General features: G+C 33.7%; 4 protein-coding genes and 1 long non-coding RNA gene across 5 annotated transcripts; 3 read left to right on the forward strand and 2 right to left on the reverse strand.

The window, feature by feature from the left end:
• Positions 1 to 15,212: 15,212 nt before the first annotated feature.
• LOC133036344 (uncharacterized) lies at positions 15,213 to 17,717 on the reverse strand. The gene is made up of 4 exons (XR_009687002.1): positions 17,672 to 17,717; positions 17,301 to 17,588; positions 16,509 to 16,876; positions 15,213 to 16,277 (listed from the first exon to the last, which is right to left on the reverse strand). It is a non-coding gene; the product is annotated as an uncharacterized LOC133036344 (long non-coding RNA).
• A 1,433-nt stretch (positions 17,718 to 19,150) lies between these two features.
• On the forward strand, positions 19,151 to 20,844 carry LOC115709359 (aquaporin TIP1-1). The gene is made up of 2 exons (XM_030637444.2): positions 19,151 to 20,111; positions 20,237 to 20,844. The coding sequence occupies exons 1-2, from the start codon at positions 19,728 to 19,730 to the stop codon at positions 20,609 to 20,611; spliced, it is 759 nt and encodes a 252-aa protein (XP_030493304.1). The 5' UTR covers positions 19,151 to 19,727; the 3' UTR covers positions 20,612 to 20,844.
• A 6,315-nt stretch (positions 20,845 to 27,159) lies between these two features.
• LOC133035948 (uncharacterized) lies at positions 27,160 to 28,742 on the reverse strand. The gene is made up of 4 exons (XM_061112398.1): positions 28,494 to 28,742; positions 28,057 to 28,358; positions 27,531 to 27,981; positions 27,160 to 27,450 (listed from the first exon to the last, which is right to left on the reverse strand). Exons 1-4 carry the CDS (start codon positions 28,740 to 28,742, stop codon positions 27,160 to 27,162), a joined length of 1,293 nt encoding a protein of 430 aa, XP_060968381.1.
• Positions 28,743 to 34,859: 6,117 nt separating this feature from the next.
• On the forward strand, positions 34,860 to 37,622 carry LOC133035949 (protein FAR1-RELATED SEQUENCE 5-like). Its single transcript, XM_061112399.1, has 4 exons — positions 34,860 to 37,058; positions 37,159 to 37,290; positions 37,397 to 37,474; positions 37,572 to 37,622. The coding sequence occupies exons 1-4, from the start codon at positions 34,860 to 34,862 to the stop codon at positions 37,620 to 37,622; spliced, it is 2,460 nt and encodes an 819-aa protein (XP_060968382.1).
• Positions 37,623 to 57,123: 19,501 nt separating this feature from the next.
• On the forward strand, positions 57,124 to 57,612 carry LOC133035950 (protein FAR-RED IMPAIRED RESPONSE 1-like). The gene has a single exon (XM_061112400.1). It carries the CDS (start codon positions 57,124 to 57,126, stop codon positions 57,610 to 57,612), a length of 489 nt encoding a protein of 162 aa, XP_060968383.1.
• Positions 57,613 to 72,089: the final 14,477 nt, after the last annotated feature.

Genomic DNA, 72,089 nt, shown 5'->3' on the forward strand with positions numbered 1-72,089 from the left:
ATATTTGTAGTGCCAAAATGAACAACCCACACCCCGATCCACTCCTAGTCAATGCCTTTGCAAATGAACTCTATAGTGTAAAAATGCACCCTGGTAGTTGCATTAACTCGCACCTATTGATGATGAATCTGAAGTTCTAAAAAGCAAATCTACTTTGGATTGAATTATCAGAGGAACAATGGGTTCAATTCATACTTAATAGTCTTCCTCGAGAGTATAATGGATTTGTTGTATCTTATATGATCAACAATTTTAACTCTTCCGACATGGATAAGCTAGAAGCAGAATTGCGAGCTCATGAACGGAATTTGATTGCAATGCCACCTCCCAGTTTTGCAAACTTTAATAAGAGGAAAAGGATTAAGCATGAAGCTTCTAACAATGCTGCTTCTTCAAGTACAATTGATAGTCATATTCTTCTATGTTCAAATTGTAATGAGAAGGGACATCAAGAAGAACGATGTCCTAGACTTCTAAACAATTCGAACGAAGGCAATGCTTTTGTCTTTGAATCATGTGTTTTAAAGAATGACAAATCCTTATGGATTGTTGATTCTGGGTCTACTAACCATGTTTGTTCTTCATTGCAGCTGCTTGAAAACTTGGGATTATCTTCACACAAATTAGTTAAAGCTTAAAGTTGGAAATGGCAAGTTAGTATCGGTCTAAGCCAAAGGAAAAGCTGTTGAAAATATTTTACCAGGATCTAGATTTACTACCATGTATGTTTTATTAACAACCTAATATGAATTCTAAAACAATGAAATAAACACATATAAAGTTTAGGAAACCTTACATTGGGTACAGCGGAATATAATGACTCATTCCATTTAGATCTCTAGCCCTTGATTCTTTTCTGTAGCAGAGCATAATCAAGATTTGAATCTGGATCTCTTTCTCTCCTTCCTTTGATGTTGATTCTCTTTCTTGTTGTTTGGATTCTTCACAGTCTTACACACTATGATTGAGATACCACTTGATGTGTGTGGGCACTACTCTATCACTCGAGGCTATTTCGAAATTGAAGAGAGGAAAAGAGAGAGAGAGAGAGGGGCGACTATGGCTTTCTCTAAAAGAAACAATGTGCAAGTCATAGTTTCCTGAAGCCAACACTTTCTATTTATAGAATGCCATCTAGGTGTATGTTAGAATTGTATGGCATTAAAATAATGGAAAAATAAATGGTAAATCCTTTGCATAGTGGCTGGCCATATAAGGGAAATGGGCCTCACTTTGTAACTTTCCCATTTTGTCATTTTTCAATCCCATTTTCTCAAAAATACCAATTTTCCAATATAACCATTTAAATGCCAATTCTAATTATTTAATAACTAAAAATTAATTATTAAATAATATTCTCATTTAATATATTTATTAATTTAGACATATAAAGTCTCTTAATTAATAAATAAACCTAGAATCTCTTTTCTTTACAATTTTGCCCTTGCTTAGTGAAACTTAATAAAGTAGATATAGTCTAACTTTAGAATTATAATTGATTAATTAAAATCAATTAACTGAGTCTTACAAGCAGTATGGTCTCAACTAGGATGGGGACCATGGGCCTATATTAACCGAGCTTCCAACAAGTTGAACTGAATTTATCAAGTAAATTCCCTAACTTATTAATTCCTTATTGAATCCACACTTAAAACTTGGAATGCACTCTCAGTCATATAGAACGCTCTATATGTTCCACGATATAGATACGCTATTAGTTATCCATTGTTATAATCCTAATTTGATCAATGACCCTCTAATAGATGATCTACATTCAATAGGCACTAAATTACCGTTACACATTCAATGTATTTTATCCTTAAAACACTTAGCTCCGTATAAATGATATTTTAGCGAAATGAAATGAGATCTCCACCATTTATCTCTATTTAGCCAAGCTCGAAGGATATCGCCGTTTAACTTCTAAATTCCTATAGAAATTATAGACTCCATATTTATGTTAGTGCCCCCACTCAATTATACTATCATGTTCCCAAAATATACGTATCACCCTGACCCAAAAGTAGGCTTAACTAACAAATCAAAGACCATGTATAATACTCTTGAGATCGAACCTAACCATATCAGGATTAGGATCATTTGATCTAGGATCAACATGTGATATTGAATTGAATAGATATTACGGTAAATTTTAATATATCTAATTAAAGTTCAATATCGGTCCCTTCCGATGTATACTCCATACATCCGATACCGGTAAACTTTGCCAATGTCCTGGAAAGGACATAACACTTATCCAAGGTGTAAGAATACCTATCGCTGATTATCATGTCAGTCTAAATCCAGTGAACTGACAAATCAGGGAATAAACTTTCGAACATATAATTAAGATTATATTCCACTGTGCTGACAACACTATAATCATTAACAAATACATATGTTCTGGACTTAAATAGAATTCATACATTATATATATAATCATGAAATAAATCATGTGAACCATGCAACATAAAATATTATTTCTGATCTTTATTAATAAGTAAATATGATTATATTAAAATGGGTTTTATTTAGGGCACAAAACCCAACAAAAGCCTGCCTCAAGTTTCAAAAAAAAAAAAAATAGTTTTAGAAAATATTTTATTTATTCCAAACTTTAGTAGAAACTTGATTAGTGTTTCATGTTTACAAACACAATTTTATAAATTGATTTTTTTGAGTACTGTTTGCATAATTTCTCGTAATAGATTTCAATTATGTCTTGCTCACATGGAACAAGGGCTTTATGTTTTGAGACCGGATATACAAATTGCACTAAACAATGAACTTTTCAATGTTGCTAGACCTAGAAACCTTAAAATAAAAGAGATTGTTAATGATGACCAAACTTATCTATGGCATTTACGTTTAGGTCACATAGGCTACGATAGACTCAATAGGTTAACCAAAGAAGGTCCATTGAAAAATGTTGTCTTAGGTGAATTACCTGTATGTGAGTCTTGCCTAGAAGAAAAGATGATCGAACGTTCTTTCTCTACAAAGGGAGAGCGTGCCAAACAACCCCTAGAGTTAGTACATTCAGATGTCTGTGGACCTTTGAATGTCAAAGCTCGAGGTGGTTATGAGTATTTTGTCACTTTCATTGATGATTTCTCTAGATATAGTTTCATTTACCTAATGTAAAAGAAATCTGAAACGTTTGAAAAGTTTCAGGAGTTTCATGCTTTTGCTCAAAACTAATTAGGTAAAACATTAAAGATCTTGCGAACTGATAGGGGTGGAGAGTATATGGATATTCAGTTCAAAGATCATTTAATTAAACTTGGAATTGAATCCCAATATACTGCCCCTAGCACTCCACATCAAAATGGAGTAGCAGAAAGAAGAAATCACACTCTTTTAGAAATGGTTAGGTCTATGCTGAGTTATTCGACTCTGTCTACGTCCTTCTGGGGATATGCTATACAGATGGCAAACGAAATTCTAAATGTTATCCCATCTAAAGCAGTTCCTAAGACACCCGTCGAACTATGGAATGGTCGTACACCTAGTTTACGCCATTATAGGATTTTGGGGTGCCCTGCTCATGTCTTAAGAAAGAAAGAAGACAAACTGGAATCGCGAACTGAAGTTTGCATGTTTGTCGGAAATTCTAAAGAGACTAGGGGTGGACTATTTTATAGTCACAAGGATAACAAAGTGTTTGTTTCTACAAATGCTACTTTCCTTGAAGATGACTATATTAAAGACTTCAAACTGAAAAGTAAAGTTGTGTTAAAGGAAACGCTTTCAGCTATAACAACTTCTGATGTTCCATCCTCTTCTACTCAAGTAGAGGATAATCCCACTCCCTCAGTTGAAACAACTGAGAGAACTACCACTAAAGTTCCTGTTCAGAAGATCATCGCACCTCGTCGTAGTGGGAGGGTTTCTACTAAACCATCTTGTTATGGCTTGGAAGGTGAAATCAATATGGTTGTTGGTGACGGTATTGATAATGACCCATTAACCTATAAACAGGCAATGGCAAGTCTAGAATAGAAAAATGGTCAGCCGACATGGATTCAGAAATGGATTCCATGAAAAAGAACAAAGTCTGGGAATATGTAGACGCACCCGATGACTATCGTCCAATCGGATGTAAGTGGGTCTACAAGAAGAAAACAAGCGCTGGAGGCGAAGTCAAAACTTTTAAAGCTAGAATGGTCTCCAAGGATTACACCCAAAGAGAAGGCGGGGACTATGAGGAAACTTTTAGTCCGATCGCCATGCTCAAATCCATCCGAATTCTTCTCTCCATAGTTGTTGCTTTCGATTATGAAATCTGGCAAATGGATGTCAATACATCTTTCCTTAACGGAATTCATGAAGAAACCATCTATATGGAGCAACTAGAAGGCTATGTTCTTCCAGGACAGGAAAAGAAAGTTTGCAAACTTAATAGGTCCATTTATGGACTTAAGCAAGCATCTCGCTCCTGGAACAAAAGGTTTGATGAAATCATCAAGACCTATGGCTTTCTTCAGAATGAAGATGAACCTTGTGTTTACCAACTCAAGGAAAACCAAGTGGTAGTATTCCTGGTCCTTTATGTTGATGACATTTTGATTATTGGCAACAATATCAAGAAAATGACTGACATCAAGGAATGGCTAGACACTCAATTCGAAATGAAAGATTTGGGTGAAGCTGCCTATGTTCTCGGTATTCAGATTATCAGAAATCGGAAGAATAGATCCCTTGCTTTCTCTCAAACAACTTACATAGATAAGGTTTCAGAGAGAGTTCTCAATGACCAACACCAAAGGGGCAACCATGCCTTCTAGATTTGGTATCCGTCTATCCAAGGAACAGTGTCCCACTGCATGATCCTTAAGAGATAGAGAACATGAGAAGAGTTCCTTATGCTTCTGCAGTTGGGAGTCTAATGTATGCTATGTTATGCACTAGACCTGACATCTGTTATGCAGTAGGAATCGTGAGCAGGTATCAGACAAATCCAGGACAGGAACATTGGAATGCTGTTAAGCATATCTTGAAGTACTTGAAGAGTACAAGGCAATTTGTATTAGTCTACAAGGGTAATGCTTTGAATCCCGTAGGCTATACCGATTCAGATTTCCAGGCATGTCTTGATGACAGGAAATCTACATCTGGGATGGTGTTTACTCTTGGGGGTGGAGCAGTGGTTTGGAGAAGTGCTAAACAAACTGCAATTTCAAACTCTACCATGGAGGTAGAATACATAGCTGCTGCAGAGGCTGCAAAAGAGCTTGTCTGGCTTAGAAAGCTCTGCACTGGACTCGGTGTCGTTCCTGGAATGGAAAAACCAGTGGTTTTGCTTTGTGATAACACTGGAGCCATAGCCAACAGTAAAGAGCCTCGAAGCCACAAGAGAAGCAAGCATATAGAAAGGAAATATCACATCATCAAGAGTATGTGGCAAGAGGGGATGTACTTGTGGAAAAAGTGGACACATAGGACAACCTAGCTGATCCATTCACCAAAGTCTTGGCAGGAACAACATTTGAAAAGCACCGTCAGAATTTAGGATTAATTGAAATGTACTGATTGTTTTATATTAGTGCAAGTGGGAGTTTGTTGGGTTTTATGCCCTAAATAGAACTCCATTTCAATGTGATCTCTATTATTTAAATATCAATAAAGAAACAGAAGTATTTTCATCACTTATTGTATCATTTGGTTCATGTTATCATTTATTTGTTTATTTAATTTATAAATTCATCCAAATCCTTATCACATTTATATTCTTGATTATTGTGTTGTCAGCACAGTGGAAAGTAATCAAGATTATGTGATTAAATATACATTCCTAGATTTATCAGTACATAGGGTTTAATTGATATGATAATCTACAATATAGTTTACTTGCACCTTGGATAAGTGTTATGTCCTTTCCAGGGCATTGGTTAAAGTAAAGCTTGGGTTGGATGCATGGAGTATACATCGGAAGGGACCGATATTGAACCTTGAATCAGATATGATAATTTTATCGTAATATCTATTCAATTCAATATCACCTAGTTGATCCTAGATCAAATGATCTTAATCCTGACATGGTTAGGTTCGATCTGAAGAGTATTATACATGTTCTTTGATTTGTTAGTTAAGCCTACTTTTTGGTCAGGGTGATACGTACATTTTGGGAACATGGTAGTGCAATTGAGTGGGAGCGCTAAACATAGATATGGAATCTATAGCTTCTATCTAGCACATAGAAGTAAAATGATGATTTCTTTCGAGCTTGGCTAAACAGAGATAAATGGTTGAGTACTCAATTCAGTGATTATGTTTAGTTCACTGAAATATCATTTATAGGTGGCTAAGTGTTTTAAGGATAAAATGCATTGAAGGGTGTAACGGTAATTTAATACAATGTAAATCATCTATAGAGGATCATTGATTATTGGGATTATAACAATGGATAACTAATAGCGTATCTATATCGTGGAACATATAGAGCGTTCTATATAACTGAGAGTGCAATTCCAAGTTCTATGGTGGATGCAACAAGGAATTAATAAGTCAGTGAATTTACTTGGTAAATTCTGGGTCTGCTTATTGGAAGCTCAGATATATAGGCCCATGGTCCCCATACTAGTTGAGACAATACTACTTGTAAGACTCAGTCAATTGAATTTGATTAATTAATTATAATTCTAAAATTAGACTATGTCTAGTTTATGAATTTTCACTAAGCAAGGGCTTAATTGTGAAGAAAGAGTTTCTAGGATTTATTTGTTAATTAAGAGACTTTGATTAGTCTAATTAAGAAATATATTAAATGAAAATATTATTTAATAATTAATTTTTAGTTATTAAATAATTAGAATTGACATTTAAGTGGTTAAATTGAAAAACTGGCGTTTTTGAGAAAATGAGATGGAGAAATGACAAAATGGCAAAATTGCAAAGTGAGGCTCATTATCCATATCATGGCCGGCCACTTATGTAGCAATTTATCATTTATTTTTTCATTATTTTAATGCCAAATAAATCTAACCTAATCCTAGGTGGTTTCCTATAAATAGGTAGTGATGGCTTTAGGAAAAGATGATGCATCTTATTCCTTCAGATAAAATTTGAGCCTCCACTCCTATACCCTAGCCGAGACCTCTCTTCCTCTCTTCTAAACCGAGCTTATAGTGAATGAGTGAGTGCCCACACACATCAAGTAGTACTCAATCATAGTGTGTAAGGCTGTGAAGAATCCAGATTCAAGAGAAGGAGATTCGAACTCAGATCTTGGTGATACTCTGCTACAGAAAGGATACAAGGGTTGGAGATCTGAGTGGAAGGAGACATTATATTTCGCTGCAACTACTGTAAGGTTTCTTATACTTTATATGTGTTTATTTCATATCGTTTTAGAAGTTCATATTTAGGATGTTAAATAACATACTTGTTAGTAAATCTAAGATCCTGGTAAAATTTTGTTGGGTTTTATGCCCTAAATAAAACCCATTTCAATATAATCAGATTTACTTATTAATAAAGATCAGAAATAACATTTTATGTTGCATGGTTCACATGATTTATTTCATGATTATATATAATGTATGAATTCAATTTAAGTCCAGAACATATGAATTTGTTAATGATTATAGTGTTGTCAGCACAGTGGAATATAATCTTAATTATATGTTCGAAAGTTTATTCCCTGATTTGTCAGAACACTGGATTTAGACTGGCATGGTATAATCAGCGATAGGTATTCTTACACCTTGGATAAGTGTTATGTCCTTTCCAGAGCATTGGTAAAGTTTACCAATATCGGATGTATGGAGTATACATCGGAAGGGACCGATATTGAACTTTGATTAGATATATTAAAATTTACCGTAATATCTATTCAATTCAATATCACCCGTTGATCCTAGATCAAATAATCTTAATCCTGATATGGTTAGGTTCGATCTCAAGAGTATTATACAAGTTCTTTGATTTGTTAGTTAAGCCTACTTTTGGGTCAGAGTGATACGTACATTTTAGGAACATGATAGTATAATTGAGTGGGAGCGCTAATATAAATATGGAGTCTATAACTTTTATAGGAATTTAGAAGTGAAACGATGATATCCTTCGAGCTTGGCTACATAGAGATAAGTGGTGGAGATCTCATTTCACTTCGCTGAAATATCATTTATACGGAGCTAAGTCTTTTAAGGATAAAATACATTGAAGGTGTAACGGTAACTTAGTGCCTATTCAATGTAGATCATCTATTAGATGGTCATTGATCAAATTAGGATTATAACAATGGATAACTAATGACGTTTCTATATCGTGGAACTGTTGGGTTTTATGCCCTAAATAAAACCCATTACATTCTGATTAGTTATCAATTTAGAATTTTGAAGTGAATTGCTATTACATGTATGTTACATGTTTATGGTTTAATATATATACTTGATATATGCACAAAATCAGTTAAATCCAGAACATATAGTTATTCACAATTACAATATTGTCAATATAGTGGAATGTGATTGTGATTATATGATTCAAAAGATTTGGTCCCTGTTCATCAGTGTTTTGGATTTACACTGATGTGATAATCAACGATGAAGTATACTTACACTTGGAGTAAGTGTTATGTTCTTCCCAGAACATTGGCAAAGTATACTGGTTTCGAATGTATGGAGTATGCATTGGACTGGACCGATATTGAACTTGGTCAAAGATATTGTAAACTTACCGTTGTATCTTTCCAAGTCAATGTCAGAAGTTGATCTTAGATTAAGAGAATCTAAATCCTGATATGCTTAGGCTCAATCTCAGGAGTGCTATTCTTGTTCTTTGATTTATTAGTTAAGCCTACCTTTGGGTCAGGATAATACATATATTTTGGGAACATGATAACATAACTGAGTGGGAGTGCTGAACATAAATATGGAAATCTATAGCTTCTACTGGTGTATAGAAGTAAAGTGATGATTCCTTTTGAGCTTAGTTAAATAGAAGTAAATGGATGAGCTCTTGTTTCAGTGACTGTATGTCAGATCACTAAAACATCATTTACAGGTAACTAAGTGTTCAAAGGAGCAAAATACATTGAGGGGTGTAAACGGTAAATTGGTCCCATCTCGATGTAAATCATCTATATAGAGGATCTCTAAATCATATTAAGATTATAACAATGGTTAAATGAGATAGCGTATTGATATCGTGAAACATATGATATGCTCTATATAAGTCTGAGAGTGCAATTCCAAGTTCTAAGAGTGGATTCAACGAGGAATTAATAAGTTAGGGATTTACTTGGTAAATCGGTTCAACTTATTGGAAGCTCAGCATATAGATCCATGGTCCCCATTCTAGTTGAGACTATACTGTTTGTAAGACTCTGTAATTGATTTATGATTAATCAATTATAATTCTAAAAGTTAGACTATGTCTAATTTGTGAATTCTCACGGTTTAAGGATGAAATTGTAAATAGGAGGGTTTCTAGGTTTAATTATTAATTAAGAGACTTTGCATGTCTAATTAATAATTATTTTAAATGGCAATATTATTTAATAATCTATTTTAGTTATTAAATAATTAGTTTTGGCATTTAAAAGATTAGAATTGGAAAAATGGTATTTTTGGAGAAATAGAAATAAAATTGAGGAAATTGCAAAATTCCAGTGAGGCCCATACACACCATGGCCGGCCACCCTTTGCATGTTTCCCAATTATTATTTTCAATTTAAATTGCCATATAATTGCTAATCAAAGCCTAGTCTAAATAGGAAAGTGATGGATCACACTAAATAAGGCAGTTATTCAATTACACAGTAAAAGAGGAAACTGTTTATTTGGAAAGTTGTGCTCTTCCCTTTTCCTATTTATAGCCGCCCCCTCTCTCTACTCTTGGTATGCTTTGACAAGCTTTTGCTTTGCATTGTGTCACACGAAATCAAGAGAGAAAAATAAGAGAGAATTTCGAAATTCCTAGTGAGAGAGAAGTGCCCACACACATCACTCAGTACCTCATCATAGTTTGGAAGACTGTGAAGGATCACATCCAACTGAAGGACTTTCGGGCTCAGATCTTGATTATACTCTGCTACAGACAGGAATCAAGGGTTAGAGATCTGAGTGGAAGGAGACATTTAATTCCGCTGCCATCACTGTAAGTTATTCTTAACTTTGATGTGTTTAGTTCATCGTTTTAGAAGTTCAATATTAGGTTGTTAAATCAACATACTTGTGAGTAGATCTAAGATCCTGGATAAATATAATTCCAACAGGAACATATAGAGCGTTCTATATGACTGAGAGTGCAATTCCAAGTTCTAAGTGTGGATTCAATAAGGAATTAATAAGTTAGGTAATTTACTTGGTAAAATCGATTCGACTTATTGGAAGCTCGGAAATATAGGCCCATGGTCCCCATACTAGTTGAGACCATACTGCTTGTAAGACTCAGTTAATTGATTTTAATTAATCAATTATAGTTCTAAAGTTAGACTATGTCTACTTTATGAATTTTCACTAAGCAAGGGCGGAATTGTAAAGAAAAGAGATTCTAGGTTTATTTATTAATTAAGAGACTTTATATGTATAATTAATAAATATATTAAATGACAATATTATTTAATAATTAATTTTTAGTTATTAAATAATTAGAATTGGCATTTAAATGGTTGAATTTGAAAATTAGCGTTTTTGAGAAAATGAGATGCAGAAATGATAAAACAGCAAAATTGCATAAGTGAGGCCCATTATCCAAAGCCCATGACCGGCCACTCTTATAGGCTTTTATCATTTATTTTTTTATTATTTTAATGCCAAATAATTCTAACTTAAACTTAGGTGGTTACCTATAAATAGATAGTGATGACTCCCATTCACACTTAACTTTTGTTAACTTTGTCAGATGAAATTTGAGCCTCCTATTCTTTCTCTATAGCCGCCACTTCCCTCTTCTTTTCTTCTTCAATTTCGAAATCCTTGAGTGATAGAGTAGTGCCCACACACATCAAGTGGTATCTCAATCATAGTGTGTAAGACTGTAGAAGATTCCAAACAACAAGAAGGAGAATCAACATCAAAAGAAGGAGAGAAAGAGATCCAGGTTCAGATCTTGGTGATGCTTTGCTACAGAAAGGAATCAAGGGCTAGAGATCTGAACGGAAGGAATCATTATATTCCGCTGCACCCAATGTAAGGTTTACTAAACTTTATATGTGTTTATTTTTATTGTTTTAGAATTCATATTAGGATGTTAATGAAACATACATGGTAGTAAATCTAGATCCTGGTAAAATATATTCAACAATAATTCTAACAACAAATGTTGTACACCCCGCTGTATACCAGTCTGCAACCCATCATGGATAGCCAAAAACTATTATTCATTGTGTGGTTATTTGACATTTTAGTAAAAAAAAATCACATGGTTTAGACTATGGGTGAACATCATAAATATTATTTGTAGTGAATGCTTGAATTTTAATATTAATTAAACAAATACATAAAAACTAAAGGGAAATTTGATTTTTTATGCTTACATGTGGTTAAAATTTTTTTTCTAAACAAATAATAACTAATATTTGTAAAATATGACAATTTTTATGATATCCCTAAAATACCCCTATTTACATCACCCCATTTACACCATTGGACCACCCATCGGGCTATCCATCGGACCATCCATCGGGCCACCCCATCGGGCCACCATCGGACTACCCATCGGACCCATCGGACCACCCATCGGACCAAATCTGCTACCAATTTTTTTTTTTTTTATGTTTTTGTACATACAAAAGTAGCATCAGGTGACCATCGGACCACCATCGGACTACCATCGGACCCCATCGGACTACCAATTTTTTTTTTTTTTTAATGTTTTTGCACTAAAAAAAAGTATGGAAAATTTGGAGGGGTATTTTTGGGTTTTAGATAAAGTGGTCATATATTTTCGGGAATTTTTTATAAATATGGAATTTCTTAAAACCATTTTGAAAAATATGGACATTTATAAAAAAAACTTAAAATCTGGAAAAAAAAATAAAAAACTTAAAAAATGGAAAAAATAGAATACCTATAAAAGGATATTTCCATTTATAAAATTCCCACCCTAAATATCCAAATTCACCAATTCTTGTAACTCTGAAATTCTGTTACGATTCATTTTGCACTCTGTTACGATTTCTTCCCTTCTCCTGCGATTTCTCTCTGAAATTCTTGGTGCTTTTGTCTCTGTGCAACTCATATGGTTGATCTTAGGTTTCTTAATATATGAAGGTCAATGGAATTCTCATGTTCGACATAGCAGCTCAAGGGAATTCTCAAGTTTCTTGCGATTCTCATCTGACTTCTTTCCTTCTCCTCTAGTGTGATTATCATTCTTCATCTTATTGTTCATGATCCTACAGCCGCCGATGACGAAAATCAATAAAATCTGAAGTCAAAATAGACAAAGGTAACAAACTATTGAATTTGATTACATTCTTGATGTAGTTAACATATTATTTAGGAAAAATGATAAGGAATTTTCATTTTAGGTTTTTATTTTGGTTCTCATAGTAATGTGTTGTGCTGTGATTGTAATTTTTAACAAAAGAACTCTCATATCTTGAAAAAAATCACCTGCTAGTTCAATCTTAGGGTTTTTTATTGCCTCTGAATGTAACCTGGAACTTTAAATTTGAATATGGTTGTGTTTGTTGTGTTGTGGCTGCAATTAATAGCAGAAAAATACCATGCCTTGAAAAAAGTCACATGCTAGTTCAATCTTAGGGTTTTTTATTGCCTCTGAATGTAACCTGGAACTTTAAATTTGAATATGGTTGTGTTTGTTGTGTTGTGGCTGCAATTAATAGCAGAAAAATACCATGCCTTGAAAAAAGTCACCTGCTAGTTCAATCTTAGGGTTTTTTATAGCCTCTGAATGTAACCTGGAACTTTAAATTTGAATATGGTTGTGTTTGTTGTGGTGTGGCTGCAATTTATAGCAAAAAAATACCATGCCTTGAAAAAAGTCACCTGCTAGTTCAATCTTAGGGTTTTTTATTGCCTCTGAATGTAACCTGGAACTTTAAATTTGAATATGGTTGTGTTTGTTGTGTTGTGGGTGCAATTTATAGCAAAAAAATACCATGCCTTGAAAAAAGTCACCTGCTAGTTCAATCTTAGGATTTTTTATTGCCTCTGAATGTAACCTGGAACTTTAAATTTGAATATAGTTGTGTTTGTTGTGTTGTGGGTGCAATTTATAGCAAAAAAAATACCATGCCTTGAAAAAAGTCACCTGCTAGTTCAATCTTAGGGTTTTTTATTGCCTCTGAATGTAACCTGGAACTTTAAATTTGAATATGGTTGTGTTTGTTGTGTTGTGGGTGCAATTTATAGCAAAAAAATACCATGCCTTGAAAAAAGTCACCTGCTAGTTCAATCTTAGGATTTTTTATTGCCTCTGAATGTAACCTGGAACTTTAAATTTGAATATGGTTGTGTTTGTTGTGTTGTGGGTGCAATTTATAGCAAAAAAATACCATGCCTTGAAAAAAGTCACCTGCTAGTTCAATCTTAGGGTTTTTTATTGCCTCTGAATGTAACCTGGAACTTTAAATTTGAATATAGTTGTATTTGTTGTGTTGTGGGTGCAATTTATAGCAAAAAAATACCATGCCTTGAAAAAAGTCACCTGCTAGTTCAATCTTAGGTTTTTTTATTGCCTCTGAATGTAACCTGGAACTTTAAATTTGAATATGGTTGTGTTTGTTGTGTTGTGGCTGCAATTAATAGCAGAAAAATACCATGCCTTGAAAAAAGTCACCTGCTAGTTCAATCTTAGGGTTTTTTATTGCCTCTGAATGTAACCTGGAACTTTAAATTTGAATATGGTTGTGTTCGTTGTGTTGTGGGTACAATTTGAATATGATTGTGTTTCTTATACCACAAATCTGTATAAATGATTTTTATTTTTTCTTTTTGCTTCAGGAAGTGACCTGATACTTTTAATTTTCTTGGAGAATGAATTTTGTTAAAGCATTAATTCATTATGGAGGAGAGTGGAATGAAAGTAACTGCTACTCAAATTACAAAGTGGCTGGTATACATATTCCAGAGAATTGTTCATTATTTGATCTTGGAAATTTGATCAAAAATGAAATAAACACTACTTGGGACAATGTTGAGATCTCATACCAAGTAACTAAAAGTGAGCCACCGATAAAGATGTTGACTAACAACTCGGTGCTTTTTCACATAGACTTGAAGAAGAGTTGCAATTCTATACTTGAGTTACCATTGTGCATAGAAGAATGTTATTATACTTCATTCCAAAATACGGTAACAATTAAACATATATAATTTTGAAATAATGTTATATGTTAATTAAAAGAATAACTTTAGTTTTTGTGACAGGTTACTAATCATGAATTGATCCAAACACATTACCAACATTCAGAAAAAAATTAAGCTGCAATACACAACATGGGGATTGGTTCCTTGGTACTACAAGCAAGAACAATAATTGAAAGTGAGATATTTGAAGATGGTACCTCAAGTAACCATAATTTCAGAAGACTTGCTGATTATACTAATGAAGTTGCTGACTTCATCATTGAAGAAACTACAAGAAACAAAAGAAAAAGGGAAGAAGATTAGACAATCATTGAAACTCACAAGTTGCAAACATTAGTAGAAGGACAATCATGAGTTTTGTTCTGCTTACTACAAAACTGAAACAATGAAAGCAACTTATGCAGAAACAGTTTATCCTTTGCCACATGAGGATGAATGGAGTCTACCAGAAGAATTGGACATACTTGTCCTACCTCCTAAAGGAAAAATTCCTCCCGGTAGACCAAGGAGGAGAAGGATAAGAGCACGGGGAGAGCCAAGAGTGGTTATGAAGTGTGGACGATGTGGCAAATCAGGTCATAATAGAAAAACGTGCAGAAACCCACCTATGGAGAAGCCACACAAGCCAAGAGAATGATTCATTTACTTTTACTTAAGGATGTTGCTCGTTATATTCATTCATAAAAAAGGAACAAGTTACTAAGGACACCATACTACATAAGGTTGTAATGATTTGTTACATTCTTTACCTTGGGAAAACATTAGTTCTTTTGCTTAAATGAATATTGATCAAACTTTGAATACTTTTTTTTAAAAACAAAATAATAAAAAAAATGAAGAAGAAAAAAGTAACCTAGTGTGTTTGTCATGCTTTACAAAGTAACCTAACTACATAAGAAAGTAACCTAATATCAGTATTTTGAAATTCAATTAAGAAAATTAATTAACCTGGTACCATTAAAATTTCAATTTATACAGATTTGTTTTTGTTTCAAGTATAATTTTAATTTTTTTACTTATAAAATTTGATGTCTTGATTTAATAAAAAAAAGTAACTTAGTATGTCTATTATGATTTATAAAGTAACCTGGTACATAATACAACTCATCATTACTAAATCCAATTTTTATTACTGAAACAAGAATTAGAAGACACCTATTCATTGAAAAAGATTAGGAAAAAAAATAACCAGGTGTGTTTGTCATGCTTTACAAAGTAACCTAACAATATAAGAAAGTAACCAGGTGTGTTTGAAACAAAGTATGAAATCTCAAAGAGCACACTTTGAGACATTAAGAATAAGAACTCAATTTATGTTCACACAAAAAATATAAAACTACTACATCTTTTTCTTCTCGGGTTTTTCAGGTGCGTCTTGAACAACCTTCCTTTTCTTCTTCTCAAGTTTTCTAGGTGCCTCTTCAACATCCTTCTTTTTCTTCTTCTCAGTCTTTTCAGGTGCCTCTGCATCAGTCTTCTTCTTTTCCTTCTCGGGCTTTTCAGGTTCCTCTACATCAGTCTTCTGCTTCGTTTTCTCAGGCTTTTCAGGTTCCTCTACATCAGTCTTGTACCCATCCTCTTGCTTCTTTTTAGCATGATGGTAAAGACAAACAGCAAGGTCATCACGATAATTGGCAATGTTGAGTTTAGGAGATATGCCATTTATGGTGTCATGAATTATGTGATCAGCAAAAGTAATCACAAATGCACCACAGTCACTGCAAATAAGTAGCTAAGATGAATTAATATTAAATTTCAATATAAAAGATCATTGAAAATAAATCATGAATAAACTGATATTAAATAAAAGAGCATGGAAAATAAGTAGCTTGGTACTTTAAGAGAATAATTAGAAAAAACCTTGTTCCATTTAGATGTTTCACCAATGCACTTTCTTTTCACACCACGAGTAGAAGAAGGGGATTGCGTATTTTTAGATGTTTTCTTCGGAGATTCAAAATCAGATGAAGACATTCTCTAAATATGATTAATGACCTGAAAAATAAAGAAGACACAATAAAGAGCTTAGTTTAAGGGAAAAATGATTGCTTAGCAAAGGTCTGGAATCAATATTTGCACATTTACCATAAAGATATATACTGAGCTTGCTGAATGACACATGAATTCCTCTACTTGTTTTTAGGAAAAAAGAAATATAGCATAAAAAGAATGCAAAAACCAATCAATATAAAACTACTGTAGAGAAAATTATTAGTTATATCCTACCGTCTTTATAGGCTCTTCTGGGCGCCCTGTGGCACAATCAATAACAGTGTGAATGCCAACCAACGTTACAGGAATTGTCTCTGGTTTGCTAAGATCTGCCTGCTCCAAAAATACTTCGCAGTGAGTAATTCAACTTCAGGTTACCAAAAATGCTACACAAATTTATCATGTGTATAGGAGCTCAAAGAATAGATAAGCACACCATATTGTAGATAGATACATACCCTTTCATCAACAATAACAAAAATTTTCCCAACTTCATCAGCAGCTACAGAATAAACATCTGAAAGAAACCCAGTGACGGATCTAGCAGACAAGAATCCTCTTGCAAAGGTGGGATCTCGGGTCAATTGTAGTGTTACCCAACCCTGAAATAGAAACATTCAGATTAAAAGGTATAATCAAATGCTAATTGCATGACTTGGAAAATCACAACCATACATGTTGGTTACCCAACAAAGGGAAGGTTACATAATAAAAATGTTTTCGCGATTAAATGATTGATAAGTGTGCTCTACAAGCTATAAACTAAATCCTGTACACCTATATTGAAAGTTAAACTCAGAGAAGCTTTAAATTTATCATGGTTATGAAATGTTAGGTACAAAATACAATTTAAATGCAAAGACATGAAAGTGATGGCTTGGGTCAACTTTGAGTAGAGAAGAAGGGATATTCAATGCAGAAGCATATTATTTTTCTTGGGGTCTTTTAAAACATTTTATCAAACACTTGCAGAGCATTGAGTAATAGTTGAACAGTTCCATGAAAAGTAGAAGCAAGAAAACTAACCAGAGGAGAGGGCAGAGGTGGCTGTCCGAAGAAAAGGGGTCAGAGGACGTAGAGGGACGACGGGACCTCACGATGTTTTATAGGCTCCTCTTTTCGCTTCGACGGCGTAAATCGATGCCTCCTCTTCAGGTAAGATGGAACAATGGTGAAGAGAAATGGTGGAGGAGAAGACAAAGAGGTAAGAGAGAAAACAATGGTGAAGATGGAACAATGGTGAAGAGAAGACAGAGAGGTGAAGAGAAACAATGGTGGTGGAGAAGACAAAGAGGTAAGAGAGAAAATGATTTTCTGGAAAATATAAAAAAAAAAGTTAAAAATATGGAAAAGAAAACCCACATAATAATTTAAAATAGAAAAATACCATAATTTACCTAAAATTAAAATTTATCCATATTTATCTAAACATTTAATAAAAATCCATACTATAGGTAATTTCCACTATATTTTCAATGATGATATGTATTAGTTTAGAAATAAAATATTAAGTATATGTAAGTATAGAAAATCAAATTTCCCAAACTAAACTGTAACGTGAGTTCTTAGGATTTTTTTTAGGAATTTCCTTATTTAGATGTAATACTTCATCAAAAATTATTGAACAATAAATAAAAATAAAATTTAAATATTTTTATTATTATATATGAATAAATATAACATATTTGTAATAAGTATTACATGTAATTAGATTAGATCGATTTTTTAATAATTTTTAAAGTTTTCTCCAAAAATTGATCTAATCTAAATAGAATATAACTACTCACCTCCAATCAAATTTAATTATTATGGATGTCCAATTTTTAATAATTAGATTGAATTTGATTGATTCTGTGTAATTGGATTAGTTTAGAGTAATTAGATGATAAATCAGATCACAATAGTATAGGTAAATACTATTTTGGACTCTGTATTTTGTAAAAATTACCAGTTGGACACTCTATTTTTTTAAATGACAAAATGAACCATGTATTTTCCAAAATTGTACAAATAGGACCCTGAGCTCAATTTTTAACAAATTTATATTTTAATATAACCAACTTTAAGACAATTTTTAACACAAACAGATACAGAAAATATAACCAGTGTTATCATAACATGTGTCGATCGGATTATTATTATATTTTATTTTGACAAAAAATCAATTCAGGTCTTATTTGTACAATTTTGAAAAATACAGGGTCTATTTTATCATTTAATAAAACAGAGGGTCCAATTAATAATTTTTGTAAAACACATGGTCCAATATAGTATGTATCTTAAAAATATTTAATTACAATTAAACTTAGTGTATTATTATATTTTATTTTGAGAAAATACAATATTTAAATTATAATTTAATTAAATAAAGAGAGCGAACAATTATTTTTAAAATGGAAAATGAAATTTATATTTTATAGTTATATAAAAGAAGAAGGCAAAATGATGAATAATATACTGTGGTTGTTAACATTTGATTAAGTCAATATGAATATTAACACATGGATCAGGTGCCACATTGAACGAATAAAATCATTAATAATTATGATTATTTATATGGAAAAGAAATACAATGAAATGAAATAACTTAAGAGGCCAAGGCCTACCCAAGCAAAAGTTTCTTACTAAAGTTTTGTCTTGTATATTTTATTAAACTTATAATTAATCTTCTATTTTATTTTATTTTATTTTTAGAAAAATTCTTTGAGAGAAAATACTCTCCTTAAAACTTCAAGAGTAAAGAAAAAACAAAGAGGGAAAATATTATTTACTTTTTTTTTTTGAGGGAAAAAATATTATTTACTTCATAAATGAGATTTAATGAAAAAAAAATAACTATAAAAGGTTGTAACGTATATGGTTTTTCGAAAAAAGAAGACAAAAGCTTGAAAATATTTTCTTTCTATTTATTAAGATTATGAGAATTATTGTTTCAAAAAAAGAAAGATTATGAAAATTATTTTTTGTAATTGTTTTTTTCTCCAAGTATTTATGAAAGATATAAGGTTGTCCATTTTTTTCTGCTCAATATACGAAAAATAATTGATTTATTCGATCTTTCTAGATGGAGACCAAACAAAATAGACAATATATATCCACTAATGTAAGTATGTTACGTGGCACTTATCACCAATGTACACGTGTCAATCACACAGGACTCTAGCGGCTGATTGCTTCACTTTTTTAGAAATGTAAACATTTTTTTAAAAAATTTCACAGCCTGTCAACCAATCAGCTGTTCACGTTGTAATTATTAAATTAATTAAAAATAAAAATAAAACCGGGAACCGTCTATATCCAGTTTAACAAGCCTCATGTGCTTCAGTATAAGTAAGCTCAGAGAGCTGAGATGTGGAAAACAAACAAGTGCTATAAGCCCCTCTCTCTCTCACTCTCCACTCGTGTAACACACACCGTCCGATCAACAATCTTGATCATCATCACAATATCAGTATGCCGATCAGAGACATCGCCGTCGGTAGACCCGAGGAGGCAACTCAACCAGACGCCTTAAGGGCGGCCTTGGCTGAGTTTATCTCAACTCTGATCTTCGTCTTCGCCGGTTCAGGTTCAGGTATCGCCTTCAACAAGCTCACCGACAATGGTGTCACCACTCCCGCCGGTCTCATCTCCGCCGCCATAGCTCACGCTTTCGCACTATTCGTCGCCGTCGCAGTCGGAGCCAACATCTCCGGCGGACACGTCAACCCTGCCGTCACCTTCGGCGCCTTCGTCGGCGGTAACATCACACTCCTACGTGGCATCCTTTACTGGATCGCTCAGCTCCTCGGCTCCACCGTCGCCGCCTTGCTCCTCAAGTTCGTCACCGGTGGTTTGGTGAGAATAACTTTTTTACTGATTATTTATTAATATTATTATAAGTTTGTTACGATTTAGTTAGTTAGTTATGGAGTAGTCACGAGCTTTATTTTTAATGTGGGTTTTGATTCGGTGTTTCGCAGGCTGTTCCAACATTCAACTTATCTGCTGGAGTTGGAGTATGGCAAGGATTGGTCTTCGAGATCGTGATGACCTTTGGATTGGTTTACACAGTTTACGCCACAGCCGTTGATCCCAAGAAGGGTAATTTGGGCATTATTGCTCCCATCGCTATTGGTTTCATCGTTGGTGCTAACATCTTGGCTGGTGGGGCCTTCGATGGGGCCTCGATGAACCCAGCAGTGTCTTTTGGGCCTGCTTTGGTGAGCTGGAGCTGGGAGAACCACTGGATCTACTGGGCCGGGCCTTTGATCGGTGGTGGTATTGCTGGGCTTGTATATGAGTTCGTCTTCATCTCCCACACCGGCCACGAACAGCTCCCAACCACTGATTACTAAGCCATTTAAAACGATGCTTTAGTTTCACGGCTTGGTGTATTTATTTGGTTTCGAGGGTTTTTTTTCTTTTCATTTTCAATTTGTGTTTAATCTCCACCGTTGATCTTTTCATTATCTCAACAAAATCATGATCATTTTGATCTTTCTCCCTACTCTACCATGTTAATGTTTTGCCCTGTATTGCATTATTGTGTGTGATTATTCGATGGAAGACAGGGTGATTGAATTGATCATTTCTCTCCGTTGTATTTATTATTTTAGCTTTCATTTTCTCCCTTGTAATTTAAAATTAATTCTTCCTTTTAAATAATTTTTGGTTTTTATATATATACCCTATTATATTTGTTCAAAAAAAAAACACCTATTACATAATTCTAATAGTAAATTATTGAAAAGACTGAGGTATTAAAGAACCTAAGATAATTCTATTTTTAAAGAACCTACTAATCTATTACAAATAAATTAATATTTTATAGTAGTTTTTTTTATCCAAAATCTTTTATTATCTAAATACCGTACATTATATTTTCAATAATATTATATAGTATTTTATATTTTAAAATTTATGAATTCTAAATTTAAATTTAATTATTTGTCAATTTAATAAACTTTTAATTATTTATTAAATTTTAAAAAGTTTATTAGATTGACAAATAATTAAATTTAAATTTATTAAATTTAATAAACTTTTAATTATTTATTAAATTTTTATCTCAAAAAAAATTATTTATTAAATTTAAATTTAGGATAGTAAACAGTATAATTTTTCAAAATACAAATTATCAAGTGACTATTATTGAAAAGACTAAGGCATCAAAACTTGGTTTTGGAGAGGTATACACCATTTCTTTTATGCATTAAATTTAACATAATTATTATTATTTTTTTTAGTACAAAACATAATTTTTTTACAGTTCAATTAAAAGAAACACACACTAAAATACTATATTGCAATGTGTAAAATACATAAATGGTAATTTACGGCATAAATAGCGGTAATAATACTAGTTATTAAATGTTAAGTAAATTGCTACGGGATAATTTTTAATTGGTCCAAATTACTCACAAAGTTCCAAAATTATAATCTTATTATTATTACCGTCAAAAATTAAATTTCAATATTTATTTAAAATTACAAATTAAATTTAAATATTTATACTATAAATTACTCAACTTTTTATATTAGAAATAATCGAAACCAAATCATATATTACGTAAATAAGGACAAAAGAAGATGCTAACTTTGTTTAAAAGGATTAACTCTACTGACTTATGTCACCTAGTGATTGTATGCGTATAAATTCGAAAAACTTCGATGATTATATTAATAAGAACTTAAAAATTTAATAATATAATATGTATTTTAAGTACTATTTTATACTTGGACACATTCAGAGATCAACATCTCATAAACTCTATCCGCTACATCTTACTAGTGAAATTGAAAAATATAAGAATAATAAAAAAAAAAAAGATTGGATAAGTATGACATGCATGTTAGAGTATTTCATTTACTTATATGAAAGAGAAATACTAAAAAAGTCACCGTGCCTAACATTTTTTTATGTGTTATTTTTATTATTGGTTTAATTAAATACCGTGTCTCATATAATTTAATATAATTATTTTTAAAGATATTGTTAGTCAATCGCAAGATAACACATCTAAAAATGTTAAACGATAAAAAAAAAAGGATTTTGTTTAGAAAAGCCCCTTAAAAAAAGAAAGAAAAACTCAAGCTGTACTACGGGTAATAACCTAGATACCAATTCTCAATTTAATCCAACACTCATTTGATGATAAATCATAAAGAGATTTTTTTTTTGACACCAAAATCATGAAGAGATCTAGAAAGCACATTTGGGTTAATCCAATATATAATTGATTACCCCCTTTGTGAATTACGTGAAATTAAAAGTCAAAAAAATAAATCTTTCTCTCATCAATAATGTCACTCTTGAAGACTGATATACAATAGTGTCATATTACATAGTTCATTTCCCACTACTCCTACTTACCCAAAAGCATGGGCAAAAGTTAATAGAACTACCACTGCTTGCTGCTGCTATAAATCGCAATGTGTAGAAGCTGCTATTCTTTTTATTTATTTATTTGTTTATTTTTTTATATTTATATATAAATATAAACGTCACGTCACCTTCACCTCTTTTGGTGCCATGTTATGCTACTTACTTTACTGGCTAGCTTGGCCCATGGCAATTGGCAACTTGTGTGGGATTGATTTTGATTTTGACCTCTTCTTCCTTCACAATGTTTAATTTACATTATTCATAAAACGAATGCTACATCTTATTATTACTCTATTCACAAACCGCCTGTGTTTGTAAATATATATATATATACATATATAAGCTTCACTTAAAAAGAATTCCCTTTAATATATACCTATTATGTAGTGATTATATTACTCTGTATGGTGAGGCCAATATTTTTAATTACGAGTAATGGAATTGTGGTAGGTTAGAACTTGTTGAGAAAAATCATTAATGGACGTACAGTTCATATCATCATGTACATCTACTTTAATTTCGCTCATTTGAATTAGGTCACCGCCACTTTTTATCGACCTAAAAAGCCGTTCTATTCATCCACATTATTTTCTCTCTCTTTTTTTTTTTTTTTAAGAAAAATTAATGTATATGCATAAGTTCTGAGCTGTACATATATAACTTAAATTAATAATATAAGTAAAAAATGCAGTGAAACTACTCAATTTGTTACACTTACAAATACTCCAAATCAAGATATATTTTTTAAAACCATAAATTAAAATAAATATATATAGTTAAAAACCTACTTCTACTAAAAAAAAAAAACACATATTTTTTATTAGGCTAGAAGACCCATAACCTGTGTAATTGTTCGAATAATATGAATGAATTCCTTAAAAAAAAAACTACTTTTAACTCAAAATATATAGATAGATATTTGGATTACAACGTATACGGTATACGTACCCTAAAAGACAAGTTATTAATAGGTTTTTTATTATTTATTTTAGGTATATACTGTAAGACCCTTGGAATGTCCATACAATCGTGATCAATTAACATGCAAATATACGATTAATAAACAAAACAATATTATACTAGATATTTATATGTATCATTTGTAGGAAGAAATATTCTATATAAATATGTATTAGTTGTAATATGAACTAATAATTAATATAGATTCCTCTCAATTTAGGGAACTATACGTACAGGGCCAAACATGTGATACTCTGGACCAGATTTATTGCATTGCTTGCACTGCCCTATATGTGTTTCTTATATAAAGTAGAGGACCCATTTTTTATTGTTGTTACGGATTTTTTTTAATAGACATTCTAATAACATAATTGATGTCAATTAATTTAATACCCTTCTATTAACGTAACACGCCAACATCTTTACTGTAAAATCAAAATAATCCCATACTATCTCAAAAATGACATGCAATCTCACTATATCAACGCGACACAATCTTCTATTAATCACGGGACTATATCTTCTTTAAAGAGCACGTGAAACACAAAAGCATAAACGAAACCTATAAATTTACAACTCGAACCATTCTCACCAAAAAAAAAAAAAAAAAAAAAATCAATTAAAGACCAAAAAAGCTTCATTAACATACTGATGAAGCATCAATAATCGATGTCGTTCTCAAACTACAAAAAAGATCTGCAATTTATTTCTATGGGGTTTATACATTTGTGCAAGTTAGACAGTTATGCTAGTTAGAATTTTGTTAGTTAAATTCTGTTAAGTTTGTTAGCTCAGTAACACGTGTATTGGGTCTATATATTAAGACCATTTGTTATTTAGTAGCTTGAGAGAAAAGGTTGAGGATGTGTGTTATTGTAAAGGGTCTGAGAATTGTATAACTCATGTTTCTCGAGTGAGCCATTTCAGTAGGAGCAAGACTCCATTTTGTTCATGTTTTTCTGTCCCTGTTGTGTATCAACTCTGAGCATCATCTTCAATTAATAAAGGCAAAGCCTCAAGGTAGTTCCACCCAAGGAGTAGATCTAAGATTTTCTGCTTGTGATCGAACCTTGTAATTCAAGTGTTCCCATACTCTGTTTTTTTTTTTCATACTGTGCATTGTTAGCTTTAGTTTTCTTTGTTATTCTTTGATTTCAGTGTATTTGTTATGTTCTTGGAGGGTGATTGAATCACCACAAATTGTATCAAAGCACAAGTTTCTATTGTGAAACTAAGAACCGTGATAATCAAAGTTAAAGAACAAAGATGGCAACTACAAGATTTGAAGTGGGTAAATTTACAGGAGCCAATGACTTTGGTCTTTGGCGAATCAAGATGAAGGCACTGCTCGTGCATCAGGGTATTGCAAGGGCCATAATGGAAGCTGGCTCTAAAGAAGGAGAGGAAGCCAAGAAAGTTTCTTAAGAAACTGAGATGAAAGCTCATAGTGCCATTTTGTTAAGCATAGGAGATGAAGTCCTTTGAGAAGTTGTTGATGAAGAGAATGGATTGGGATTGTGGAACAAACTTGGATCAATATACATGAAGAAATCTCTGGCAAAAAAACTCTATTTGAAGAAGAAGCTTTACACCGTGATAATTGATGAAACCAAGGAACTCAGGAAGTATCTTGATGACTTCAACAAACTAATCTTAGACTTAAACAACATTAGGGTTCGAAATGAGGAAGAAGATCAAGCTATTCTACTATTAAGCTCCTTGCCTAAAAACTATGAACATTTTGTGGATACGATCTTACATGGCAAGGATACCTTAACTATGTTTGAAAGTAAATGCTGCACTCAATTCAAAAGAAATTTAGAAGAAGGTTGATGACATATCAGAAATTGGTTGTGAAGGGTTGTTTGTTCAAGGAAGAACTGAAAAGGGAGACTTCAAGAAATCAAAGATTGGACACAAGTCAAATTCCAAAAACAAAATTCCAACTGGGAAGAAATACTTTTACTATAAGAAAGATGGACATTTCAGAAATGAATGTTACCTATTAAAGAACAAGCTTAAGAGAGATAAGAGTAAAAAAAAAGGTGAAGCAGATGTTGCATCTAGTGGCTATGATTCAATAGATGTTCTAGTTGTCTCAATTAAAGATTCAAGAGGAGAATGGATCCTTGATTTTGGCTATTCATTTCACATGACTCCAAATAAGGATATGTTCACCAGCTATGAAGAAAACTCAGTTGGTACAGTTCTTCTAGGAAACAATAAGGCATGCAAGATTCTTGGAATTGGCACAGTTGACATGAAGATGCATGATGGCATAACTTGAATAGTACAAAATGTGAGGTATGTGCCTGATCTAAAAAAAACTTGTTGTCAATTGCTATGTTTGATAATCATGGCTATACTATAAAAATAGATAATGACACTCTCAATATCTTACAAGGTTCTCTAGTGGTTGATACTACATGATTGGAACTGCAGTTAGGAACAACATCACCTACTGTCAATAATGTCAACAATGACAGTATAGACCTATGGCATTTGAGGCTTGGTCATGTTAGTGAGAGAGGCCTCATTGAACTTGACAAGCGTGGATTGTTTCTTGGTGGATTAAGTGGCAAACTTGGTTTCTGTGAAGAGTGTGTTTATGGTAAAAGTTGCAGAGCTAAATTCTCTACTAGACAACACTACTAAGAAAAAACTAGCCTATATACACTCTGATCTCTAGGCTCAATCTAGAATCAAGACTCTAGGAGGTGCAAGCTATTTTATTAGCATCATAGATGACTTCTCAAGGAAAGTATGTGTGTTCCTCTTGAAGAGCAAGGATGGGGCTTTCAACACTTTTGTCAACTGGAAAAAGTTAATTATAAATCAAACCAGATGTAAAATTAGAAAGCTAAAGACTGACAATAATTGGGGATATTGCTCAAAGAAATTTGATGACATCTGGAAGGAACATGGGATAGCTAGACACTTAACAGTTAGGGATACACCTCAGCAAAATGGACTTGCTGAAAGAATGAATAGAACTCTCATTGAGAGAGTAAGGTGTATGCTAGAGGGTGCTGAAAGAATGAATAGAACTCCATTTGGTTTTGGGACGAGAACATGAATGGATATCCACGAGGGATAGAACGATTCACGTATAAAGTCGTTAACCAACAACTTGTCTACTTCCTGCTTGAGTGCCCTTTACCTCTTGGAATCCAAGGGTCATCTCTTCTGTCTCTTGGCTAGGTAATTTGGGTCGAAATTCAAGTGGTGACAGATGATCTTAAGGTCAATCCCTACCATATTTGAGTGGCTCTAGGCGAACTGATCTTGCTTTTCCCTCAAAAAACTTATTAGTTGCTATTTTAATTGTTCATCCAGGTTCTTACCAATGAATACACACTTTGTGAGATTTCTAGGATCTAGAACAACCTCTTCCAATTCCTCAATTGGTTTCAATGAATTTCGTTCATCTTGAATCCGAGGATCAAGATCCTCATCCTGCTTCTCACCCTCCTCAATCATGACTACCATTAGTTGGTGACCGACCTTTTTATTCTGCAGCTCTATGCGGTAGCATTCGCGAGCCAGCATTTGGTCACCTCACACTACTCCCACATTTGTCGGTGTCTGAAACTTCAAGGATAAGTGCTTAATTGAATTGATTGCCCCTAGTCCAATTAACGCTGGTCGACCCAATAGTATGTTGTAGGCTGATAGCAGGTCGACAATAAGAAAGTCTTGCATAATATTGGTGGATAAAGGTTCTTCGCCCACGGTTAATGGGAGCTCAATTATTCCATGACTGGTGACACTGTTACCTGTAAATCCACATAGATTTACCATGCAAGGTTTTAATTTGCTTTTTCTAGCCCCATTTTCTTCAGTGTATCCCTATAAAGGATATTCACTGAACTTCCGTTATCCACCAACATCCTTTTTACCCTTTTGTTGGTGAGCTAGATGGTAATTACCAGTGGGTCGACGTGAGGATACCTCAGGTGTTTTGCATCTTCCTCCGAGAACACAATTGGAGGTTCTTCAATCTTAGCTCTTTTAGAAGGTTTTCGAGCAAAAGTAGACTGCTCGTTCTTAACTTCTTTTTCATATCTCTTTTGGGCATTGTTACTTTCCACAGTAATATGTGGTCCTCTTGTGATAACCAGAATATCCTCTTCTTTGAGAGGAGAAGGTTGTAATCTTTGGTTGCGTAGGTTATTAGGCGGATTAGGCTGGTTTTGTCCATCGCCTGGTCGCTTCACATATTGCCTGAAGTGACCCCGCACGATAAGACTTTCTATCTCGTCTTTCAGTTGATGACATTCCTCTGTCGTATGCCCAATGTCCTTGTGATACTTACAAAACTTGGTTGCATCTCTCTTATGTCTCGCATGCCTCATGGGCTCAGGTTTACGGAAAGCGACCCTGTGCTCATGTGCGAGATAGATATTTTTTCGAGTTTCATTAAGCTCGGTTTAAATAGTGTAGATTGGCACGTACTTGGCATGCTTCTTCTGTTTCTTCTTGTGCTTGGCCGATTCCTTGGAGTCATCTTTCCTTTTAGAGCCTCTTGGATTATTAGCCTTCGTTGAGATAGTACTTGTCGAGATAGTGCTAGGTTTAGTTCCCGAGCCAGTCTTTAACAACTTCATCTCTTTTCTTGCTTCCTCTTTTTGAACAAACATCTGAGCTCTTTCATTGAACTCACTAATGTTCTTCACTAGGCGACCCTGTAAGTCATCCCATAGCTCGCCTCCAACAGTTGAGAGATCAGTCGTGATCCCTACTTGAAGGGTAGTGAGCTGGATACTATCATTCAAATTTCTTACTCTCGCAGTAGCTATATTGAAACGACTTAAGTATGCCTTAAGTGTCTCGCTTGGCTGCTGCTTTATGTTTGTAAGAGAAGACGCTTTGGGTCACCTATCCCTTGTTACCTGGAACTGTTTCTTGAAGTCCTTAGACAACTGTTCCCAAGAGGTGATTGAATGATGTGTAAATTTGTTGAAATAGTTGCTCACTGCCCCAACTAGCGAGGTAGGGAATAAAAGACACCGTAAATTATTCGTAACATTGCTGGCTTGCATGATAGTGTTAAAATTATTCAAGTGCGCGACTGAATCTGTAGTCCCATCGTATGACGAGACGTGAGGGTTCTCGAATCCTTGAGTGAATTTAGCACTCATGATATTTGGGTGGAAAGGCTCGAGCTCCTCGTCCGAGTCGTAACCAGGCAGTTTCCTAAATTCCCATCTTGGTACCTCCTGAACTTGTCTTCTAACTCGTTGATTTGAATTGGATATGATCCTCTTGCTTTTGATAGAGTTGTTGATGAAGGTTAGGTTTTTTCAGGTTCAATTGATTATGGAGATCCGACTGTTGTGGATCATAGTTACTCACGTACCTTGTCCTTGAGTAACTTTCTGTTCTACTTGTGCTCGTACTTTCTCGATCAGTACTGCGACGAGTTCTATCTCCTCCTCACGTAGATCAACTAAGAGTTCTTGTACGTCTAGATTTGGAACTTGTCTCGTCACATACTAGCCTTCTCTTATGAGAACAGGTTGATACATGCCCCTTGCTGGGGTTTGTATGTGCCCTTTCCCTATCAATGCGAGAAGGACGCTGACGATGTCTCGGGGGCAACCCACATGTCCTAGGTTGAGTCTCAGGATCTCTCTCGTTGTCACGAGGGATTCCCTGTTCCCTAGCTTGAGGTTGCCTCCTACTTGCATTCCTGCAAGAAGATTCCGGTAAATCACGGTTTCCATTCCCCTGGGTTGTGCGTCCCCGGGGTCTTGGAGGTTCTTCTTGACGACGAGCGTGGCCATTTGGTTGCTCATCATCACGGGCATCCTCAGTCTCCCTAGGTTGTTCATCCTGAGCATTTTGAGGGTCCCCCTGAGTTGTCTCCTGCCTCCTGGTTCGGGTGTCGCGATGTCTGCTTCGTGGCCTCCTCACCTCAGGATTAGGTTGGTTTCGAGCGCCATTCTCCTGAGATGCCCTGGCTGTGGCTGCCTCCTGTTCCAACTCAGCATTTCGTCACTTTGCCTCCTCCAACTGTCGCTTGAGTTGGCGATTTTCCAACTCAACTAACGGAACATACTTATTAGGGTCATAAAAACCCCCACTTCTAAGAGTGCCGCCGCCGTCATTGTTGGGAACTGTTGGAAATATTTTACCAGGATCTAGATTTACTAACAAGTATGTTTTATTAACATCCTAATATGAATTCTAAAACAATGAAATAAATACATATAAAGTTTAGGAAACCTTACATTGGGTGCAGCGGAATATAATGACTCATTCTGTTCAGATCTCTAGCCCTTGATTCCTTTCTGTAGCAGAGCATTATCAAGATCTGAACATGGATCTCTTTCTCTCCTTCCTTGATGCTGATTCTCCTTCTTGTTGATTGGATTCTTCACAATCTTCCACACTATGATTGAGATACCACTTGATGTGTGTGGGAACTCACTCATTCACTCAAGGTTCGAAAATTGAAGAAGAAAATGAGAGGAAAAGTGGCGGCTTGGGTATAGGAAAGTAAGCTTAGAATATTCTCTGAAGGAATGAGATGCATCATCTTTTTCCTGAAGCCATCACTACCTATTTATAGGTAACCACTTAGGTTTAGGTTAGATTTATTTGGCATTAAAATAATGAAAAAATAAATGGAAAATTAAATGCATAGTGGCCGACCATGTATAGGATAATGGGCCCCACTTGTAATTTTGCCATTTTGTCATTTTTCATCCCATTTTTCTCAAAAACGCCAGTTTTCCAATTCAACCACTTAAATGATAATTCCAATTATTTAATAACTAAAAATTAATTATTAAATAATATTGTCATTTAATATATTTATTAATTAGACATATAAAGTCTCTTAATTAACAAATAAAACTTAAAATCTCTTTTCTTCACAATTTTGCCCTTGCTTAGTGAAAATTCATAAACTAGACATAGTCTAACTTTAGAATTATAATTGATTAATCAAAATTAATTAGCTGAGTCTTACAAGAAGTATGGTCTCAACTAGTATGGGGACATGAGCCTATATAACCGAGCTTCCAATAGGCAGATCAAGAATTTACCGAGTAAATTCACTAACTTATTAATTCCTTGTTGAATCCACACATAGAACTTAGAATTGCACTCTCAGTCATATAGTACGCTCTATATGTTTTATGATATAGATACACTATAGATTATCCATTGTTATAATCCTAATTTGATCAATGATCCTCTAATTGATGATCTACATTGTATAGGGACTAAATTACCGTTACACCCTTTCAATGTATTTTATCCTTAAAACACTTAGCTCCGTATAAATGATATTTCAGCGAAGTGAAATGAGTACTCAACCATTTATCTCTGTTTAGCGAAGCTCGAAGGAAATCATCGTTTCACTTCTAAATACCTATAGAAGTTATAGATTCCATATCTATGTTAGCGCTCTCACTCAATTATACTATCATGTTCCAAAAATGTACGTATCACCCTGACCGAAAAAGTAGGCTTAACTAACAAATTAAAAAACATGTATAATACTCTTGAGATCGAACCTAACCATATCAGGATTAAGATCATTTGATCTAGGATCAACTAGGTGATATTGAATTGAATAGATATTACGGTAAATTTAACATATCTAATCAAAGTTCAATATCGGTCCCTTCCGATGTATACTCCATACATCCGATACTGGTAAATTTTGCAAATGCCCCGGAATGGACATAACACTTATCCAAGGTGTAAGAATACCTATCGCTGATTACCATGCCAGTCTAAATTCAGTGAACTGAAAAATCAGGGAATAAACTTTCGAACATATAATCAAGATTATATTCAACTGTGCTGGCAACACTATAATCATTAACAAATACATATGTTCTGGACCTACTAGAATTTATACATTAAACAATCATGAAATAAATCATGTGAACTATGGAACATAAAATGTTATTTCTGATCTTTATTAACTAATAAATCTGATTATATTGAAATGAGTTTTGCTTAGGGCACAAAACCCAACAGGAACTTCATTCCCAGTTTTTGGGTTTTAGCCACCTTCAGGTTGGCTTCTCCTTGAACGTGTCGATCGTGTAGATCGAGTTGTTCGTGAGTTGGGAGGCCTTTGTGAGCCCGCCAGCTCTTTTCCAGGGCGGTGAGTTATTTCTTCAGGATGAGTATTGTCATTTTCTCCGTTGTCAGCCATGGAGAAAAGTTTTTCCTTTTGTTAGGAGGGATTTTTTTTTAGCTTTTTTCACGTAAGCTTTCAATGAAAGCACCAAACTGTTAACGCAGATTTTCGTTAATGATAAAAAAGCCTATTTCGTGATAGGATTAGCACAGAAATTAGTTGTAATGTAATAAAAAATAATAAAGCAAGAACAGCACAAAGGTTTTACGTGGTTTTGCAGTTAAAATTCTGCATAGTCCACGAGTCAATCTTATTCAGATTATTCTGATACAAACTAGGGTTTTTTCTCTCAAGGATTTTCCGTCCCTTTTTCTGTACATTCTGCCCCTATTTATAGTGACATAGGGTGGCAGTTAATTACAATCAGATACGAATCCCACAATAATATTTCTTTAAAATCGTGGGCCTTAAGTACGCACCATGTAAATAAATGTGGTTATTATTTAAAAAATCACACAGTTGTGATTTATCCGCTTTTAATGGGTCAATGCTGACGTAGATTTAGATACGCTGCAAAGTGTATCTCGCTGGGAACTTGAATAACAACAATAATCCTGGCAGCGAGCTAGAGCTTTTCCCATATCTTTCTGAGGTTGATACTGTAAATCCCGTAGTTTCTGCGATTGAAGACATAACATTCCATCTGATAATCGCAGTTCTTGGTGATAAGGTGAACTTCAGTAGTCAACATCATTTGAATGTCAGCTTCTTTTTGAGAGAGTTGACTCGACAGAGCAGTGGATCTCCTTGAAAATTGTCTAGAGCTCATTAGTGAATGCACTCAGATTCTTCAAGTTGTTATACTTAGTATAATGTATATTATACGCTAAGTGTTCTAACAACCCCCACATCTTGTCAACACCTTTTTATGCGTAGCGAAATTGATGTCTCGCTATGCATTATTGATGTCATCCTTATGTGGTGTCTTCTGACGCGAAATAATTTTTTGTCAATACGTGAATTAATAGTTCGTACATCCTTGTCTCTCTTAAGACTATACAGTCAACGAGTTATAGATATACTCTATTAACTCCGCATTTAATGAGTTATTCCATTTAATATTCTTTAATATAATTGCCATTATATTTGTTGATTGTATTCTCCAAGGTTGACACGTGTCATCCTCTGAAGTGCGAACTGAATTTCGGGTATACATATGTAAACGTAAGTGATCCAATCCAATTCACACATATTTATATATTTAAAAAAATTATATGTACAATTAATATTTTAATTTTAAAAAATAGTAATTTAATAATCTAATACATATAATACAAATATATTTCAAAATTTAGTAGATCAAATTTATATTTTATTCTTATTTTTAAGAAAAATATAATTTAAAGCAAAATTGAACAATTCTTTATACATGCAATTTTTTTTTCTTCTTTCTTTGAATTTTTTATTTTATTTATTTTACTTTGTTGTTGAAGACATAAAAGAATAGTAATTTATTTTATTTTATTTTATTGTTAGTTACGAAGAAACGATTTTTTTTTAATAAATATTAAAAAATAACTATTCTAAAATCATCGATCCAATTCAAACTCACACTTTTACGAATTAGCTTGTATTACATTTAAGTTATTATGGTGATTGGATTAGATCCAAAATATGAAATCCGCACTTAGTGCGAATTGAATACTTGTACTATGAGCAAAATAGTGGGAACTGAATACATGTACTATGAGCAAAATAATGCGAATTGAATAGGATGAACACTCCTAATTTTTACTTTATAATGTTTTTTAAATAAATATTTTTTATTATATTTATTTAAATTACAATGTTGCATTGACGTGTAAATAATCTCATCCACATCAACATTTTTTATGTCAAAATTTAACAGAAATATTAATTTTTAAATGAAAAATAAAAAAATAAACAAACAAACAAAAAGAATTACCATTTTACAGCACATGGTGAATAGTTTAGAAACTACATATTTTTAACTGTTTGAAAAAATCTAAAAGCACAATAATACATAAAGGATAATTTGTTGAGCAAATATTTTAAATAACTTTATTTTTGATAAATATTAGTTTCGTATAATCACTTCTTTTAAGGGATAATCACTTTGCTTAAGTACTCTTGATAATTTTTTACAGAAAATATTTATTTTTGTTTTTTTAAACATCTTTGTTAAAAATATTTGTTGTCCTACCTCAATAAGACTATATTTGCAAATATATATACATATATATATATAAATATATATATATAGATATAAAATAATAAAATACTATATTTACTTTGCAAATTAAATGTTATAAAAAAATGATCAATTTTCACCAATTAGAGCCTTTCATAAATTATTTGTTTGATCGATTGCGGATATCTATATCAGTACGTAAGGGAGCCAAATTCCCTGTCCCATATCCCTGTCCCAATATATGTCCCAACCAATTATATTATAGCAACTCATTTAATTTGCCACATAAGTATTTAACAGACTTTATAATTCTACAAATATAGTAACACCGTTAGTATTCCTGTTAGTATTCCTCTCTCTCCAGCATTAATTCTCCATTACAATTAATTAAATGAATTAATATTATTATTTTAAAAAAAACTTTTCAAATTCAGTTTCCCTTTTTCATCTATTACTCAAAAAACTCCATTAAGTTTTTCATTTTATTTTTCTCAGAAAAACTCTTCTCCACATTCCATTTTGGCTCTTTCTCTATCAATTTTTGTAGCTCTTCTTCACACAAGATTTTCCTACTGTACAAGGTTAGTAATTTATATATACTCTGTATTTTATATTTTGTTTCATTTTTTTAATTATAAAAACCAACATGGATATAATATTAGTAGAATCTATATCATATATCCTTTAACTAATAAGGTTTAAATCTTTTCATCAATAGATATATATATATATAATATATACTGAAATTTATAATATTTGATTTGGTGATTAAACTTTTGTAGAAAAATAATTATTTTCCTCAATTTGTGATATAGGTTTAATGATATAATGTTTTCTAATAAAATTAGAATTTTAAATTATAAAAATAATGTTATATATTCTATAATCTATAATATTGTTTTGTTTGCTATATAATTTTTTTTTTTATAATTATTGAAGATGATGGACTCAACTAATTTAGTGGGTGAAGATTTACAATCACGTCGGAAAATAAATTTTGAAAGTGAAGATGGAATATTGTCTTCAAATATTGATATAAAATCTCTTCATTCTAAAATTGAGGATGAGGCAATACCAAAGATTGGTATGGAATTTATTACTGAAGGGGAAGCTTACGATTTTTATAATGCTTATGCCTATAAAATAGGTTTTAGTATTAGAAGAAGCAAAATGCATAAAGATTTAGATGGACGGATAACAGATAGAATATTTTGCTGCTCATGTGAAGGTCATCGAGAAAAAGATAAACGAGATGCTACAGTAAAATCTCATCGTGCTGAAACGAGATTTGGTTGTTTGGCAAGAATGAAAATTAATTCTCATCAAAATAGTAGATATCGTGTGGTTGATTTTGTTATGGAACATACACATGTTACATCAAGTCCTAGCAAAAGTCATTTACATAGATCTCAAAGAAGATTGACTCTAGCCCAAGCAGCTGAAATTGATTTAGCTGACATCTCAGGAATTACGCCTAAGGCGAGTTATGATTTAATGGCTAGGCGAGTTGGTGGGCGTGAGAACCTTGGATATACTATTGTTGATTGTCGAAATTATTTGCAAAGCAAACGAACAATTCAAATGAGATTGGGAGATACCGGTGGTATTCTAGAATATCTTCAAAGGATGCAATTAGAAGACCCTGCTTTTGTTAGTGCCATACAAGCTGATGAAGATGACATGATAACTAATATCTTTTGGGCAGATGGAAGAATGATGGCGGATTATTTCTATTTTGGTGATGTTGTTTCCTTTGACACAACTTACAAGAAAAATAAAGAGTGTCGACCATTTGCAATGTTTGTTGGTGTGAATCATCACAAGCAATCTATTATCTTTGGAGCTGCATTGTTATATGATGAAACTGCTGAAACATTTGCTTGGTTATTTGACACTTTTGCTAAAACAATGTCAGGGAAAAAGCCAAAGACTATTCTTACTGACCAAGATGCGGCAATGGAAAAAGCTCTAGAGTCTCAATGGCCAGAAACAACTCATCGTTTATGCATTTGGCATATATATCAGAATGCTGCAAAAAATCTTAGTGGGGTTTTTGAAAAATTTCGACAGTTTACAAAAGATTTCAGTAGTTGTATTTATGATTATGATGAGAAGGATGAATTCATTGAAGCTTGGAATAGTATGCTTGAGAAATATGATCTTAGAGACAATAAATGGCTTAAAAAAATGTTTAATTTGAGAGAAAAATGGGCATTGGTATATGGGAGAGAGACATTTTGCGCAGACATGACAACTACTCAACGAAGTGAAAGTATGAATAATGTAATTAAGAATTATGTTAGCTACAAGCATGAAATACCAAGATTTTTTCAACATTTTCAAAGATTAGTTGAGGATCGTCGATATGATGAGTTGAAGGCTGATTTTAAAGCAACTCAAACTTCATTGTCATTGTCTTTACCAGTAGAAATTTTGAAGCATGCTTCAATTATTTACACTCCAGCTGTATTCAGAATGTTTGAGAAAGAATTGTGCAATGCCTACGATTGTGCTATAAATATTCAAGGTGAGGTTGGAACAGTGGCAAAGTATACAGTGATTCCTCATGGAAAGATTTTTGAGCACACTGTTACATATAATTCTTTTGATAATACAGTGACATGTAGCTGTAAGAAATTTGATTTTGCAGGAATTTTATGCGCACATATTTTAAAAGTATATTCGTCTAGGAATGTCAAAAAAATTCCTTGTGAATATATTTTAAAGAGGTGGACAATGCATTCAAAAACTGGATTTTCCACAACTATGAATTGCAAGAGTGTGTCTACTGAGGATGCAAAAGCAAACATGGCAAAACGTTACAAAGAAATTTGTAGAATGCAAACTCAACTTGCAACAAAAGCCGCCGAAGATGAAAAAGCATACAATATTGTTGTTTCCGCGTTTACTAAGATTTTTATAGATTTGGATGCAAGTGATGTAGCTCAGGGGAAAGAGATATCGACTTCTACTACCATACATAATGACATTGAAAATAAAACAAGTAACGAAACGGGTGATAAAATTAAAGGGTTCAAGACTAAAAGGAAAGCTCATGTGGGATCTAGAAGACTTAAAGGTGCACTTGAGAGAGCAAAAAGTAAGAAAAAGATTGTCCATGAAGATTCTCCATCACAAAAGGTAATATTTACTTAGTTTTATATATTGTAATTTCTAACTGTTTCATAGTCTTTCTCCTATATAAGTTATAAGTGTGCATGCTTTTATCATTATGTTGCAGGATTTTCATAAAGAAAAAGCAAATGATCAAAGCCATAGCAGAATTGGAATACCTTTTTTGTCTACTAATAATTCTTTTCAAGATAATATGCCATCTTCATCAGCAAATATAGTTTCATTCCAGCAAAAAGAAGTAACTATATTCTGTTTTATTTGCTATTTATTCTATGTTTTGTTTATCAAACTTATTTTTAAATAATTATTTCAATAATAATTATATTTAAAACTATTAATTGCAGGTTATACCATACACTTATAATTTTGATGGTTATGAAGATATGAATGAAACAACGAGTATGGTTGAACTATTACAGCAGGTATGTAATTATATATAAATATATATATTTATATGTAGTGTTTATTTTTAATTTTATTAAACTTGAAAATTTATTTAGTATAATTTTGTTTTTGCAGGCTATATCAACTCCTACCACATTTAAAAGATTTACTAGCAACTATTTTTAATATTATGCTATGGGCAATCATTTTCAAAAGCCACAGTAGTGAATTTTTTTTTTTAGAAAGAGCCACAGTGGTGAATTGAGTCTTTGCATTTTGAGACATTAAATTTCTAAATTATTAAATTATGAAGTTTTTAGCATAAATAAATTTTGTTGCTTCATAGTCACCATTTTCTTTTATTGAATTCACGAACTCTTTTTTTTTTATCAAATTTTGTGGCTGTGGAAACAAGTAATATAATGAAGGTATGATTTCATTCCTTGTAACTTTTTGACTATGGTATACATGGTATAGACTAAGAGTATTGTACTCAATAGTGGTTATGTCAAACTCATGTCATAGACGTGAAAGAAAGAAAACTTTTTGACTATCATTTTATCATTTTATGATAGACTAATGCAGCTAGTAGGATTGGATGTATGTAGATATAAGAGAGATTGAAGAATATATTTAACAGTACAGTTAATAGGATTGTAAAGTCTGTTAAATGCTTATGTGGCAAATTAAATGAGTTGTCATAATATAATTGGTTGGGACATATATTGGGACAAGGATATGGGACAGGGAATTTGGCTCCGTACGTAAGACATACATTTGCAATAAATCATATTTGATCGACCACATATATACCACCCTCAAATAACCTATTGCATATTAATTTCATATATATTCTTTAATTCCTCGGAAAGCACTTTACAATCATGAAATGCACACAATAAAATATAAGCTTAATTATGAACTCATAAAATAAAAGGTGACGTAGTGTATTGTGGACATTGTCTCACATGGAATAAATGGTAGAGAATTAAGCCATATATAAGAATATGAGCTACTCCACTCATTGTCAATTGGTTTTGAGATGGAATCCCATAATTGTTAACATGGTAACAGAACCATGTCCACTATGATACGGTTCAAGATTGATTAGCAATGTCCCACATAGAATAAATAGGGTAGAGACATAGTGAAAAATGTGTAAAGATAGTTCCACTTCCCACCCACCAAATTGTTGGTTCCCAGCTACGTACAAAAGGAAATGGTATAGCTAGCTAAGCTTCATGATAATCCATACCATATCATGATGGGCGGCGTGAGATGTGGCTCAAATCAAAACTATGCTGATTTTGAGGACCCGCATACATACTTGTATAAAAACTATATCTATATATATATATATATTTATGGAGATGGAGTGGACGACTCTAAATAAATGATAAAGATATTTAGGTAAACCAAGACAAGACAGTTCTTGTGGATAGAGAGATTTGGCTGTGTTTCACGTGGAACATTAATTCATGATGAGTATCATTTCATATTTTCATATTGACAATTAATATATAGGGACCGGATTTCGTCCCGTTACTGTACGGACACGGATTTCAATCCGTGATGTACTGTAACCGTTGGATGGGTAGTTAATTTGATCCAACGGTTGGGGTTCATGTAGGGGTTTATGTAGGGGTAATTAGGTATCAAAAAATGGCTACCGGTTACTTTTTTTGAAATTTAAATTTATTAAAAATGGAAAAGTGAAAAGTGACATCTATCCATCAATCTTGTCCAATCAACCGTCGTACTCCTCCACTCCTCCACTTCTTCACTTTCATTTTCTTTCATTGTTCTATTTATCATTCGTTTTTCCATTTTCGTCTCTGCTAGGGCAAAGTTCTTCCTCTTCCATTTTCTTTTCATTTTCCATTTTGTTTTTCCATTTTCTATTTTCGTTTGAGGTAGTAAAAACCATATTGTACATTGTGGTGACTGTGGTGTACATTACTCGAAGTGCCATTGTTGGAGTTGTTAGAGGGGGGTGTCGACGGTGAGTTATACATTACTCCGTTATACTTTACATACATTTTCTTATTGACAGAAAAAAAAATATATTTTTGAAGGGAATGTGGTGTTTTTCCATTTTCGTGTACTTAATAGTTTCATTTTGTCTCAGGTGTGGAGGTTGAGGTGGTGAAGGGAGTTTGCATATTTTTGTCGAGGTATTTCTTTGTCTCTCTATCTCTCTGTCTCTGGTTCTGTGTTTAAGGGAGTTTGCATTTCTTTCTGTGTCTCCCCCCGTGCATGTGTTGTGGTTCTTAGTGTGGAATGTACTGTGTGTTATGAGTTTTTTGTTTTAGTTATTTATGAATATGTGATTTGGTATTTTGATTGAGTTTGTTGGAATAAAGAGTTGCATTGTTTAAATTGAATTAGTTGCACTGTACTATAATTTAGGGGTTTTGATTTGGGTATTTTGATGTATGTATTTTTGGAATGTGTTAGTTGATTCGGTTGGATTTTAAATATTTGGGAATATGATAAATGGAGATTTTTTGAGCAATATGACAAAAAAATAATGCATGAGTTCTATAATATTAGGCTGGATGGTCTGATTGAGGAAATGATTTGGCTTTATTTGTTGTTTTTGGGATAAAATATGAAATCATCAAATATTGGTAAGTATGGTACCCGATTTTAGAGGCACTATACTCATACAATTTAAAGATCGTAATAGAAGTAGGAGATTAATATAAATAGGAGATATTATGAAACCAAACAATTTGTATCAAACAAAACAAGTTGTGTATTGAACTAAAAACTTAACACACATAAATTAGGAATACTATTAAAAATTCGGATAACAATAATCGAAAAAAATATATCTGTTTAAAATTTTTGCAACCCCATCAAAGCTTAATGTGCATACTTGAGGGTATTGTAATCCAGTTCCTGGTCTTACAGTTCCTTGTCAATTTTTTTTTTCTTTTTTCATGAGTGTACAGATCAAACTCCTAAACACCTTCAATTGACCTTCGCATTGCCTATAAACACAAATTTTGTATAATCTTTTGGGCCATACAAAAATCCTTAGTAAATGCTTGTCCTTTTTCAATTACAAATTTTGTATAATCCTTTGGCCATACAAGAAACTATATTTTACAACTTGTAAGAAAGATGTGATTCGAATTCAGTTTAGTGGCTTGAGAGGATCAAATTCTAGGTTGCTACTTGTATTTATAAAACAACATACTTTGACAACTTTCTTTCTTAGATCTTTGTAGAGAATGGGGAAGTTTTCTGTACTAATTATGCTTCTTTTTTCTGTGCCTTTACTGCATTTTGCATAAGTTTGGTACTGTACTTTGTTGGTGTTTTGTGTCCACGGATTTCCTCCACCATGAGTGAGAGGTCTCAATATATTTGGGAGGAGGTGACCCGTGGACATGTGAACCTTTTTGTCTCTTTTCCAAAAAATTAGAAATTGTTGTAATGTTTTTGACCATTGGCAAACTTCATGCTTAATTGAGGCCCTAAGAACCTCAAGATCTAGAGTTCCAAGATTTAATTGAGAAGGTCAATAATTTTTTATAAATTTTATGTTACATATGTTGGCATCATTGTATGTTAAAAGTGAATACTGTATAACTGACTTTACTGTGATGTTATTGTAATAGTATAGTATGTAAGGAAAATATGCTTACTTGTTGCGAAGTGGAGACTAACAAGTTACGTAATCCATTATTTAGGCATATTGGTACATTGTACTTAACATTTCCATGTAGTACATTTAAGAAATAGACTATAGTACATATAATGATAGTATGTTATATAGGAAGAGATGCTTACCTGTTATTGTACACATATAGGAAATTAAGTGTCGGGATGTCATGAATACACTGAAATGTTAGACGATTGCATGAATTATTCAAAGTCTTTGTCTTCCAATATTTTAGTGTTTTGAATGTTTGTTAATTTAAGTTATTTTGTCTTGTGTAATAGGTTTATAAAATGGTATTTAAACGGAAGAGGGGGCTGCTTGAGACAAAAAGGATGCAACGAGAGATAAAGAAGAAGGATCCGAAGGAAGCTTGGCCGAAGTACTAGTGAGTTATTTGTGGCGATTATTTTAGTGGTAATATTTTTTGGTTTTGAAAATAATATTTATAATTCCATGTGAACCTTTAATTGATGCGACCAAGCCAATTTCTATGCTTATGCTGATGCACACAAAGAGAAACCTAAAGCAGATGTGAGTGACTTGGACTGTGTTATGGATCTTTTATTTTTTATCTTTGATTTAGCGTACTTTTGTTAATAATCGAGTCTTAATATTGCAGGTGCTTCGTAGTTTTAAGGAGCAATTCAAGCTTCTTACCGATGAAGAGATTGAGAATTGGGCTGCATACGAAGTCGAGGCTTCCCCCTCCAAGGTTGGTGGTAGAGGGAAAGGGAAGAAGGTGAAGGAGACATTATCTGCTGAGCCAGGGATTGACAACAACGAAGGTGTGGGGGACGTTCAAGTTTCTGGTCGTTGCTCATTCGAGCGTTTGGGGAGAATAGTCCCACTGCTGAACGAGGCTCAAAAGGAAATGGTGAGAAATGCCGGTTTCTCAACATTTTTAAGGGAGGATGCCCCGTACATAGACGCTAAGATAGTTAGTTGGGCGATCGATCACGTGGATCCAACCACTTCTCGGCTGGAGATATTTGGAAGAACAATCCAACTATCCGCCAAGCTGTTTGAGGATGTCATGGGAATCCGGGATGGCGGAGAACCCGTGGCAACCGAAAGTGAGCGTGACCTGGTTGAGTTTGACGTCCTCTTCAAGGCCAAGGACTATAGGTATTCCCTGACTTTGCTGGAGAATGAGCTCAGGGAAACCAGCGACAGTGACTACCTGTTTCTCATTAAGTTTCTCCTTGTCTGTATTGGGCGTGTTGCTTCGCCGAAGTATGGTACCGAGGTCAGCACTAGCTACATGCATTCTTTAGTTGACATAAGGTCAATTAAGAAGAAGAATTGGGCGACTGCCGGATATCGATATCTAATGAGCTCTCTACACCGTACAAGACGAAGAACACCAAAAATGTCTCCGGTTGCACGATATTTTTACGGAGTAAGTTTTCGAATTATTGTGATGGTAGTAATTTTATTCTCTCGTGTCTTCTTGTGGTAATATATGTATGCACTTTTGTTTGGTGGCGGCTTGTATATTTGACGCACGTAGGCGGACTGCTACTCACGTGGACCGAACTGTGGCTCCAATTGACTTTTGGACCACAAAACACTGCAAGTCAGTGTACAAGTGGATTCGAGACCAGGGTGGTCACACAAGTGGAAAGGTACATTTAGTACTTCAATTTTCTAATGCGTTAGAATTTTATTTGAGAGATATGCTAACTAGTTTTTTTGGTGTACTAAGCAGGTGAAGTTGACTAACACGTATGTGTTACTGCCAAGTTTTGAATCCGCTGTAGTTGGGCAACCCACAAATGACGCAATATACAAAGGCCGTGTGTGAGTTGAAAGATGAGGTCTTCGGCTTGATTTGAAGGTGAGCAGCGCAAAAGAGCTGTTACTGAAGGTACTCTCCACTTCCCTTGGGAAGGGGACTATGAAAGAAGTGTTGGAGATACCTGAGACGAGCAAAGTTCAGCGCTCGCTTTCGTTCAACGGGGAGACCGAGAAGAAGGATGACGTCTGTGTCGAGGAAAAGGATGGTGAAGGGACGAAGGATGACGTGGTTGTCGAGGAAAAGGATGGTGAAGGGACGAAGGATCAATTGGAAGAGGATGTTGATGATGTAGAGAGTGTCCCTTCACTTAATCTATCAGAAGAGAAGGTCGTTGTTCCAACTAAGGTGGTTGTTTCTGATGATTCGTTTGAGGTTATGAACTTTTGGGGAGAAGATCTCCCCGCTATTGTAAAAGAGGAAGTTGAGCAGGCAGTGAAGGATGATTTTGATGATGCTGCGTTCGAAAGATTCAAAGAATCTGGAGGGAAGGTGATTGGTCCGTTCACTGTGAAGAAGGGTTACTCAAATCAACAGTACGAGTTGTTCCGTTACATTTTCTCTAGCGCCAATGATCCGAGGTAATCTCATGTGTCATGATTACTGTGTACGTAGTTGATATTAGTACATTCGTTTCGTTGTTGATTATTTGTTTGGTATTTCAGTGAAGTGTTAGCCCATTTTGGGAAGGTTGAGGTCGAGCGGATGTATTTCAAATGCATGAAACCGGAGACCGATATATCACACAGTGTACGTAGAAGTTGGCTTTTGGGTGCTTTGAAATTTTTAGTTCATTACTTTAGTTAATGCCATTTACAAATTGTATGAATGACAACATAACGGATATTGTTTGTGTAAATGTCAGCTCATTGATTGCTTTGCTCAAATCATGAATTTTCGAGAGAAGAAGCGCAACGGCATTGGAAGTAAGAGAACTTGGTTTATGCCCACCAGAATTTCGGTATGAAATTTGATATTTAAAAGTGGACATGAATCTTTTGTATTTGTGCTGTAAACTCTGTTAAATCTATGTTTTTATTTAAAATGTAATCTATTATGTGTGCTTATTGTGCAGAGCAAGTTACTTGGAAGATCGATGACTGTGGAGAGGATGGCGAAGCAGCAAGAGTGGTCCACTCTTTATTACGATGCAGATTTGAGTTTATGTCACACTGTAATTTGCATTTTCTTGAAACTTTTGTGTTGAATCAAATGTGTGTAGTTCAATTTTCCGATGACGTTGTTTGTTTTACTTTGTCGCAGATGGTGGTACCCCTATTGGATACCGAGAGTGCTCCGCACTGGTTTGCGGCGAATGTGAGCATGGTTAATACAACAGTGGAAATTAGGGACTCGTTGTCTTCTGCAATGCATAAGAGGTCACGTCGGAGCACCTGCGTAGAGATGGTATGCACGTGTGTACACGGTTTGCCGTTTTATTAGTGTAATTGCACTAATCTCAACTGTGATTGTTTTAATTTTTTTGCAGCTCCAGACTTTGGACCAATTGTTTGCCCCTGTGAAGCCAATGACTGAATTTCAGCGAGTTTGTAATTATTTCTTCAAGCAAGGACTACCCACAACAACAAAATGGCCACGATTGTGGAATGTTTGTAATGAAGTACATGGAATCACTGTTCGAGGAAAATGAAATATTGGAAGAGGTAATGTAATGTTGATTTCTTTAGTTTAAGTTTTCATCCTGTTAACTAACTGTTTATATTGTGAAAATTGAGTTGTCAATCTATTTTTTGATGGATTTGTTTCTATGGATTTGGTTGTCATGTGTATTACTGAATTGGTTTCCTAATGTACACTGCAGTTTGATCCTATTGAAGCGAGACTGGATTGTGTTGGGAAAATTGTCACCCACGAGAGTAACAAGGCTAGACATCTTTGTGATGGAGGGAGTTAAGAAGCAATTTGGATTGAGCAAAACCAAAGTTCTTCCATCAACATCTACAACTATAGCATTACGTAGTCCATCAAGGTCTCCTCGAGACCCCGATTCAAGCGACGAAGGCCGTGTCCGAAAACATGTGGACTGGCAAGAGCAAGTCCCCGAAAACACGTCATTCTAAAAGGCTGGCCATAAGTAACAAGTAGTATATTACAATGGTTAGAAAAGTTACTTTATTTATATATTTACTATGTTCAGTACAATGGTTACAAAAGTTAGGTTTTAGGTCGTAAATTATATTTACTCAGTCATGTTATATACTTGCATCATACTACTGTTAGGTGATTTGGAATTGCACTAATGTTGGTGATTTTATAATTTACTATAGGGTGAGACTTGTGGTAGTTTTTAGAATTTGGTGGAACTGATTATTATTATTGTATGGTCATTATTACTATTATTGTGAATATTATTTAGGTTGTTATACTTTGCCATTACTATTAGGTTTTGGATTTTTTTTTACCATAACAATATGTCAAGTACATTATTCTGAAAATGAAACTAACCAATTTTACATTCCTTTTCGCACTATCTGTTTTAGTCCAATGATGTCCATAGCCAAAATAATAATAATACTTATACTTATGTACTTTCCCATTACTATTGTGAATATTATTACTGTTGTTATATTTTGCCAGTACTATTAGGTTTTGGATAGTGAAGTACATTATTTTCAAAATGAAATTGTTTACTCCAATTATGTCCAAAATAATAAAAATACCTACAATCAACAACGAAGGCATTAATTCGGCCTTGGACATAAATTTGGATCAAAAAGAGTAAGTACGGTACGATTATGAGCAATAATAATAACTCTGTCACACAATTTCCTTTGTAACAATTTTACCACTTCTAAATAATGTAATTGAAGGCTATAAAAAAGAACTGTTTTCCAAAAATGCAGTGTATTGAACATCAACCTTTACAACAATTATATGGATACCTCCAACATATTAAAAATTAAAAACAATGGTACCAATCTATTCAACATTAAACACATAGTTAAAGTACTGTACAGTGATGAGACATAATAACTCTGAATTTCACCATTTCTAAATAATGCAATTAAAAGCTACCAAAAAAAATAAAGGTTAGTGTTTTTAAAAAATGCAATGTATTGAACATCAACGTTTGAAAATGGTAGCAATCTATTAAACATTAAACTTTGAAAAAAAAAGTTGAAGTATTTTTAAAATGCAAATTAGTGAAACACAACAATGTTGACTAAGTTATTATGACACTTTTTGGATTATATTGTGAAAATTACCGATATTTATCTTTAAATCCTAGTATTTCACACTAGATTAATTACTGTACTACGCACATATTGACATTCACAATCAATGACGAAATAGTAATTAAGAAATTTTTAATAGAACCAACTTAAATGCCTACCTTTCCTTTGAATTACGTCCTTAAAAAACATAAAATAAACATCATACCACATACAATATCTCTAACGAAATAAAAGTTGGCAAATGATGAAGAGGCAAATAAATATAATGAAATATAATTTTTTAATAATGTTTTCATGGTGCATCTTCTCTTTCTCCAAACTCCTTACTTGGTTTCGCAAACCGAGAGTAGTGTCGCAGGTTTTTAGGATGAGCTTGATCGATCCAACAAAAGTAATCACATCCTCGACTTTCGTTGTTCTCCTGAATTTAAAATAAGTACATCACCATATTTACAAAGCCTAGTTTAAAATATTATTAAGGCGTTCGAAGTCTTACATAGTGCGGACATCCAAAGAAGCGACGACCCGGATTTGCTCTACTGCTAGAAGTCCAAACATAAGCTAGATCACCACAGTAGCAATGGGGGTGTCCCCCAAGTGAATTTTTCCATGAAGGGAAATCCCTCTCGAACCCGTAGGGGTCCTCTCCAGAACCAGCCACCATGTTTTTTTTTTAACAAACCAAATTAGGGTGTTAGTGAGGCTTGAAAAGGAGTGTTTCCGTTGACCTTATGGTGGAAATAGGTTGTGAAAATAAATTTAGGGGGGAAACCGAATTTCTTTGAAAACGTTAGAAAGTATATTAAAATTGGGGAGCATATTTCGTGCTTCCTCTCAAATATTTGCTTCAAAGTCTTTGGTGCACTATACTTATATACAAAAAAGTAGTGTCAATCAATCACAAGCAGTCCAATCAAATTAAAATAATATTTTATGTTAACTCTATGAACAGTTAAAAGTACAACACATAAATATTTCTCCCCACATGAATAAACCACATATACAGCCGGTTTAGTTTGGTTTAATGGAATTGTATGAACTTTCTTATATTTTAATTTTATGTAGGATGTATTGGAATTCTAATTTCCAATAATCAGTTGACATGTGTAGGATGTATTACCTTCTTTAATAAAATAAAAAATACTTATTTAAATATACAAACCTTTGAAGTCAATATGAATGAAAATAATGTGTGTCATTTAAATATACATTTTGAATTTTGAGTGGGTTAATATCAATGAAACTTAATTTTTGTCTTATGTTAATAGAATCTGCTACAGTACATATGATGTGACATATAACTATGTAAAACTCACCAAGTACGTTTTTACAATAAAATAATAATTTCAACACTTAAAGTAAACAACAAATCCTTCAAAACCCTAAAAAACAATTTTAAATAAATGAGGAAGACCTTTTTTGTATTTTAAAATAATAAACATTTTAATAATATTTTCCCATCAATCCATATACGGTCAAATCAGTAGGTTGTACATGAGGAAGCAATTTGACATAGACCGTAAAAACGCTGACATTCGCCTCCCGCATATCTTTTCTTCAAGAGTCTGGCGCACCGTTGTGTCAAATATTATAACACTCATTCCTCGGTCGCCTTGTCCACTCGGGAGGTTAAGGTTCGGTAGGATGACATATTTGGGTGGCCGTTTTGGAAGTAGTTCCCGCCACCCTAGTCCACCCATCCCAAACCTTCGTCAACATTTCCTGAATACACATGTACCACATACATAAAATTTTTAAGAAACAATTTGTAATAATATAATATTGAAATAAATAGACATAAAGAGTTGAGTTATTACCAAAATTTGTTATGAGATGATTTATTGAATTGCTGAAATTCCCTTGATGCACCTACAACACACGGTTGCAGTGCATACCAATCCTTCTGTTTACACATCTTCACTTTGGTGCAACAACAATACATAATTTATTTTTTTAATATATTATACACACGTCTACATATAGGGAGTGAGTTCTCTAGGATAGGGTTTAATACGAAATTGTGAAGGAGTAAGGAGAGGTAGAGGGGTATATATAGTACTTGTGGATGTGATTGTTGAGTGTAGTCTTCACAAAAATTTAAAAATAATAATTAATAATATAACCCTAGGTACGGCTACAAATAACCTAAAGCTATTTATTTGACTTTTTCAATCCCTTGAAAAACGTAGTATCAACAAACCCAACCCCCTACTAACTTTTCCTTGGAAGACGTAATTGGAACCAATATGCATGCTCGGTCACAACATTGAATTGGTTCACTGTGCTAAACAAAAATTATGTATTTAAATAAGGTAAATGTTGCTCCCATTGTTATCACATGTAGCAACAAATATCCTAATATTATGTCCAAATAAACATGTGTGGCCAAATGAATAAGAAATTAAATTAGGATGTTTACTAATAATGAAAACTCAATATTTATTTAAATACGATTTTAATATTTCATTAAAATATTATTCGTTGGAGTAAATATTGCAATAATTTTTGTAAGATTACATTAACGTATCACTCGTTGGAATCAAGATTACAATAATTTTTTGAATACTATATAAATATAGATATTTAATAACAAAATTGTTTAATGTTATGAATACAATAGTAGTTTAAGACAAGAAGTGACTCTAGTAATAAAATCAAGAGAATAGTGAATCTGGTACGCGTCATGATGAACTGAGTACACACTCAGCCCAAACAACCTAAATTCATAGTGCGACTTCTCCCATACTGCATCGGTGTCACTCTGTACAACCCTAGGTCAAACTTCATTCGGTGAGTTCGTTAGAAGAGGAGTGACTCCGGTACCCAACAGCAAACTTCACTACATACTGTGTCACCGCGCATGTAAACACCGCGAGTGACAACGTCAGTACTACGAATGGTTGACTGTCGCGTCGTACAACCCTAGCTCGAACTAGATTCATTGAGTTTTTTAGGAGGATAGTGACTCCGGTACACCAAAGCTAACTTGACTACATACTGTGTGTCACCTTAACCAAAAAACACCGAATCCAGTTCGACCTGGGGTACCGGAATCACTACTCTCCCAACGAACTAACCGAATCCAGTTCGACCTCGGGTTGTACTGAGTGACACTCAACCATTCCTACTACTGACATTGTGACTTGCGGTGTTTACGGGCCCGGTGACACACAATATGTACTCAAGTTCGCTTTGGGGTACCGGAATCACTACTCTCCCAACGAACTAACCGAATCCAGTTCGTCCTCGGGTTGTACTGAGTGACACTCAACCATTCCTACTACTGACATTGTGACTTGCGGTGTTTACGGGCCCGGTGACACACAATATGTACTCCAGTTCGACCTGGGGTACCGGAATCACTACTCTCCCAACGAACTAACCGAATCCAGTTCGACCTCGGGTTGTACTGAGTGACACTCAACCATTCCTACTACTGACATTGTGACTTGCGGTGTTTACGGGCCCGGTGACACACAATATGTACTCCAGTTCGACCTGGGGTACCGGAATCACTACTCTCCCAACGAACTAACCGAATCCAGTTTCGACCTCGGGTTGTACTGAGTGACACTCAACCATTCCTACTACTGACATTGTGACTTGCGGTGTTTACGGCCCGGTGACACACAATATGTACTCAAGTTCGCTTTGGGGTACCGAATCACTACTCTCCCAACGAACTCACCGAATCCAGTTCGACCTCGGGTTGTACTGAGTGACACTCAACCATTCCTACTACTGACATTGTGACTTGCGGTGTTTACGGGCCCGGTGACACACAATATGTACTCAAGTTCGCTTTGGGGTACCGGAATCACTACTCTCCCAACGAACTAACCGAATCCAGTTCGACCTCGGGTTGTACTGAGTGACACTCAACCATTCGTACGACCCACAATGTGACTTGCGGTGTTTACGGGCCCGGTGTGGCACAGTATGTACTCATTTAATCATGAAGCGTACTAGAGTCATTATTCTCCAGACTTTATTACTACACTCACTTGTTCTCTCAAACTACTATTGTATTCGTAACAGTATGTACTCATTTTAATATGTGAGAAACATAAAATGAAGAATAATATTAAAAGTATTTTTTTGTTAGTTTTTTATATTTTTAAGCTATATTATGTTATTATATTATTTAAGATACCCTGAAGTAACTTTTTTTTTTTAAATGTAACTCTTATAATGTTTTAAATGTGTCTGATAAAATAGTTTTATAAAAATAAGTTTATTTTTAATTTAATTTTCTAATTTCAAATATAAAAAATTTAAAAGTAGTAACTTGTTTTCATACATTAAATTTTATTTAAATTTAAATATTCTTATATAAAATAAAAAAAGAAAAAGACTAAAATATTTTTAAAAAAAATTTAAAAAAAAGAGAATGTTTGACAAGTTTATTATTATTATTACAAAAAATATATTTTTACTATATGTGTCATGAGTCATATACAAATAATAAATAAAAAAGTAGGGATGCCTAAAAAAGTAATTGGCAAAAAAAAAAAAGAAAACGTACAACCGCTGAATTAATATATTTTAAAATTATTAAAGTGAGAATATGTGGGTAGCTCATTATTTCATTTTTTTTAATAATAATATTAATAAAGGAGAAATTTTTTCTAACCACAATCAACCAAACCACAACAAAATCGATAATTTCGTTGGTTGGAATTACGTCTTCCAAGGAAAAGTTAATAGGGGGTTGGGTTTGTTCAAATTACGTTTTTCAAGGGATTGACAAAATCAAATTTGTCTTGGGGTTATACCACCTTTAGCCGTACCTAGGGTTATATTAATTATTATTTTGTAATATTTGACAAGACTACACTCAACAATCACATCCACAAGTACTATATATACCCCTCTACCTCTCCTTACTCCTTCACCTCTCAATTTAGTATTGTTTTCTTTCCTAGAAAACTCACTCCCTATCTGTAGACGTATGTATAGGGATAATATATATAAAAAAAAATAGTAAATTATGTATTGTTGTTGCACCGAAGTGAAGATGTGTAAACAAAAGGATTGGTATGCACTACAACCGTTTGTTGTAGGTGCATCAAGGGAATTTCAGCAATTCAATCAATCATCTCATTAGAAATTTCGGTAATAACTCCACTATTTACGTCTATTTTTTTAAAAATTATATTATTACGAATTGTTTCTTAAAAATTTTATGTATGTGGTATATGTATATTCAGGAAACGTTGACGAAGGTTTCGGATGGGTGGAGTAGGGTGGCACGAACAACTTCCAATCATGGCACCCAAATATGCCATCCAACCGAACCTAAACCTCCAATAAGGCCACCGAGGGATGAGTGTTATCTATCATATTTGACACTACGGTGCGCCATACTCTGGAACAAAATGATACGCGGGAGGCAAATGTCAGCGTTTTTACATTTTTTGGTAAAATTATTATTTTATTATAAAACCGTACTTGGGTGAGTTTTAAATATATATGTCACATCATATGTACTGTAGGAGTTTTTATTAACAAAAGACAAAAATTAATCCATTTTGTTGGGTTAATCCAAATGTTAATCCATTAGTTGGTTGTTCACTTTTATTATTTGAAAATTGTAATGTTTAATACTTTATTGTAATCAAGAAGTGAGAAATTGTAATGTGGTTACTACAAATTAATTAGCATATATAAAAGATTTCTTTATTCTAATAACGTATTTCTACGTATGTCTTTCCAACCCTAAAATCAATTTTCAACAGTCACAGAAATAAATTATATGAAAATATGTTTGGAACGTATTTCAATGTACGTCAGAAGCTGGATCTCCCATATCTCAATAAGTTCAAGTTTGAAAATAACGTACATTAATATACGTGCAGAGTACCTTAAATCGGAAATACAGTACGCTGCAATTATGTTTACTCAATATTTGAATTTAATGAGATAATAAGATTTTTTTTTCAAATGTAAACTATAATTTCGAACATATTTATTCGTACATTACTTATTTTAATACATTTTGAACCATTTCCTATTTAGGACCACGTTTTAAAGTTGTTGGGAATTATTTAAAAATTGTCCAAATATTGTAATCTTCTTAACCAAGTATGGACTATTTCCTCTTTAATTTGTAGATACTAACTAAAAAAATCAATAGTTGTCTTATCAATATTTAATTTTCTGTGTACGTCCCACAGTGTACTCACTGACGTTAAATGGAGTATTTCCTACACTTTAAATAACGTACGTCAGCGATTTCACAGTGTAACATCAAATCAAACTGACTACATTCTGACATGCAGATCTCATGGGATTCCCTGATTTGAGTTAATTAATATACTATTTCAAAACACGAAACCTACCAGTAATTACTTAAGGAGATTTAATATTTGTTGGGCTCTAATATACTAATATGACATTTTTCTTATTAAAATTTGGACAAATCAATTAGGTCAGATTTAATAAATTATGATAGTAGTACCAACAACGATTATGATGTCAAATTTTAATAAATTATTTACGACTGAAATGAGTAGATGTCACATCACCTTTTTAAATTTCACCATTTAAACCATGTACTTATTATTACCATAACATTTAAATATTTAGGTGACAAAGTATTCATTAAATAATTACTCCTTCTGTGGGATCCGACCAAAATATTAAAAAAAAAGTCATACATGTCACGTGAATTCTTCGAGTATTGTGCCAAATATTATAAAAAAAAACTTGTTTTTATTATTTATTATAATTGTAGGGAATGTTCTATTCTATGTACCTTATATTTTGATCTCTATAAATAGACAAACATCCTACATATAGTTACTTTATTTGTAATAAAATAATTAGGATTAATACAATTAAGAGCACCATGATTTGATATCAATATATTATAACATTTATTGTTGATACATTTAATAGAGTTTCATTTTTTTTTTCTTTTTCTGAAAATTAATTTTATAATTCTAAATTTTAATGCATATGGTGCATGGGACCTCACATTTGATCTTTATGTTCAATTAATATTGATTTTTTTTTTTATATATAATATTTTATTTAGAAACATTTTGTGTTCTTATTTAAATTTAGGCTAGTAAATTTAAATTAATACAACATTTAACAAAAAAGAAGGCAAATACTCATTTTGACAAATTATTTAGATGGTGTTTTGGCACTATAATTAAAAAATAAATTTTATTCTTAACAACTGAAATTTTTTTTTAATAATGCCTACAATTATAAGTGTTTGACAATATTTTCAGAAGATTTTTTTTTTTAAAAAAAAAATAAATAAAATATAAAATTTTGAGAACACCAAAAAGTTATTTGTCGGAGTTTAATTTCATCAATTTTTTTTTTCCAAATTACTTTAAAATGCATTTCTTTTTTATGAATATATTTATTAATTTTTTTATTGAAGTTTATTTTCTAAGAAAAAAAGAAAGAATAAATAAATAATTTCTGTTTTTACAAAATTACATCAAACAAATATTTTTTAATTTTTGAAAACTTCAAAGTATGTTTTATATTATCATTATTTTAAACAATTTTAAAAAAAATAAAAACAAAACCAGAAAAATTCAGAGTGACTCCTCTTATTATTTAAGATTTGAAAACAATTTTATGTTTTTATAAACTCAAAAGGTGGGTCTACATACAAATTCTTGATTTAGTCAAATATTTTCAAAAACAAAATCTGGGTATTATTTTGAATTTTAGATTGAAAAATAAAAACACTATTTTTCATGTTTCAAACCGTGTACTTATTACTTAAAGATGGTGATGTGACATTTTTATACGGCTGTAATAAATCAATTCACATCATTCATTATGTCTTCCATCTGTACTAATACTTAAAAGCATTTTATTTTTACTTTAATTCTGCAAATTATTATTTAAATCTCTCAAACCGTACGTAATTTTGTTTTTAATATAAACATGTCACATCACTTAGTACTTTCCCGATATTGCTTAGATTTTGTTTGTGGGATTTGATTCACCTTCTCCTTCTATTAAAATTGGTTAACTAATAAATGGGTAAATATTACCATTGTCAAAATTTATTAACTATGAAATGGTTAAATTCGGAAAAAGAAAACCAATATTATTACATCAACCCAATCACGTGTACATCAACCCACCAACCCACTATATAAGTAAAGGTTATGTCTATTCACTAAGCATTTTTATCAAACCCCGTTTTACTGTTACCTACATCAAATGGACCCTTACCAAAACTTCAACCCTTTTGAAACAAGTCCTCAAAAATCCCCACCGCATCCTTTTTCTTCCACAAGACACGTAGGTACATCGTCACGGAGTCCAAGACTCCGTTCAGCGTCCATCTCAGGATGTCCTAACTGTGCAAGGCTCGAGTCTGTTCTCCACGAACACGAAAAAATTATAAAGAAGGCTCATTTACGAGCCACGGAGGCCAAGCAAGAGTCATACAAACTCGCGGAACATCTGTACCATTCAGCCCACGCCATGCAAGAAGCCAACAGTTCAAGAGAAAAATTAGAGGGTATCATGGATGACATTCTCGACTACACCGAGGTGTCCATTCCCCACTACCTACTTCATGTGAAACAAGAATCACCAAGCACTACTCCAAGAGAAAGCCCTTCACGACCAAAGTCCCCGTTCAGAGACAATAGCCCTCCGTCTCAAAGGAAGTTCCCTCAAGTTATAGAACTTGATTGAACATCCGTTCGGTTTCAGTCGTGGTATTTTTCATATATATATACTGTACTTTTGTTACAACTCATCTCATATGGCTGTTGAATCAACTTTTTGTTAGGCCATTTAATGAGATTGAAGCACTTCTATTATATATCTACTTGTTTGTAACTTTACTATATTATTTTAAGTTTTTTTGCTTTCTGTTTGCAGTTGTGATTTCACAATGATTCACTTCACTTTTACTTCCACAATTAATTAATGAGGAAAGTGACATTAATACTCCAAAATAAACCAAAGTACATATTTCATAACAAATACTGATCGTACAACATTATAGCTTAAAATATAAAATAACATAACTTGGACACTAACACAGTGCATCATTTACTGTTTCTGGGAGAAGTATCCACTCCTCCTTTGTCTCCAACTTCTATATCATCTCCATTTCGGTCCTCACCTTTCTCAGTCGAATCTTTCACATTGTCCTGTTCGGGTGATTTAATTGCACCAGAACATTCACCCTCATCAAACAGTGAGCAAACAGAATTAAGGATAGCCTCTTCATCATTATCATCATCAGAATCCCACATGCAGGGAAACTCATTAACACAGCAAAGTTCTCTAACTTTCTGCCCAGTGAAGCATTCTCCCGTCTCTCCATGTAGACATAAAGCAGAAAAAGCTTCTATGAAAGATTCATAACGAATTATTTTTATGGACGCATCAGAAGTAGTGTTTTTGCTTACAGCATCTTCGTACGTACTATAGATACCTTCATTTGGTCCATTGAAAATAACCCAGTGTGGACCTGAACTCATACTTGATATATTGTAATGCTAATAACTAAGTTACAAATTAATTTCTCTATAAACTTGATGCTGGATTGGAAAACGTCTCAAGTGTCTTATATAAGTCGTGGAGAATAACCCTATAGTACGTTTTTTAGTTAGCTGTACTCCATTGGGATGTACTCCATTGGGCAAATGTGATGTGTCAAAAGAGGGGTGCTTAAATCTCTGAATTACACAATTAAATACACGTGTAGGCGTACGTAGTATGGTCAAATGTCAACATTATTCATCAATGCCGTTTTTCCAAAAAACCTAATGTCCTACTTCGCATCGTTCTAACGTACGACGATGGTTTAACTTATAAGAAGATGTAGGTGAAGGGCCCATTAATATCAGCCCAACATAAATAAATCCCCAACATATATAAATCAGTAAAACTACCCATTCTACTAAAATAAGACATCACTTTAATACACGTGTACACGCATGGGGTTTTCATAATAGTACTGCGTTATCTTTGTAAAGTACAGGAATGGTTGAATTCATTAAAAGATGTTGGTATAGGCCCATTAATATAAGCCCAATGGATTTAAATGTGAACAACTAACCATTTATTAAAATTTTCTTCTTTTCTTAACATATTTTTTTCCAAAAACAATAAAAGTACAATGTTTTATTTCGGACGTACGAATATGGTTCAACTCATTGAAAAACTTAGGTGAAGGCCCATTAACATAACCCCAATCTATTTAAATCCCACCACCAAACCTTTCAACTCAATAACATCAACCCTTCAAATTTTTCGTCAAATAACCTTATTTCACAATTACATGTGGAATGAAATTAAAACAATTTGTACTATTATACTGTTATGACGTACGAGAGGAGTTGAGTTCAGATTGTAATATTGAAGAGGCCCATTAATATCAGCCCAACAGCTTTAAATGTGATCACCAACTCCACACAACCCTATTATCTCAGCCTTCTATACTCACAAAATCTAATTTCAATCCCCTCACCACCCTCTACACCTTACTCCTCATCTACAATTCTTACAAATCAATAACAAGCCAACATGAATGACGAACACACTTATGAATGGGAAACCATCACAGCAGAGCTAAACATCATAAAACCGTGAATGAGATTGAGATACAGGACGTGCTAGGCAAGAGTCTCGACAAACTGGAAAAATGGGAAGCATTCTACGAAATGTATGCGAAACGGATGGGTTTCGGCACAAGGAAAGACGATGTACGACGTTCTCATGGGGTCATTGTAATGCGGAGGTGGGTTTGTTGTTCAGAGGGTTCGAAAAAAATCGCATCACCGGACACACCAAGAAAAAAAAGACCTCATGATGTCACTAGAACCGGATGTCAGGCAGCATTGCGTATTTTACTCACACAACCGTCTAACACTTGGAAATGCAAAGAGTTCAGCACAATGCACAATCACGAGTTGGCTTCATCAAGTGAGGTACAATTTTTGAGATCATATAGAGTTGTCTCCAATGGGTTGCTTGCCCAAGTCGTCGATGAACTCCGTAGGAATTAAAAGCGCCAACATAATGTCTCATGTTGCTTTGCAAAGTGGAGGTTACGAGAAAATGCCATGTCAACTTCGAGATGTGTACAACAGGGTTGCTGGTGCGAAGCGAGAAGAGAAGATAGAGACGGACTCAGAAGGGGCTCCGGGATTTCTTGATTGTCTCGCAGAGAAGGATCCTAATTTCTTCGTTGTCTATCAGGTTGACGACGAGAATCGCTTGGCTAACTTATTCGCGGATGGAAACTCACGCGTGGACTATGTAGCTTTTGGGGATGTACTAGGATTTGACACAACCTACATGACGAATGAGTACAATAAGCCCCTCACTGTTCTCATTGGCGTCAACCACCATTTCAACACATGCATCTTCGGATTTGCTCTCCTCCTCCACGAGAAGCTTCCATCATATTCTTGGCTACTTCAAAAATTTCTAGAATGCCATGGAGATAAGAAGCCAAGTGTTGTAGTTACTGACCAAGATGCGGCCATGAAACAAAGCTATCGTTGAACACATGCCTGATGTTACGCACCGTCTCTGCGCTTGGCATCTCAATACAAATGCTTCGAAAAAGGTTAAAGATCCGATCTTCTTAAAAACATTTAAGGATCTCATGTACAACTACTACGAGGAGGAAGAATTTGAAGCAAGATGGTTAGACGTCATCCAAACCCAACAACTAACAGATAATGAATGGTGTCAAACAACATTCGAGTCAAGACAACAATGGGCGAAACGTATTTAAGGGGTTCATTCGTTGCAGGAATGAGAACCACACAACGTTGCGAATCCATCAACTCCGCTCTAAAAAAATTTTTAGAGAAGAATTATTGCTTGCGTGAATTTGTAACAACCATAGATATGACAGTCTCAAAGCTCAGACACAACGAGACTGCAAATGACTTCAAAAGTAGATGCACTCGACCTCACCCACCTAATCCTACATGCTTGACCACTTACTACAACCAATGTGTCTTGAATTCTACACAAGAACTATGTACCACAAGGTTGCCGAGCGGCTTGATTTAGAGAATAACTATTTTGTCCTAACTCAAGAGCAAGAAGGAGAGTGGCGTATATTCACCATTGGAAAGTTCCGCATCCGACGTCCAATACCGAGTTCATTACTGTGAAGGCCGACGAGCACTACACTGTAGTTGCTTGCTCTATGAAAGTCAAGGGTACCCTTGTAGACATTTATGGGCTACAATGAAAAGATTAAACATGAGAAGAATACCTAATTCTCTTCTCATGAAGCGATGGAGCAAATCCGCAAAGATAAATCTCCACCTACATTTTAACCCGCCAGCACAACCACAACAGCACATTTACGAGATGGCTAGGTTTGGATCTCTCAGTTCACTGACTTATAACTTCACTTTCTATGCAGCGAAATCAGAGGACTCGTACAACCGTGCAAAGGAAGAGCTTGAACGGCTAACTCTAATGTTCAAGGAAGAATTTGACTTGAATTCCAATCCGGAAGGAGAGACGCCACAACCTGGAAGATATCGTAGCAACCCCAACATTATTAAAGACCCCGAAGTTGTGAGAACAAAGGGTACGGGAAATACAAGGGAAGGACCAAACGGGGAGCAGATCCCAAGAAACTCAAGACATTGTCGCATTTGTCGCTCATCAGACCATGATTATCGACGGTGCCCAAATCGTCAACATAACACTGGATCTCAGGGGCAACAACCTCCAAACAATCAACCACCATCTGACTCATTCAATGACCACTCCAACGCGTATTTCCCGGAACCGCCTTCCTCCACACAAGAGTCTTACTATAGTCATTCTTATAACTAGCTACTTTTAGCCATTGTTGTTTTAACGTTTATGACTCTACTTATTGCAACCCAAGATCTACATTTATATACTTCTTGTTATGTTTGCTGTGTTTAAGGTAATTCTCTCATCTTCACCAAACCTCAAAATTATTATTGACGAACAACTAAATTATGCCTAGGAAAAAAAACTGAATCTTATAAGGTGAAAAAATATATTTTTCTGGTAATTTTTAATATACGAAATATTTACAATTACAAAATTACACCAACTAAAAACTCAATGTATAACAACAAATAATTTCATCACTAAAAAAAAAAAATTCTAAACAATATACTACGAAACGTAAATGAACGTACTCGGTACGTGAAATTTTGTACTCGGTACGTGATATTATGTACACTAATTTTACTAAACATCACGCAGAAATAAGTAATGTACACGGTACTCTATATAATGTACTTAATTACCATCCCACAAATACATATGATCTTATGAATGAAGGAAAATACCAAAATAGCCTTAATCCGACAACATGGACCCACTGCCTACAGTGTTTTCGTACCATCAACTGCCAGGAACAGTGAAGAGTGATGTACCTTTTTGTACTCTAACTAACACAAACAGTACCATTTTGTACTTTTTCCGTACCTAATTATTTTATAATTAAAAAAATAAAATCCCAACCGGTAACCACACCTACAACAACCGGTTACCACTTACATTTTAAAAATTAAAAAACATTTAAAAGTACGGTGGGGCCCCCCTGCCGTACAACGGATTCCAATCCGTGTTTTGCATATATGGGCACAAAATCGGCTGCCTTAATATATATATGTACAAAAGTACCATACTGCGAATATTACATTCAAATTCCAAATTGCCTACTTTGATTGTAACTATTCTCGAATGAGTTTATCTATTATTTGACTAAAGATTTTTTTTCATTATTTTTTATTTCTTTTAAATGAGTTTTTGGTGGTGAAGATCAAATTTGGTAAATATAATCATGGTGAAGCTACTAATAAAAACTAAATCGGTTGAGGAGGACGATTGAAAAAATTATTGAAAATTTAACCAAAAAAATACTTAACATGTATATATAAGTTATTTATTTATTTATTTTTTTTTGTTGAAGAGGAATCCTTTTTTTGGAAGAAATATACAATATCAATTCAACATATTCTAATATTATTTTTTAGTTTTATAAAATATATAATGTTGTGATAAATGTTAAGGAACATTAGTTAGTTATGGTTGTTAGAATTAGTTATTTTTGTTAGTTAGTTCAATGAGCTGTCATAACAAATTTTTTTCTTGTTTTGTTGCTGTAATTGTGTATATGTACACATCTCTTGTAATCAGATCATTTTCATGGTTGAATAACACTTTCTTTCTCTCCTTCTCTATTATTCTACCTTATGATGGTATCAGAGCTTTTTCGTTCATCCTCTTCGTCTTCAACACAGCTGCAATGACTACCTTCTTCACCGGCGACAATGGAGGTTCGTCTCAAACTAGTGGTGTTACTACTAATCTTCCTCGATCCACTCATGTTACTTTTTCTCACTGTCTTTCCGTTCGACTTGACAAACACAACTATCTTCCATAGAAACATCAAGTATTTGCAGCAATCAAAGGAAGTCGATTACAGCGATTTCTCGATCCACTACTCACTCCAAAGTTTCTATCTGAAGTAGATCGACATTCCGATACTGTTAGCCCTGAGTACGAAGACTAGGAGCAGCAAGATAGCATACTCGTCTCTTGGCTATTATCGTCCATGTCTAAGAAAATTCTCACACGAATGGTAGGGTGTGATACGGCATCTCAAATCTGGATCACCTTGAAAGAACTACACAGCTCTGAACAGAGCTAATATTGGACAGTACCGTACTCTGCTTCGAAATGCCAAAATGCAAGGTTCCCTAGGTGATTACCTTCTCAAAATCAAAAGATTAGTCGATCTTTTAGCATCTATTGGCAACATGATCTCTCCTTCTGAACACATTGAAGCAATCTTTAACGGCCTCACCAGTGACTACAATGTGTTCATTACATAAGTCAACACAAGAACTGACAACTATAGTGTTGTTGAAGTTGAAGCCTTACTCATGGCACAAGAGGTTCGCCTGGAAAAACTAGCTCAAGAACTAGATATCTCCAAGCCTAAAGCAAATCTTGCTCATACCAAACCATTCACTAGTGGTAGAGGTACCTTTTCTTCACCTTATCTTTCCAATTCGACTAATCCTGGCTTCAATTATATGTCTTGAGGAAACCAGATGCAGAATAGTAGTATGCACTACTCTACTCATCATCCTCCCCATGGATTTGGTCAACAAGCACCTTCTCCTAAAACTCGAAGAGGTCAATCTCGTGGCACTCAACCATCCAACAGAGGAGCTTTGACTTATGGTAAGAATCAATAATCACATTGGGGCCAAAAGGTTCAGTGTCAATTGTGCCATAAGTTGGGACACACAGTTGCCAAGTGCTTCTATAAATTCGACAAATCATTCCAAGGACAAGAAACTCGACAATCTTTTGCATGAAGTGCCAATATTGCTGAAGCTGCACAACTCTATGCCTCAACTGAAATGGTTGGTGACTCTAGCTGGTATCCAAACACAGGAGCCACCCATCATTTAACCTCCAATGCTCAGAACCTGTCATTCACACATGACTACCAAGGAGATCAGCAAATTCAAATGGGTGCTGGTTCAGGTGTGCCTATTCATACTATAGGAAAAACATCCTTTATTTTACCATTTCAGCCAAAAACATCTTGTTCTTAACAATTTACTGTTGCAAATTATTTTACCAGGATCTTAGATCTACTCACAAGTATGTTGATTAACACCCTAAATATGAACTTCTAAAACGATTATGAAATAAAGACATATAAAGTATGAGAAACCTTACATTGGGTGCAGCGGAATAATATGTCTCCTTCCGTTCAGATCTCTAACCCTTGTATCCTTTCTGTCGCAGAGTATTATCAAGATTTGAACCTGGATCTCTTTCTCTCCTTCTTTAGTGTTGAAACTCCTTCTTATTGAATATCTTTCTTCACGATCTTCCTCACTATGATTGAGGTATCACTTGCTGTGTGTGGGCACTACTCTAACACTAAGTGGTTTCGAAATTTCAAGGAAGAAGAAGAGTATGAAGTGGCGGCTAGGGTCTAGAAAGAGAAGACTCAGGTTTTTCTCTGAAGGAAAGTAGAAAGTAAAAGTGTAATTTTCCTGAAGCCTTAACTATCTATTTATAGCATTGCATTAGGGTTAGGTTTGAATTATTTGGCATTAAAATAATGAAAATATCAGATGAAAAAACCTATAAAAGTGGCCGGCCTAGGCAATGTGGATTTGGGCCTCACTTTTTACAATTTTGCAGTTTTATCATTTCTGCATCTCAGTTTCTCAAAAACGCCAATTTTCAAATTCAACCATTTAAATGCCAATTCTAACTATTTAATAACTATAAATAATTATTAAATAATATTGTCATTTATCATATTTATTAATTGAACCATACAAAGTATCATAATTAACAAATATGCCCTAAAAACTCTTTCTTTACAATTTCGCCCTTACTTAGTGAAAAAATTCACAAATAGACATAGTCTAATTTGAGAATTATAATTGATTAATCAAAACCAATTATATGAGTCTTACAAGCAATATTATCTCAACTAGTGGGGGGACCATGGGTCTATATAATCGAGCTTCCAATAAGCAGATCAAGAATTTATAACCTAAATTCACTGACTTATTAATTCTTCGTTGAATCCACGTAGAGAACTTAGAATTGCACTCTCAGTATATAGAATGCTCTATATGTTCCACCATATAGACACATCATTAGTTATCCATTGTTATAATCTTAATTTGATCAATGATCCTCTATATGAATGATCTACACTGTAAAGGGATTAGATTACCGTTACACCCTACAATGTATTTTATCCTTAAAACACTTAACCCCGTATAAATGATATTTCAGCTTATGTCAAATGAGTACTCCACCATTTATTTTCGTTTGGTCAAGCTCGAAGGAGATCATCCTTTACTTACTATTCGCCAGATAGAAGCTATAGATTCCATGTTTATGTCAGTGCTCCCACTTAATTGCACTACCGTGTTACCAAAATGTACGTATCACCCTGACCCAAAAGTAGGCTTAACTAACAAATCAAAGAACACGAATAACCTCTTGAGATTGAGCCTAATCATAACAGGATTAAGATCATTTGATCTAGGATCAACTAGGCGATATTAACTTGAATAGATATTACGGTAAGAATAATAAATCTAAGTCAAAGTTAAATATCGGTCCCTTCCGATGCATACTCCATGCACCCAACCTGAGCTTTACTTTAACCAATGCTCTTGAAAGAACATAGCATTTCTCCAAATGCAAGTAAACTCTGTTGTAGATTATCATATTAGTAAAACCCTATGTCTGATAAATCTAGGAATCTTTATTCACATAGTCATGTTTACTTTCCAATGTGTTGACAACACAATAAACAGGATCAAGTATGTGAAAAGGGTTTCAGATGAATTTATAAATGAAATAGACAAGCAATTGATAAGATGAACCAAAACATACACAAATGAATGAAAAATACTTCTGTTTCTTTATTGATGTTTAATAAAATGGATTACATTGAAATGGAGTTTTATTTAGGGCATAAAACCCAACAAACTCCCACTTGCACTAATATAAAACTAATCAGTACATATCAATTAATCCTAAATTCTGATGGTGCTTTTCAAATGCAGTCACGACCAAGACTTTGGTGAATGGTTCTGCTAAGTTGTCTTCTGTGTCCACTTTCTCAACTAGTACGTCCTCTCTTTCCACATATTCTCTGATGATGTGATACTTCCTTTCTATGTGTTTGCTTCTCTTGTGGCTTCGAGGTTCCTTACTATTGGCTATTGCTCCATTATTATCACAAAGTAGGACCAGAGGCTTTTCCATTCCAGGCACGACACCAATACTGGTGAAGAACTTTCTTAGCCAGACAAGCTCTTTAGCAGCTTCTGCTGCAGCTATGTATTCTGCTTCCATCGTCGAGTCCGATATCGCAGTTTGTTTTGAACTTCTCCAAACCACTGCTCCACCCCCAAGAGTAAACACCTTCCCAGATGTAGATTTTCTGTCTTCAAGACATGCGTGGAAATCTGAATCAGTATAGCCTATGGGATTTAAAGCACCACCCTTGTAGACTAATACTAGATTTCTTGTACTCTTTAAGTATTTCAGAATATACTTAACTACTTTCCAATGTTCCTGTCTGGGATTAGACTGATACATGCTCACGATTCCAACTGCATAGCAGATGTCAGGTCTAGTGCATAACATTGCATACATTAGACTTCCAACTGCAGAAGCATAAGGAATTTTCGCCATGTCCTCTATCTCTTGAGGATCAGTAGGAGATTGTTCCTTAGATAGACGGATACCATATCTAGAAGGCATATTTGCCCATTGGTGTTGTTCATAGAGAATCTCTCTAAAACTTTGTCAATATAGGTTGTTTGAGAGAGAGCAAGAGATTTGTTCTTCCAGTTTCTGATAATCTGAATACCAAGAACATGGGCTGCTTCACCCAAATATTTCATATCGAATTGAGTGTTAAGTCATTCCTTGATGTGAGTCATTTTCTTGATATTGTTTCCAATAATCAAAATGTCATCAACATAAAGGACCAGGAATACTACTACTTGGTCTTCCTTGAGTTGGTAAACACAAGGTTCATCTTCATTCTGAAGAAAGCCGTAGGTCTTGATGATTTCATCAAACCTTTTATTCCATGAGCGAGAAGCTTGCTTAAGTCCATAGATAGACCTATTTAATTTGCAAACTTTCTTTTCCTGCCCTGGAAGAACATAGCCTTCTGGTTGCTCCATATAGATGGTTTCTTCAAGTACCCCATTAAGGAAGGCAATCTTGACATCCATTTGCCAGATTTCATAATCGAAACCAGTAGCTATGGAGAGAAGAATTCGGATGGATTTGAGCATGGCAACAAGACTAAAAGTTTCCTCATAGTCCACACCTTCTCTTTGGGTATAACCCTTGGCTACAAGTCTAGCTTTGAAAGTTTCGACTTCGCCTCCAGCTCCTCTTTTCTTCTTGTAAACCCACTTACATCCGATTGGATGATAGTCATCAGGTGCGTCTACATATTCCCAGACTTTGTTCTTTTTCGTGGAATCCATTTCTGAATCCATGTTGGCTGACCGTCGTTTCCGTTGCGGACTATCCATCTCCTGTTTATAGGTTAATGGGTCGTCTTCAATACCGTCACCAACGACCATATTGATTTCACCATCTAAGCCATAACGAGCTGGTTTTGTTAAAACCCTCCCACTACGACGAGGAGCGGTGATCTTCTGAACAGGAACTTTGGTAGTAGTTTTCTCAGTAGGTTCTACTGAGGGAGTGGGATTGTCCTCTTCTTGAGTGGAAGAGGACGGAACATTGGAAGGAGTTATATCTGAAAGCATTTCCTCTAAAACAACTTTACTTTTCGGTTTGTTGTCTTTAATATAGTTTTCTTCAAGAAAAGTAGCATTTGTAGAAACAAACACTTTGTTATCCTTGTGACTATAAAGCAGTCCACCCCTAGTCTCTTTAGAATTTCTGACAAACATGCACACTTCAGTTCGTGATTCAAGTTTGCCTTCTTTCTTTCTCAAGACATGAGCAGGGCACCCCCAAATTCTGTAGTGGCGTAAACTAGGTGTACGACCATTCCAAAGTTCGACGGGTGTCTTAGGGACTGCTTTAGATGGAACAACATTTAAAATGTCATTAGCCATCTGTATAACATATCCCCAGAAGGACGTAGACAAAGTTGAATAACTCAGCATAGACCTAACCATTTCCAAAAGAGTGCGATTTCTTCTTTCTGCAACTCCATTTTGTTGTGGAGTGCCTGGGGCAGTGTATTGGGATTCAATTCCAAGTTCAATTAAATGATCTTTGAACTGCATATCCATATATTCTCCACCCCTATCAGTTTGCAAGATCTTTAATGTTTTACCTAATTGGTTTTGAGCCAAAGCATGAAATTCTTGAAACTTTTCAAATGTTTCAGATTTCTTTTGCATTAGGTAAAGAAAACTTTATCTAGAGTAATCGTCAATGAAAGTGACAAAATACTCATAACCACCTCGAGATTTTACATTCAAAGGTCCGCAGACATCGGAATGCACTAACCCTAGGGGTTGTTTGGCACACTCTCCCTTTGCAGAGAAAGAACATTTAGTCAGTTTTCCTTTCAGGCAGGACTCGCATACTGGCAGTTCACCTAAGATGACATTTTTCAATGGACCGTCTTTGGTTAGCCTATTGAGTCTATCAAAGCCTATATGACCTAAACGTAAATGCCATAGATAAGTTTGATCATCATTATGAATCTATTTTCTTTTGAGGTTTCTAGGTTTAACTACATTGAAAAGTTCACTGTTTAGTGAGATTTGTGTATTTGGTCTTAAAACATAAAGCCCTTGTTCCATGGAAGCAACACATATTTGAAATCCATTACGAGAAATTGAACAATAATAACTCGAAAAATTCAATATATAAGATTGTGTTTGCAAATATGAGACACTAATCAAGTTTCTACTAAAGTTTGGAATAAATAAAACATTTTCTAAAATTAAAAATCTTTGTTGAAACTTGATGCGGGCTTTTCCTCTAGCTTTGACCGACACTAACTCGCCATTACCAACTTTAAGCTTTAACTCTTCTGGAAGCAGATTTTCACAAGTTTCAAGCAGCTGCAGTGAAGAACATACATGGTTAGTAGACCCAGAATCAACAATCCAAGCAGATTTGTCGTTCTCTAAAACACATGATTCAAAGACAAAAGCATTACCTTCGTTTGAATTGTTTAGAAGCCGGGGACATCGTTCTTCTTGATGTCCCTTTTCATTACAATTCGAACATAGAAGATTATGTCTGATAATTGTACTTGAAGAAGCAGCTTTGCTAGAGTTTTCATGCTTAATCCTTTTCCTCTGATTAAGATTTACAAACCCAGGAGGACCCATTGCAATCAGATTCCGTTCATGGGCTCGTAATTCTGCTTCGAGCTTGTCCATGTCGGAGGAGTTGAATTGTTGATCATGTAAGAAACAACAAATTCATTATACTCCGGAGGAAGACTATTAAGATTGAATTGGACCCATTGTTCTCTTGATAAATCAATTCCTAGTAGATTTGCCTTTTGGAACTTCAGATTCATCATCAACAGGTGCGAGTTTATGCAATTACCAGGATGGATTTTCACACTATAGAGTTCTTTTGCTAAGATATTAACTAGGAGTGGATCGGGGTGACGGTTATTCATATTGGCACTACAACACATAAATAAAACAGAAGTAAGATTTTTGTTCATAAATTCATACACATGTTCAGAAAATAACAAATAATCACATATGTTATAAAAATACTAAATCTAACATAGTTTATTTACCAAGGTTTTCAACAAACTGATACAGTGTCCCGTTTAGGCGAGAGTCAAAGCATCATCCATTGAATAGAGTTGTCAACTCATCTAAAATGTTAATCATTCTAGCAGCCTTTTATTCGATCAAGATTGGAATTCAGTGTTGTCCCGTTTAGGCGAGAGTCAAGGCAATTCTATCTTATGAGCTTCCACCATTGTTTCATATTTTGTAAGTCAAATATAGTCCCCACCATTAGGGTGATCCATACCATATAAAACGCTTACAAAGCTACTTATCTTTTGAGATTAAACGGTGCGAACTTGCTAATAAACGTTCCTCCATTAGGGAGGATTACTCACTAAAACAAACGCTAAGTAAAACCAACAATGGAGATCGAATGTGTCTTGATTAAAGCTCAATATTTTAAAATATGTATTTTATTTAATCATTTATTCCGTATTATAATAATGAAAATTACAAATTAAAGTTGGTTTTGAAAAAATTAAAAAAAAAATATCCATCTTTAATTAAATTTCAATTATTATTAAAATTCGAAATAGAATAAATTTTTTTTAAAAAAATATCTTGTTTAAGTTGTTTAGAATAATCTAAAAAAAACAACTTAAATATCTTTCAAATTAGATTTAATTATATATAAAATTAAGTTGTAACTACTTAATTTGAAAATATTCCATTTTAAGTTAATATTTGAAAAAAATATCAACTTAAAAAATATCTAAAGAATCTTAATAACCAATTCTTAAAATTCCTCAACTTAATTTTGAAATTTAGAATTCAAAAGATATTCAGATTTAAGTTGATTAGTTAGATATAACTAATTTTCAACTTAAATAGGAATATTTAATGAAAAATTTAAATTAAGCTCGAGAAAGAATCTAGTTGGTTATAATTCTATAATTAATTAAATACAAGAAAATACATATAGTTTAGCTTAGAATAAAATTCTTTAAACTATGGTTTTCTTAAATTAATTTCAAAAAAATAAAAATAAAATTAATTATGTTGCTAATCAATTTTATTAGGTTAAACTAATTTATTTAACCTAGTACAGTTATTCAAATCAGGCAAATGAGCCTTCACAATTGGGGTAGTTCATGTGAGGGGGGCCTGGGTTCAGTATGTCGTACCCACTACTATGGCTCCCAACTCTCACACAAGGCCCAAAAGAGAGGAATTTAACCTTAAAATGAACAACTGTTATTAAATGAATAAGCCCAAAACTAAATGGGCCTAAATAAAATCTATCAAAAACTATGATATTTTATTTAGCAACAACAACCTATATGCATCTATAAATAAATTAAACATATAGGCTCACACAGGCACACATTTGGATGGATCCTATCATGTTGCTAGGTCATACACAGATGAAAGAAAATTGTAAAATTTACCTGTTACAAATTATTTACTTGACCAATTGAACCATGACTATTTGCAATCAAGCAATAATAGGTTTTATAAAAATTACATACAAGCTAAAACACATACTCTTGCAACAAGATGAATTGGATAGTTGGATGTAGGAATTATTTAATTTTAAATAATTATTTTTTGAAAATATTTAAATAAAAAAAAATATTTCAATTTTAAAAAATAAAATAATAATTAAAAAAAAAATTTAAATTAAACCTACAATTTTTGAAAAATTAGGTTTCAACTAACCTAAATATCATTTCAAAAATAAATGCTAACTACCTTTTAAATTTTTTTAAAATTATTTTATAAATTAAATATAAAATAAAAAAAAAATATTTTTCAGATTTTATAATTTAATTTAAATAAAATAACAAAATTTAAAAATTAGCAAAATATCTTACATCTATTTAAAATTACATGATTATAATAATCTTATTTTAAATTTAAATAAGGTCAAATGCTTTAAAAAAATTAATTTAAAAAAATATTTAATATCTGACCTTTAAATTTAAAAGATAAGATAAAATAATCAAATTTAAAAATAAGATATAAAATCAAGCAAAAAGATAGATATTTACTTGTTTTCAAATTCAAATTACACTAATATCTAAAATTAAATTTTAAAAATTCAAATTAATTTATTTCTGATATTAGATTTGAAAATTGAAAAGTAAAAATCAAAATACAAAACTACACAAAAAATGGAAGTTAATTCCATGAAATAGCATGAAAAATCGAAGAAAAACGAAAAAATTGCGAGCTCTACGGGCATACTTGCATAATGTCCGCGCGCGGGTTCAAGGGAGGCTGACCGAGAAACGTCGGCGCGAGAAAGCCTCGGTTTCAGACAAGAAACTTGTCTGTGCGCATGTTGTCCGAGAGACAAGCCCTCGTGCGCGCGCGTGGGTAGATGCACGACCCCTGATATTTTTTCAAAACTTCAAAAAATCATAACTAATTCAAGTATGTTGGAAATTATTTTACCAGGATGTTAGATCTACTCACAAGTATGTTGATTAACACCCTAAATATGAACTTCTAAAACGATTATGAAATAAACACATATAAAGTATGAGAAACCTTACATTGAGTGCAGCGGAATAATATGTCTCCTTCCGTTCAGATCTCTAACCCTTGTATCCTTTCTGTCGCAGAGTATTATCAAGATCTGAACCCGGAGCTCTTTCTCTCCTTCTTTAGTGTTGAAACTCCTTCTTGTTGAATATCTTTCTTCACGATCTTCCTCACTATGATTGAGGTATCACTTGCTATGTGTGGGCACTACTCTAACACTAAGTGGTTTCGAAATTTCAAGGAAGAAGAAGAGTATGAAGTGGCGGCTAGGGTTTAGAAAGAGAAGACTCAGGTTTTTCTCTGAAGGAAAGTAGAAAGTAAAAGTGTAATTTTCCTGAAGCCTTCACTATCTATTTATAGCATTCCACTAGGGTTAGGTTTGAATTATTTGGCATTAAAATAATGAAAAATATCAGATGAAAAAACCTATAAAAGTGGCCGGCCTAGGCAATGTGGATTTGGGCCTCACTTTTTGCAATTTTGCAGTTTTATGCATCTCATTTTCTCAAAAACGCCAATTTTCAAATTCAACCATTTAAATGCCAATTATAACTATTTAATAACTATAAATAATTATTAAATAATATTGTCATTTATCATATTTATTAATTGAGCCATACAAAGTATCATAATTAACAAATATGCCCTAAAAACTCTTTCTTTACAATTTCGCCCTTACTTAGTGAAAAAATTCACAAATAGACATAGTCTAATTTGAGAATTATAATTGATTAATCAAAACCAATTATATGAGTCTTACAAGCAATATTATCTCAACTAGTGGGCGGACCATGGCTCTATATAACTGAGCTTCTAATAAGCAGATCAAGAATTTATAACCTAAATTCACTGACTTATTAATTCTTCGTTGAATCCACGCATAGAACTTAGAATTGCACTCTCAGTATATAGAATGCTCTATATGTTCCACCATATAGACACATCATTAGTTATCCATTGTTATAATCCTAATTTGATCAATGATCCTCTATATGAATGATCTACACTGTAAAGGGATTAGGTTACCGTTACACCCTACAATGTATTTTATCCTTAAAACACTTAACCCCGTATAAATGATATTTCAGCTTATGTGAAATGAGTACTCCACCATTTATTTTCGTTTGGTCAAGCTCGAAGGAGATCATCCTTTACTTACTATTCGCAAGATAGAAGCTATAGATTCCATATTTATGTCAACGCTCCCACTCAATTGCACTACCGTGTTCCCAAAATGTACGTATCACCCTGACCCAAAAGTAGGCTTAACTAACAAATCAAAGAACACGAATACCCTCTTGAGATTGAGCCTAATCATAACAGGATTAAGATCATTTGATCTAGGATCAACTAGGCAATATTGACTTGAATAGATATTACGGTAAGTTTAATAAATCTAAGTCAAAGTTCAATATCGGTCCCTTCCGATGCATACTCCATGCACCCAACCTGAGCTTTACTTTAACCAATGCTCTGGAAAGAACATAGCATTTCTCCAAATGCAAGTACACTCTGTTGTAGATTATCATATTAGTAAAACCCTGTGTTTGATAAATCTAGGAATCTTTATTCACATAGTCATGTTTACTTTCCAATGTGTTGACAACACAATAAACAGGATCAAGTATGTGAAAAGGGTTTCAGATGAATTTATAAATCAAATAGACAAGCAATTGATAAGATGAACCAAAACATACACAAATGAATGAAAAATACTTCTGTTTCTTTATTGATGTTGAATAAAATGGATTACATTGAAATAGAGTTTTATTTAGGGCATAAAACCCAACATTTACTACATGTTCCATCTATCACCAAGAATTTGTTAAGTGTATCTCAATTTGCGCATGATAACAGTGTTTGGTTTGAATTTTACCCCACTTATTGTCTTGTCAAGGACTTGGATACCAAGAAGACCTTGCTGGTTTGGAGGCTTGATTAAGGTCTATACAAGTTTGATGTCATTCAACTCCATACCTTGTCTCCTTCTACTCAGCCTTATTCATCCTCAAGTACTCTGCACTCTAGCTCAATAAATTCTGCTCCACAATGTAATACACACACTGTTCTACATATCAATGATGAATACTCTCTTTTGCATAATAGGCTTGGACATCCTACTACTAGGATTGTTCACCATGCCTTGTCTTCTTGTAATGTCAAAATTAGCAATAAAACAAGTGCTGGTTTTTAAAATTTATGTCATGCTTG

Source organism: Cannabis sativa, chromosome 3 (assembly GCF_029168945.1).
Source record: "Cannabis sativa cultivar Pink pepper isolate KNU-18-1 chromosome 3, ASM2916894v1, whole genome shotgun sequence".
Lineage (NCBI taxonomy): Eukaryota > Viridiplantae > Streptophyta > Magnoliopsida > Rosales > Cannabaceae > Cannabis > Cannabis sativa.

Coding starts and splice junctions, on each gene's coding strand:
- LOC133035950 (XM_061112400.1), top strand. CDS start 57,124: ATGTCTCATGTTGCTTTGCAAAGTGGAGGTTACGAGAAAATGCCATGT.
- LOC115709359 (XM_030637444.2), top strand. CDS start 19,728: ATGCCGATCAGAGACATCGCCGTCGGTAGACCCGAGGAGGCAACTCAA. Junction 20,112..20,236: donor AGTTCGTCACCGGTGGTTTG/GTGAGAATAACT, acceptor GGTGTTTCGCAG/GCTGTTCCAACATTCAACTT.
- LOC133035948 (XM_061112398.1), bottom strand. CDS start 28,742: ATGAGTGCTAAATTCACTCAAGGATTCGAGAACCCTCACGTCTCGTCA. Junction 27,982..28,056: donor AAACAGAAGAAGCATGCCAA/GTACGTGCCAAT, acceptor ACATGAGCACAG/GGTCGCTTTCCGTAAACCTG. Junction 27,451..27,530: donor ATCCTCACGTCGACCCACTG/GTAATTACCATC, acceptor TATCCTTTATAG/GGATACACTGAAGAAAATGG.
- LOC133035949 (XM_061112399.1), top strand. CDS start 34,860: ATGGACTCAACTAATTTAGTGGGTGAAGATTTACAATCACGTCGGAAA. Junction 37,059..37,158: donor AAGATTCTCCATCACAAAAG/GTAATATTTACT, acceptor ATTATGTTGCAG/GATTTTCATAAAGAAAAAGC. Junction 37,475..37,571: donor TGGTTGAACTATTACAGCAG/GTATGTAATTAT, acceptor TTGTTTTTGCAG/GCTATATCAACTCCTACCAC.